This window comes from Blennius ocellaris (assembly GCF_963422515.1).
Source record: "Blennius ocellaris genome assembly, chromosome: 9".
Classification (NCBI taxonomy): domain Eukaryota; kingdom Metazoa; phylum Chordata; class Actinopteri; order Blenniiformes; family Blenniidae; genus Blennius; species Blennius ocellaris.
In genome coordinates this window covers 21,454,833-21,526,921 of record NC_137658.1, presented here as the reverse complement: position 1 = coordinate 21,526,921, position 72,089 = coordinate 21,454,833, and positions in this window count along the sequence as shown.

The window sequence follows — 72,089 nt, the reverse complement described above, 5'->3', positions numbered from 1 at the left end:
TTCATTTTTTTTCTTCTGCAGATTGATAACTTTCTCCACCAATATGTCCAATGTCAATTTTGATATTGTGCTTGTGGTGGCCCAGGAGTCCATCCAGCCACTCCAAAGTGAACACAAATAACAAAAAAAGCAAAGTTCTCACTTGAATGCTTGTGCCTGTTTGCCACTTATGGTTGCAATCTGAGTTGGTCATCCACAAAATGCTCTCAAACTAGAAGGAACAAACTAGTGGCGCGACCATGTGATTTACAGTAGTTCTTTAGGACACCTCAGTAAATCTCTGCCAGTCTATGTGTTGCAGAGACAATACAAATATAACGTTTGATTGGAGACATTTTTGAAGATATCATCACAGATTTCTCCTCCATTATTCCTGCTCTTTCTTTGTAAGTATTCTTTTCTCCAAGTCGGATGTTTTATCATGCCATCAGCATTGCTACAAAAGGAAGGACATCGTAAGGTCAGCACTTTGAGCTTCACTTATTGTTTTATCATAATCCATAACTCTGCATAATGTGTCCCAGTGACCTTAAAATAAGGAGCTTATGAAATCAACAGTGGCATAAATATTGATAATGTCTCATTCAGAGGCTGCTTCTTTTCGGCATTACATTGTAATTACAGCCAGCAATCAGTATTGATATCCTGGTGCGGTGGAGCAGGCTGGGCAGTAGTAATGCAATTTGATGCCAAGCGGAAGAGAGCGGGAATCAAATCAGAAGCCTGAGAGCAGGATGCCTGGAGCTAACCAGGGAGAGCCAGAGAGGACACCTGAGCTCTCAGACATGATGATTTACCACGTAAACATGTCCCACTTTTGTTGTGCATCTGTTGTTGTGTTGATGCACAAGGTTGAAAATACAGATTTTAGAAATATGATCAAAAATGTAGCAGCGGTAGGTTGTTTTATAATCCCAGGGCTGGTTGTTCACCTATCTAATCCAGTGCATGTCTCAATCTGAAAACGGAGCACTCCCAGTGCAGCTGTCAACCTTAGTGTGTGACTATGTGAATGAATGGATGAACATGATCAGTAGTGTGACGCTGCACTTTATGGCAGATGAAGTGGTGAAAACATCCTGTACAAGTATACTTTACATGCAGGGAGCAGTGGGCTGCCACAGTGCTGATGGGTGTCACTGTTCTTAGACATGTCTGCTTCTTTAAGCTCTAGATTACTGCCAACTTGTATGTGAAACCATATCTTCAGAAGTGTTTATGGCCTGAACACCATCTGGCAAAAACCTTCTGAGTTGAAAGAAGGAAATATAGAAGGACCAGGGAGGATCGCATCTCTTACTCCAACATATCGGCCAATCATGTCACCAGTGAGCAGGTGGAACTGTTGGGGCTGAGCGGGTGGGCCTGGTTTCACTTTACCTGGAAACATGTTAGATTCAAATTCTGACCAATCAGAATTTGGGAATTCAGAAAAAGAAAAGACACAATTCCTCCAACCTTCAGTTTGTTTGTTTTGTGGGCAAAATCGTTGTGAGTCAGCGTTGTTTGAAATCAAGTCAAACATCCAGCCTCAGGTAGATACAAAGAATGGAAGGATATTGTTGATTTGGTTCATGTTCGTACCTACATAGCAATGTAACTCACATCTCATATGTTTTCATCTATCAACTGGAATGGTACAATTAAGATTTCACAGATCTGCAGATATGATTCCACAGAGGGATTTTACACATTGAAGATTGACATTGCAGTTTAGTGATTTATTATAACCCATTCCAATGAATGAATGAATGAATGAGATGATGCCACTCAAGGTGCAGTTCATGCAGCTTTCCATTGTATTGTGTGTTTCTCACATCAGGGTGTGTACATTCAGGATTAATCAGGCTGTGTCATATTGTTGTATTTCTCATCTGCAGCACACTTGATGCCATTTTTTCATCTGTACAGTACATAGTATTACATAATACCATACATATAATATAATTCATAGTTGTGTACTTTTGTTGAGGGAGACATTAATAAGCTGTGAAGAAACAGTCTGTCTTCTTGTCAAATGTTTTTATTTAAATTATCAAATCATTGTGAATATATTTTTTTAATTAATTTCAATAGAATAGCAGTTTAACTAAATTACATACACATTAATGATCACAATGGAGCTCTACAGAAAACCTAATCATGAGCCACTAATGATCTTTTGCATTGAGACAGGGAGACACCACAAGCTGTCATATTGTTTAATTCTTCTCTTCATGACATCAAAGGTAAAAACTTTGAAATCAAAGTCTCACTTGCTGGATTCTAAGGGGATGGTGGGTCCTAGCCCACTCGGCCCAGGGGCCCTTCTCCATCCGGTCTTGGGTTGGCAGCCTAGGTCCCTCCCTGCTCTTGCCACTTCCTCTCCACGTTTTCAGAAAAGCATGGCAGCTGTGGCCTCCCCAAAAAATGTACGGACCGCGTGGGTTGGGACCGCGTGGTGTAACAGACAACACCTGTCAGAAGCCGAGCTGCTGCATTTTTGAAATGTTGAAGGCCATATAGGAACTAGATAAGAGGATAAAGGAGACAGAAGAAGATACATGTATGAATAAGTTTTTCCAGGTCTGGGCAAGAGAGCATTTCAAATCAGTTGAATTTGTAGGAAAAAGTACTGGATAACTTTTTGATGTGAGGAGCAAAACTGAGGTCAGGGTCAAATAAAACACCAAGATTTCTTGCAAAAGGCTTTACGTTGGTAGATAATGAACCAAGGTTGTTTTCGGAAAGGCTATTGTGTAGGTTTGGGGGGTTGAAGAGAATTATTTTAGATTTGGGTTCATTTCATTGAAGAAGAGATCGAGACATTCAACATCAAGACGTCAGGACAGTTAAAAACAGCCGCTAGGCCTCCTGGGTCAGTGGAAAGTACGTAGATCCGTGTGTCATCTGCAAAAAAATGAAAGGATACATTATGCTTTTGAATTAAAAGCCCGAGCAGGAGTAAATAGCATGTCTTTACCATAGATTTAGATGCATTTTCAAAACTGTAGGTGTGAATCATCAAAACACACTTTGAGAAATATCAGAAAATGTTGAGCCATATCTGTGAAATGGGCCCTAATCACAATCTGCTACAATTTATGATATACAGTGGGATCGCAGACAGCCCAGTGGATGATTCCACGACACAAGGTCATGAGACTGGCATCTTCACAGTGAATACACTTGGAGTTGAGGTTCTGCAAAAGACGCGGTGAGAGTAAAAAATGTATTTCCCCTCCAAATATTTCATAGCTCAGTGTTGTGCAGCAAGATCTCCCATGTGTTGTGTCTATCATTTGACATACACACTCATGTCTTTTATTTCTTTTTTCTTTTCATTACTATTCCTCAACGAACTCCAAAATATGTGTCAGAGTTTTTCTGAAAGTTAACGATCTCCCACACACTGTTTGTGGTTTGTAATGATTCATCTTGTTGTTGGAGTGAAGGAAGGTTGATGGTTGGTATTTCCACAGTCCACATTCTGACACTTCAGGTGAGGCAAATACTGTTTCATTACTAATGTGGCAGTGTAGCTAATGTTTAACTATTTACACAAGACTGCTACTAGCATAGTTTTTAAAGGGATTGCTCTGATGATATGAAATACCAAGCAGTTTTATTTGGTTGTATCATGAAAAAATATCATCAGTTTCAAAATATTATCTTCATTCTGCTTTTTCAGTTAACCAATTGACTTACAATCTCTCTGTGAATCAATTTGTGATCTTCATGCATTTTCCGTTGGATAATTTGATTGGATGCAACATTGTTTTGTATGGTGGTTCCTAGTGAAACCCAGTTAGAGAGACAAAAAAAAGTCTATAAATAGAGAAAAAAAAAAGTTCACCATAAGTAGCAGGAAAAACTCACGTTGTTTATCTGTCTTCTAAATGAGGTGTACAAAGACAGAAGCACAGTGAAACACTTTTCATGCTCAACAATGACATTAAAATGACTTTCATGTATGTGAGTGAGGTTTTTTGGTTGTTGGTCTATGGATTTACAGTGGCTTGCAAAAGTATTCATACCACTTTTCCACATTTTGTCACATTACACACCACAAACATAAATATATTTAATTGGAATTGTAGGTGAAAGGCCAACACAAAGTGTCACACAATTGTGAAGTACAAAGAAAATTATACATGACTTTAAATTTTTTTCACAAATAAAACACTGAAAAGTGCAGCGTGCAAAAGTATCCAGCCACCTTTTCTCTGAGTGCAACCAATTAGAAGTTGCCTGATGACTGCTGAATGATTGAATGTGGACCTAATGACTAAATAGAGCCCACCTGTGTGTAATCTAATCTCAGTACAAATACAGCTGTTCTGTGACGCCTCAGAGGTTTGTTAAGAGAATATTGGGGAGCAAACAGGACCATGAAGTGCAAGGAACACGCCAGACAGGTCAGAGATAACGTTGTGGAGAAGTTTAAAGCAGGGTTAGACTATAAAAAGATTTCCCAAGCTTTGAACATCTCATGGAGCACTGTTCAATCCATTATCCAGAAATGGAAAGAGTATGGCACAACTGCAAACCTACCAAGACACGGCCGTCCACCTAAACTTACAGGCCGAACAATTAGAGCACTGACAAGAGATGCAGCCCAGAGGCCCATGGTGACTCTGGATGCACTGCAGAGATCCACAGCTCAGGTGGGGGAATCTGTCCACAGGACAACTATTGGGCGTGCACTCCACAAATCTGGCCTTTATGGAAGAGTGGCAAGAAGAAAGCCATTGTTAAAAGAAAGCCATAAGAAGTCCTGTTTGCAGTTTGCCAGAAACCATGTGGGGACACAGCAAGCGTGTGGAAGAAGGTGCTCTGGTCAGATGAGACCAAAATTGAACTTTTTGGCCTAAATGCAAAACGTTATGTGTGGCGGAAACCTAACACTGCACATCACCCTGAACACACCATCCCCACTGTCAAACATGGTGGTGGTAGCATTATGCTCTGGGGTGCTTCTCTTCAGCAGGGACAGGGAAGTTGGTCAGAGTTGATGGGAAGATGGATGGAGCCAAATACAGGGAAATCTTGGAAGAAAACCTGTTGGGGTCTGCAAAAGACTCGAGACTGGGGCGGAGGTTCACCTTCCAGCAGGACAACGATCCTAAACATAAAGCCAGGGCTACAATGGAATGGTTTAAAACAAAACATATTCATGTGTTAGAATGGCCCAGTCAAAGTCCCGACCCAAATCCCATCGAGAATCTGTGGCCAGATCTGAAAACCGCCGTTCACAAACGCTCTCCATCTAATTTGACTGAGCTTGAGCTGTTTTGCAAAGAAGAATGGGCCAAAATCTCAGTCTCTAGATGTGCAAAGCTGGTAGAGACATACCCCAAAAGACTTGCAGCTGTAATTGCAGCAAAAGGCGGTTCCACAAAGTATTGACTCAGGGGGGCTGAATACTCTTTGTACTTCACAATTGTGTGACACTTTGTGTTAGTCTTTCACATAAAATTCCAATAAAATATATTTATGTTTGTGGCGTGTAATGTGACAAAATGTGGAAAAGTTCAAGGGGTATGAATACTTTTGCAAGCCACTGTAGGTGGGATGAACACACACACACACACAGACACACACACACACACACACGCACACTCCACACACACACACGCACACAATGATGAAAGCAGAGTCGAAAAAACACATGAAATCCATTCAATGCATCCAAGTAAAGTATAGCTGCAAACTCTCATTCATTCTATAAAGTCTCACATCAAGCAGAATTGGTGAGAACACCATCAAGATAGAGTTACATGGAGGTTTTTACTGTAACAGTGGCAATCAGGCAGGTGGATCTATATACTGTATGTAGTACAAAAACAAAAATAGAGAATACAAAGAGTACTTGTGTAGAATGCTCACGTTAAAAAAAAAAGGTTTTAAACTGCTTTATAAAACTAGTAACAGATGGTAGGTACCTTGCAAAACTAATTAGGCACACATTTCACATTTTTTGTGCATAGAAGCTTCTTCACCAGTATAATTAACAGAATATTGACTACAGCAGTACAAGCTGATCTTAGGGTGCCATTTGGAAAATATTCCATCAGAAATTGAACGATAAGAAAATTCTGCTCTTCCATGAAGTGATGGAAAAACAAATACAAAGAACAAGGTGCTCAGTGGTGTAAAAACATTGCTTTGGGGTGGGGAGACTGGGACTTTCTATATGTGGAGTTTGCATGTTGTGCATTCCTCACCTACCAAAGTCCAGACTGAAGACTTGAACAGTTGACCGGCGTCTGTGATTGTCTCTTTGTGAGAGACTTGTTCTGCTTTTACTCCTTGAACATGGTGACTCTGAAACTGACAGGCAGCCAATGAAGTGATGCTGAAACATGTTTCACTGTATCTCCTCCCTTTTATGTATGAGAACTCCACACACAGAATTTAACGAGTCTGTCAATACTAGTTTTGGGTAGAAATCAGTTACAATGGTCAAGATGTGCTGGGAAAAAGAGCATGAATCAGTTCCTCCACCTCTCTGGTTCAACGCAGGACTGACTCCCTACATGTAACATTTAAATGATACTTTATCTTGTGATTACGAAGCAAATCCTCTCAACTTCTCCAGAAAAACAATAAACTTCTTATGCATTCACAATTTATTCCAAAAATGGAATTGGAGCTGTCACATGGCCACAAAATGGGTCGGATATGGATCACTCATTAGAAAAAAAATCAGAATTGGGTTGGATTTCTCTGCAGTGTGAACAAGGCCTAAGTCATCTGATTCATATTCAGTTTGCTAAACTGTGACATACACAAAATGTCTTACACAAACTGATGACAATAATAGCTAATTCTGTTGTGAATAAACTGACATCATAAATTGACATCGACAAATAACACAAGTCTGTTTGTTTTCTATTTGGTCCTGGATGCAGGATTATTTAGCCTGACACAAATCTGCCTGCTGCAAGGATGGACACACACACACACACACACACACAGCTACAGTTCAGGTTATCCAGGTTATCCATTCCTCGGCTATTATCTCTTTCCATCGACCTGCCAATAACAGGCTGGTCTTTGTTCTGGTTCTTCACCAGTGCTGTCGACCTGTTTCATTTTAACTGTCAATTGATTGTACCTCCGTCGGCTGACATCACCATCTCAATCCTCAGACTCCTCCAGCATGTTTGTGTTCAATGTTTCACTCTTTATCTATCAAACTCTCTCAACTCTAGTGCTTGTTTATGCTTCCCTCACTCAGCCTGTCACTCTCACTTTATTTGCTCTGTTGAACTTTTTCCCTCCTTTCACTCTTGTTTGTGCACATGGAAAAGCAAAAGCAGAGTTTTTATTGTTGGGTGAGCAGGTGAGTGTGCCGTGAATGGCCCACTGCTGCTAAACCATTAACATCAATAAGTCTGACTGTGAGAATTTCTCTACACACCACCGTGCTTCAGTGCAGCAAGTTATAAGCTCTTCAATTAAGAAATACAGGCTTTTCAGTGCTGTCTTGTTTTCCATAAGAGCCCAAACAAACTGAGAAACCCAGGGAACATATGTGACTTTGACACAATTCTTATTCCATTGCTTCAGCATCAAAAAAACTGACATGCAATGAAAGCACTTCCTCGGGAGTTTTTGAGCTTTTTTATCAGGCAAGTACATGCTAACCAGGACTTTTGGAAGAAAAAGCAGGATAGATGGCATCGGTGTTGGAGTTATAAACATTGGAACTGACATAATGTATGAACCAATTGCCATTAGGATGGGATCAGAATGGTGTACACCCGGTTGGTCCTCTTCGCACATGAAGTCTGCGGCTCCCCATGTGTTCTGTTCATTGGGAAACAAGTCCAAATGGCTCTTTGAATGTTGAAAGTTGCCAACCCCTCTTCTAGACCCCATCTCATTAGCAACACTGTTTGTTCACTCAGTTTGAGTTCCACATGGTTCTCAATAACTAGATGCACCGTGTAACTTGTGGTATGACTATGGCTCTGCTTTGTAGTCCTTGGGGTTTCTGGCAAGGTGTCTTGGTTGGTTGGGGTGCCTGGTGCTCTGCAGGCTGTGAGAGGGTTGTGGTGTTTGTCCTGGGAGCTGTAGTTCTGCCTGGGTGTGGTAGTGTAGGGTTGTACTTTGGGTCTGTCTAGGCTTGGTGGTGGACTTCGAGAGGTGAGAGTGGGGATATGGGACTTAAGGCCCTTCCTGGTTTAGATGCCTTTGCCTGTTTTGGGAGGGTTGCCTGTTGCATTGCCTGGGGCAGTGGCCCCCCCTCCCCATCCAAGTCCCTGTACGGTGGGGTGGCTCCTGTTATCGCATTTTGGTCATTTCAGGAATTCCGTCTGGGAAAGGCAGGAGGTGTAACCTTTGTTTTCTTTTGTGTTTATTGGGGGGGGGGGGGGGGGGGGGTTGTTTGTAAACTCTTCTTTCTCTATGTACCTAAGTGAATTCCACTTACCATTTATCTTTCCCCATACCCTCCCTATCTTACTTCAGCACACCTCATAAAAGGTGAGGTGGTGCATGAGCTGTGCAACGGGACTACAGTACATCACTGTAGCCAGTAAAATATAATATGGCTCCAACAGTGTAACTAGACATTGGATGAATATTCCAAGGTAAAGACAATTTACTGTAAGTAATGCAGTGTGGTATTGTGGAGACAGAGAATAGTTGCAAGCCACATACAGTTATGTCAAGGTAAAGAACCATAATAGTGAAGAATGCCATCGTATTATTTGCAAATGAAATGTGAAGCTTGGTAAAAGTAATGCTGGGACTATTGTGGCATTGTTAAATAATCATTTACATAAAAAATGATGCCTTTCAAAATCAAAAGCAAGTAAGCACAGAAAGTGCAGGAGGACACTATTGAATTTCCTCGGATCATTGTGCATTCATGTTATACTTCAACATGATAGATTTCTCAATTCTACACGTGCAATAATGTTCATTAGATGTGACAATGTTAATGCAATATACTGTGGAAAAAAAGCTACACTTACATTAACAGCTAACAGATGAAAGGGTGTTGCTTGGCCATTGAAAGGAAGGTTTCACTTTTAAATCTGTGGGATGGATAAGAGCACAAGGGTTTGCAAATATGAAGAATTAATTTACACATCACCAAGAAATCCAAGCCTATGTATCAGCTCAATGCTAACGTGTAGCCACCAGTTCATGCTAAACATGTAGCCACTAGCTCATGCTAAACTTGTAGCCAAAAGCTATTTCTAAACATGTAGCCATGAGCACAGATACCTGAGCTAATGTTAAGTTTATTGAAAAATGTTGCTTTTGTTAATCAAATAATGAGGTGCAATTATTTGTGATGAGGCACTAAAGACCGAAAATATCTTATTTTCCAATTAAGCCCATATACTACTTTTAAAAGTAAATTTACAAGCTAGTGACTTAAGTGATTTTCACCTTGTGAAGGAACACAAATTCGTGGCCAGGTAAGTAAATATGTATACAACAGTAGCAGAGTATCATAAAGATGCATGTCAAAAGGAAAAACTACATCTCAAATGACAAAAAAGTACATTATATAAAATAACCCAATAACTACAAATAAAAGCAAATGAACAGAAGATTAGTTTTAAATTATTCAGATATTTTGAGATTATATACAAATCATCTAAAATACCCCAAAGATGTGTCGATACCATCTTGGCAAAGCATTTTTCTAAATAAAGACTACACACAAAGATGGACATGGTGATGACTTGATTGAATTAAGCAAATTAAATTAATCTCAAATGTTCCACTGGCCAGGTTTATTCCTTCACAGCTATGCATTCTGTGTTTTTGTTGTTTACTCTCTGTGGGATTGGTGTGACATTGAAAAACTATCTAGAACATCACTAATAGGTTTTCTTAGAGCAGAGCGGCAGCTGATGGGATGGCGACAGTGACAAAGATGAGTGAGTTTTAGTTGTCCCAGACTGTGCTGACAGAGAGGAAAACAGCCATTCTGAGTCTCTGTGGGTGTTGCCCAGACTTCTGAGAGTCACTCTTTGATCAAATACTGTCAAAAAAAGATCAATCTGTTCAGTTACAGTAATTCGGTCCCATTATACATCTGCTTCTAAGTTTATCTCAGCTCCTGTCTTCAAAATTCTTTCCTCTCCACTTCCCCAAAATAGCGGTCTAATGTGAACCTCTCTGACAGCAATGACAGCAGCATTGTTCATTCTCTCACCAAGATCAGATCGAAAGAGAGTGTGTCTCTGCAGACTGGCAGTGATGAGCTTGAGATGAACTGTTACCATCATGAATAGTGCTTCCACTCATCCTCCTTTCACATCAACCGGCCGCTATGACTCTGTCCATTAGCACTCCTCTACCACAGAGGTCCCACAGGTGGGCACTGAAGAGCTGCGTGTTAACTGGGGTGCTGTCAAATATTGAATAGAAATTACAATTTGGGGGGACTTTTACATTCACACTTAATAAAAGTGGCAAACTCAGTAGAGTAAATTGATATCTGTCTCAGAGTATTGATGAAATCATAGTTGGGAAATTAAGTACTGGTACTGGTACTGCAAACATTTGCTCACAAAAAAGTTAGGATGTTATCTTCATCTATGTGTTGTGTCAAGGACAGCTGACCTGTCCAGGTGTACCTCACCTGATTTCTTTAACTGTAAGAAAACGTTTCAGTAAAACTTTTGTTATCAGTGTGTGTGTGTGTGCGTGCGTGCGTGCATGTGTGTGTGTGTGCGTGTGTGTGTGTGTGTGTGTGTGTGTGTGTGTGTGTGTGTGTGTGTGCACGTGGCCCACTGTGCACTGCTCATTTGACCAGAGTGCATGAGAGAGAGAGCATGCATATGCTGCTTGGATTTAGCAAGAAGCTGTACATAAAAGTAAGTGGCCAATAAATACAACAAGTGTTCATCTCAGATAATGAGTTCCATGTCCTGCTTTCCTCCCGCTGAGAGGCGAGGGAGTTAACCCCGAAGCAGAGGACAGCTTCATCCCCGCAGTAGAATTTTGTCTCTCCAGCGTCTTCCGACCACGATCTGGAGACCGGAGCAGGAAGGGTTAAAACCTTGTGTCATATACTGAGAACTAACATTTAACAAAGGTGCTTTCAATAAAACTGTGTTAGGAACTGAAAACTAACATTTAACAAAATTGCTTTCAATAAGCCTTTGTCAGAAACTGCAGGGTTTCCTCTACACATTCATGTAGGAGTGGCGGGCCGCCCATGGTGTGGAGGGAGTGCGCTCGTTGGAACAGAGCTCAGAGCAGCTGTGCTCCTCACTAGCCGCCCGCGCTTTGCTGTGAAGTGCCGTAAACTGCACGCTGCCATAAAGTGGTATCGGTGGCAGTTTTATGAGCACAAGTACGAGTACTCATGCCTGGTGCATCCCTTGTTTTAACTGTTGAAGTAATAACAACAGTCACAGAAAACAAATGATAAATTCTGATTAGAATTAACATCGTGCCTCATCCTCATCACATATTCACATAAGGTTTGAAATCCATTAAGTTATGCTGTGCCTTGTGCACATACATAGAACCTTTTCTCATCCATCCATGTGAAGCAGGACCACAGTGATCACCCTATTATCACTGTTAAAGCTCTCACTTGAAATTACTTTAAAATGACAAAAAAATGACCCTATGGCCATATCAAGTTAAAACCAGCGACAAAAACTGAGGTCCCAAAGTTTAAAGAACATGACTGTAGGATTTGTTGTAGGGAGTTCTTTCGATAAAACCATGGCCTGAGTGGAAGTGGCTCAGGTGGTTGAGCAGTCATCCACTTGTCCAAATGTCCATGGACTCTTCATATCCCTTTGTTGACATCAAGTGATGTTACAAGCACCACTTCAGGTAGCTTGTGAAGGCTACTCGACACCTTGCCCTGATGGCTTTCTCCCTGTCAGTGACTGGATGAAGATAAACACGCAGTGCTGAAGGTGAAATGAGACCTCCATTCCTGCAACCACTTCTCTTACTGAGGAATATTTCAGTCCAGTTGCACCTGCATCGATCAATGTGTGAGAATCAGTGAATAAGCTGCTAGATGGATGAAATCTTGCTGATTAATGTTGGACATGGTAACGTGCTTACCTCCTGTGGTGATTCCAACATTTTAAGGTTGTTCTTAAGTTTCTAATGTGCTGCTCAAACATCCCTTGTTTCTTGATTAAAATCTGTATTAGTAGAGCAATGCATGTTTTTTTTTCAATGCTAAAAAGTAAAACACGTTTTTTTAAAACCAAAGTCTGCCCGATAGTAATCATTTTGAGTCTTTAGGCAAAAGGCCAGTAGATACATTTACCTTTCTTTGATGCCCTAATGGCAAACACAGAGTGTCACACATATCCAAACCTGCAGCAAGTTAAAAGTCACCAAAAAATACTTGTTTGGACTGTGAAAGGAAGAATGAGTAGCAGGTTCCAACTAGGACCTTTCTAGCTATGAGCTGCTTTGAAGTAACAAAGTTAAGCACTTTACTATCATGCCCGTTATCAAGGATGACTAATCATCTGTTAATCACAAGCTCAATTAACATTCATATTACACCATTTAATACCTGTTTTTTTTCCTCAAAACAATAACGACTAAACAAACAGTGGAACAGCACTGAATGAGAGTTCACTCTTTCATTTGATTTTGGAACTAAGTACTTGGATTGTTTAGTCCTCACAAGCCTTCGATTATTGAAAGGTCAGGTTTGTAACCTATAGTGCAACCAGCCAGCAGGGGATGATCAAGGTGAGTCTTTTCAGCTCAACTTGTTGAAAGCTGTCATGTCGTCTGTCTTTACAGGCAGCACATTGTCTAGACAAAGCTTAAGGGGTCTGTCACCTCGTCCCTCCTTACTTTATTAACTCTGCTCAGATTGAGTGTTCACTGCAGGACACAACAACTTTCAAGACACTCAGGAGAAGTCCAACGCTATCGGCCTTCTGGTTCTTTGTATTGGTTTATCTGCCCATCAGCTTGTAGCTACATGTCACCGTTATAGGCCTTCTGGTAATTTAGGTTCAAACACTCAGTCGAATGAGGTGAATTGAAGCAGCTCACACTGAGACTACAGGGATTTATATTGTCCTCATGTGAATCTAATTTGCAGTGATGTAGCTTACTGACAAAAAAGAGCCAACTACCTGTTTACTAATTCCCAGCCTGTAAGCCAAGATAACTGTGGTCTACACCAAACACACAGACACAAGACAGATATCCAGTGAGACAGCTCACTCTCTGAAAGAAAGAAAGATATTTTCAAATACTTAAAACTTAACATTTATTATTTATTGTGCAGTACAGTCGACTTTAGGATATGCTCACAGGATAGAAAAAGCATAATCAACATGTTTGTTTCTCTCCGTCTGTGTGCGTGTGTGCATGCGTGTGCAGGCTTTGGGAGTCTGTGGGCTGGTCCAGCAGGCCTGAGCCTCTGTGATGCTCGTCAACCTGTCACACTGGATGAGTCCTGATGCGACAGCGGCTGCTTTGGCCTCAAATACCCCTGAGAAGAAGGGAAGGGAGATAGATAGAGGAAAGGAAAGAAAGGAGGTTGATATACAGAAAGCAAGAAAAAAGTGTTTGTGTGTGTGCGTGCGTGCGTGCGTGCGTGCGTGCGTGTGTGGGTGGGTGTGTGTGTGTGTGTGTGTGTGTGTGTGTGTGTGTGTGTGTGTGTGTGTGTGTGTGTGTGTGTGTGTGTGTGTGTGTGTGTGTGTGTGTGTGTGTGTGTGAAGGGAAAAGAGAGAGAGGTGTGTCAGCAAAGGGCTTCAATTTCCCCAGAGACGAACTGACACAGAGACAGATGGATGGAAACACAGAGAGTTTGGGGTTTGGAAAGCAGAAAAGTGCCAATTCCTCCTCCTAAACTGGACAGCTTCCAACAGACCCTGCAGCTCATAACACCACCAGGAAATATCAGCTGCAGCTAAAAAGCAAACAATATAAGAACAAAGAAAAGAGGAAATTGCCAGAATTTTTCAGAGGCAGCTGCAGTTCCTCAGTGCAATGCTGCTAGCTGATGGAGATGTCTCACTAACTCGTGTGAGACTATTATTGTGGTCAAACAAAATATAGTTACTGTTGGCCGACTCAGGACCTGCTTTCGAGGTCGATAGGTCAAGTAAAGGCTTGGTGCCCCCCCCCCCAGCATAACTAGAAGATGTTAGAGGACAAGGATGTTGACTTGCTCTCTATAATGCAACATACATAGAACAACTGTTCTCATTCCTTCATAAAGCGACTCTGTCCAACCAGTTTTACTAACCGATGGATATATTATTGTGTTTATTGTACAACTAATGTCTTGCCAGAAGAACAAGCATGCAGTTGCACTGTTCCTGTCTTTCATTGGTGCCTGATAAAGATTTGTCACTATTCGTAACAGCTGATGTTGAGTTGTATGTGTTCCTTGATGTAAGCTCTGATCTGAGCTGCAGATAATCATTGATATCTGAGGCTGCTAACTCTAGTGACCTCCTCCTCCTGCAGCAAAGGGAACTCTGCCTTTTTTCCCTTTGGGTGCTCCTCTTGAGAGCCAGTTTCATCACAGTGTTTGATGGTTTTCTTACTTTGAAGAAACTTGCAGCTCGTGGGATTCTCAGGACTGACCTTGATGCCTTTCAATTAATGATGAACTGTCATATCTCAGTATTTCAGCACCTCTTGTCCTAATTGTTATGCTTATGGTTGATATGACCAGTATGACCAAGCTAGTCTTCAAGGCACACAATGACTCCTCTGATCTAAAACTGCCATCAAGAACCATTTATTTGTTTTAGTTTTATCATATACTGTATATGCAGAGTGTTAGTTGTTTGATGTCATCGGCTTTGTAGAGAACAGTACAAAGACTATCTGTCAAACCTTTGACTGCTGCCCCACTCATTTACTTAACATAAAATTGAATGTTTTAGCTTGGGTTATACTTTGCATTTAATTTATTTCCTATTGGAATGGAAAGGCTGAAAGATTTCTTTTCAATTCAAGGACATTGGTGTCTGAATGTATGGTTATGACTTAGTATTCAGTGGAACGCTGCTTTCAGCAGTGGCCTTTTCTGTTCAGAATGATTTAAATGATGCAGTGATACATAGTGTTGCATGGGTTACTGTTGAATGAGTATCTTAGAAACACTTTGCATTGCATGACCACACTTCTGTATCTATATTCTGGATAGAGTGGACAATTTAAGAATGTGACACATGAGACACACCAACATGCCTGTATGAAGCAAAACACAAACACAGATCAATTCTGTTCAAACCAACCCAATGGACAGCCAACAGAAGAAAGGAAACAGTCCCACCAAGATCAAGGTGCACTATATTGTAGTATTCTGAGGCTGTAGCCTCAAAATAAAGAGACACCACCAAAGACAGGACAAACCAGGCAGGCCTTGTGGTTGGCATGGATGTAAAGGATATTTTACTTCAAATTGGGACAATTGTATACATTAGCAATGTCTGTAATAAGAATAGCGGTTATGAATGCTAGTTTTCTTATTTCACATGAGCCTTCAAACACCATGAGGATGAATTTGTTATAAGACCAAACAGGCGGCAGAAATATGCCTTGACAAGCATCAAACTCAGATGGTTGTGGAGAGAATTCCACATATTTCTGCAGATTTAGATGGTCATTAAAAAAACAAAAAGTTTTTTTGTTGTGTTTTTTTTGTCACAATTTTCTTTGCAGTATTTTGTATTGAGATTCATAATTAAAAATGGCATTGTTGAAATGTGACCTATTTTATAGGTTTTTCTTTAAACCTAATTTTAATATATTTATATACATTTATAATTTCTAAATTATAATGCTGTGGCTTTACTGGATAGATCATCATTAGATCAAATTGAACATGTTGCTCCTTGGGGTCAATGCTGAGGGTTTAGCATTACCTGCTCGGGGCATTATTGCTTTTTCGACTTTGTTGGCACGATGCCTAATCCTTTTGGAGTGTGAAGATGCTGCCCCGCCCACAGTGTCACATCAGATTAAAGATGGGCTATTCAGTCTTAAACTGGAGAAAATCCGATTCAGTTTGGGAGGTTCAGAAAAGAAATTTTACCAGATGTGGAAGCCTTTCCCAAACTTTTTTATCAACCGTTTACTAGGGTGCAAGAATGATTGTGTTATACACTTTATCTCGGTTGACAAAAGGTCTATTATCTCTGTATTTATAACTTTATTTTATTCCTGTAATTGTTTTGTTTTTTGTAACTATGTTCAGGCGAAACTTTAATAAATATATTAAACACGGAAAAAATAAAGCAATTATCTGCAATTTATTATTAAATTTAGTATTCATTCGTCGTTATATCTTTGATTTCAGCACACATTTCACACTCTGCGGTCATACCTTGTACTAACAGGGATGTTCACACAGATCAATTGCTCACCCTGTAGTACAGGTTCTACTCCCATTTTCAAATTCCACGATATTGGATACTATGGTTCTAATCAGAAATAGGAGAGAGGCTTGAGAAATGCCTGATGCAGCACAAATATATTCAACTACTTTGAATTAAATGATTAACTAAAATCAATGCACTGTAGATATTTACTAATTACAGTACAATTAGTGAATCCAAAAGTACACGGTGTCTCATTACTGTGCAATAGACAGAAGTGAAATCACAAGAAAAAAAACCCTAACACTTGTGTACGGATGAATAGATCCAATGAGAGAGTGCTGAAAGACTTCTCTGACTGTTGCTGTTTATTACCCACCTGAGTGGTCACTGTGATGTTCATGATTATTTGTTTCCTGTTCAAACAACCACAGCTGTCATGAGTTTCTCAGAGTTGTTTCCAGCACAGACATTTACAGCCCTTGCTGTGTAACAGGGATATCACACAGCAGTGCTGCAGGTGTTCTCAGGTTGTCTTCACAGCCAACGGTGTGCAGTCGGTATACACCAAAATGTAAATCTGATATGTTGTCATTAGTTAGATTTATTCTTTCCCAAAAGCAACATGAATGAGACTTTAACATCCGATCAACACAATGAAAACTGCTGATCCTACGTACGTTTGAAATCAAAGGTTTTGGTTGGTCGTTGGCTGGTTAGTTCATTCGTTGATTCATTCATTGATTTGACCAATTTCAACAATACTTTATAGGCAACTTCAGTATGAATGTGAACGCAAACCCTCACCAACAGCACACCCTGTCCAAATGTTACCCTGTCCCAGCCATATACTAGGCTTTTTACCAAGTCTTGTTTTTTACACCGCACGTGTTTACCTAAATGAAAACTATGGTCAGTATTATGTTTACATAATAACCACTACTTGTTAAAGCTTATTCATTTTCATAGCACACCTTTCAATGCCAGAAGCCAACTATTAATATGTCGTTTTGGAGAGCCTTCACTGAACTTCCCTTTCCTGCTGCTGCTGCGTTTCTTTCTTCAGTCAGGATGTAATATTAGGAAAGGACAAAAATCACAGAGAATCCTACTGTTTAGACATCCAATATCCCAGTTTATATATATACAGAGTATAACTCCACAGCCTACAGCCTCTAATACTGACAGACAGACTATATTTAACCAGAGAAGGAAAATTACCACCACTTGTGCCAAGCGTACTACAAGTGGCGGCTGGTGATACATGTCTTTGGTAGGGCCCTTAATTATTATTCAATTTCAGCCAATGCTAACTTAATTTAAATACAGTGCATTTGTAAACCACATTACAACAATTTTGCCTTTTTTTACATTGCCAGGGGCCTCAGTAATGAAAGTTATTGTACTTTTAAACAGCTATAGTGAATAGAGAGCACTTATTAATAAACTTTTTTATTAACATACTTGTAAACAAATGCAAGCAGAAGCTTCGTTAGCCCCTTTTAGAAAATAGATGCGTGTTGGGGCTGGTTTACTTGAAATGACAGGTCATCTGAGTTTCGGAAAAAAAGGTATATTTGCAAACAACACATTAATTCATCTTTCAAAGCATCATAGAATGATTTGAAAGAAACCTTTAAAAAAGTACTGAATAAACTGCTTTTATTAAGCTCTTATGTTCACATTTATTCATGGCTGATCTTAATAACTGATATAAATGACTATCTATTTATAAATATTAACAAACCTGGACACATTTGTCAACTTCTCAACACATTTCTGTTTGTATGCATTTAAAAATAACTATGATTGAGAAAGTTGAACCTGACCTGCAGGTTTTCAGCCAAATTTCTCCTTTCAAAGGAGTAAATTAGAAGAGATGTGACAGAGTTAATAATCAGAGACTCAATGTATGTTATTGTTAAGCCAGTCGCCGAGCAGGTCTGACAATGGGAGATTTGAAAAGTCGCCCAAAGTCTTGGACATCAAATAACACTGATTGGTTTAATTTCATATCAGTCACTCTGGAGTTAATCAGTAATTGGTGAGATTGCTACTCATTCCCACCTCCTTGGAGTGGCTTTTGGCAGTGCTCCTTGACACACACACACACACACACACACACACACACACACACACACACACACACACACACACACACACACTGTATATAGGTAGCTAGAATCTGTGATTTATTTGTTTTCATTGTAAATAAATATATTTTTTGGAATCATACTTGCTGTTTTATTCATGTGCACAGAGGTGAATAAAATCTCAACCTCTTATGTGTCAAGACCTCCAAAATCCTTCAAGCTTTACTGTTAATTTTGCTAATTGTGGTTCATTTAACTGTTAATACAAATTCCTAATTAACTGTTTAATATATCTTATAAGACTGATAACTGCTATTAGCTATCATTTCCTGTTAAACAGGTGGAGCGCCGAGGTATCTGATACAGATTACATTTTCAATAACATAATTAATTACTATCTTTGATCATTATTTAACATTATCGATACATAAATGGTACCTTCTCTGTCTGTATCTCTCTCTCTCTCTCTACTTTTTTTTTCAGTCATCAGTAAAATGCATTCAGCCTGAAATTGTAAACCAGAGTATTGAATCAAGCATCCCAAAATGCATTTTGGCGTGCTTGATTCAAGACCTGAGTAAATACAGCCTAACGTTTGCGTGTGTTGCTTAGGCACAGGATGGCCTAGAAAACCTGCTCATTGAAATTGTGAATACTAATGATTGAAAGAGGAATTCTTGAGTGTTGTTTTTGTTGTGCATGTATGGTGATGCATTTCCTGATATGCAAAAATATTATTCGAAGATCTAAGCTTCAAACTCACACCAGAGGAACACATTGGGTGGCAACAATGAAGAATGCAAGTTTGAAGCAAACAGCCAAATAAGGTGTGACCAGCAATGTACATATTATAAAACCCTTCTCACAACAAAACACACTTGAAAAGTGACATATGGAAGCTATATTAGGAGCAAATTAGTGCTTGTATACACTGCAGAGTTGGTGTCAGTGTGTTCCCAGCACACTACATGACTGCAACAAATTAACTGTGACTTTATCTCACATCCACAAACAACAGAACAAAACAGAAAACAGTTGGAGGTTCACGGGATGTGGTGCAGATAATGCTGACTGTATTATGCTGAACACTCATGCTATCAACGCACAGTGCAGAGCTACAGGGAGAACCACCATTACATAATCCACAAATGTACAATAGAAATGTCTACGGCGAGTTGCATGTCATTTTGTGTCCCGATTTCCACATAAGCCATTTGAACACATGTAAAACAATTTCACAAATACAAACATTGCAACAAAATATTACTTTCCTCAGTATACTACATCTCATCTGCACTCACACTTGCAACAATCACAAGTTGTCAACATAAATAATACCTTGGCTCTTTGTGCTATTGGCCGCTGGTACTGCATATCTATCAGATTAATAAAAATGCCAAAAGCCATTAAACTGAATTTGCTTCGTCAATATGAAGACTTCATTAAGGATTAAAACTTCAGTTCATTTGTAGTCATACAGGCTTGGAGCTCAAACATCCTCCACCTTGTCCTTGTGTTGAAGAAACAACTGCCTTGTTGAACAATTTGAAGGCAGTGCAAAAACTCAAGATTCATGTATTTGTTTTATGAATAATATTAACATGTGTTGCTGATGGCTCTCAGTGGGTGTCACAACCTAAAAGAATTGAAGTGGTAAATAGATTTCACTTATATACTGCTTGACCACACACACACACATTATCAAACAGAGACCCAAGACTCAATAACAACACAACAAAGGAGGGCCCAACATGTTGGCAATGCCCAATGCCAACTATACAATGTTGTATTTAATATAACAAGGCAGCATCTCCTCTTGAAGGTCGTTAACTAAAGTTTCTAATACAAATGTACTACACAGATGGCAAACCGGAAACAAATTAAAACACCCAATTAACTCAAAACAAAAAAGCTCACAATAACACACACACACACACACACACACACACACACACACACACACACACACACACACACACACACACACACACACACAGAGGCGGAGGCAAGGCCATTCAGCCAGTGGTCTGTAACACCCCCCCCCCCCTAAAGCATAGAAACTCTGACGTATAATACATTTTCTCATACATTTTCAGAGTTTCTAACTTATCTCTTTTTTTCTTCTTTTCAACTCCTTGACAGGACATCAGCCAGTATGTTGTGAACAACCATCTCATGCTTGATTACAATAGGGTAGCTTTGAGCGAGTAGTACGAGATGATGCTGCCTGTTCAACAAATGTTTGAAAACACACTTCATTGCCAGTCTTTCAGCCTCTATCTTCAAACTATGGGTGCCATCTGGTGGAGTCAGGGAATATAGAAAGTGGTTCATGAAGCTTCATGAAGCTTCATTTGGCCATCATTCACTGTCTTGCTCAAGGACACTTCAACATGTGGACAGATAGGGAATAAAACCAGCAACTATGGTGAGAATAAGGTGTTATTATATGAAAAAAAAGTTATTAAATATTGACAACACTACCTGGGGAATTGCAACCCAAGGTTTTTCACTTTACATAAGGTCACCCAGGTACAAGAGTCCACAGGGCCAAGTTCTAATTAAAATCCATTTTATTAACAAAATGTACTCAAAAGAAAATATAACTCAATAGGGTCACAAACCAGTTGAACACAAACACAGTAAAATAAGCTGGGCAAGAAAAAGGGAGTGATATCAGGGCGGGAGCATGTGGCAGAGCAACCAAAAGGAGACCTCAATGGAATCACTGGTGACACTGCAACTCTTACCCACACAAAATCAAAGTAGGGTGAGGGGTGAAGACTAAACCACCACCAGGGAGGAAATTGCTGCATTCAACCAACAGCAAGTGGCAGCAAAAACAAAACAAAAATAAATAAACAGGTTAATAATAAAACAAGCTCAAAAGCTGAGAAAAACTGGACTCAAGAAACAAATATTGATGTTACAGAAGGAACGCACCGAATCAGAAACAGTTTAACAAACTAATCAATTCAACAAATAAAGTTACAAAAAGGAGATAAATAAACCAAATGAATACAGTGAAGGGACAAAAACAATATTTACCAATTAAGCTTGAAGCGACAGAATTAAAGGAAAGCAATACATGTGCACTTAAACTATTGGGCCTGAGTCACGAGGCACAGAGCAATGATGCAGTCCCCAACACAGCCTGTCACACATTCCAGTGTGTGGAACAGAGTGATCCAGGCAGAAATCCCTTGACGGGCCGAGGTGCAGTTCTCTCCAAGCAGAAAACACAAGAACACACAGAATAAAAACAAAAGAGAGTGAAAACAAAAAGAACCGGAAATATACCATCAACTAAAACCGTGCAGCTCAGGGAGTGCACCTATTTGGAAAAGCGTCAAAACAGGAGGTTAAATACTTAAAAAATATTTTAACATTTTAATGTTTCGTTCGCAAGATGTTTTACATGATTAGTTACATTCACTCACACCGACAGTAATGGCTGCCATGCAAGTTGCTGGTCGGCAGCATTGGGTCAGTGGTTTGAAACCATGTGTGGCCTCTCAGCAGGAGTCCTGCTTCGGCTCGGGAATCAGTCTTGTTCCGTGTTGAGTTTGTAGATTCTCTCTATTTTTTCATTTTCGATTTTTCTTTTTCTTGTACCTCAGTGTGCTGGGAGGTGATGAGCCTCACCCCATTTTATGTACCGCGAATCACACACACACACGCACGCACGCACGCACACACACACACACACACACACACACACACACACACACACACACACACAGTTTCTCCTCTCTTTCATGGGCATGAGGTGATCAGACTCTGACGAGCCTCAGGTTTGCCTCGTCACCTCTCTCCCACTCGGAGTCCCTCCACAGTTATAACAGGTTTTAGGTTTATTGGTGATGTTGAACTGTCTGCAGGTGTGACTGCATGTCTGTTTCTCTGTGTTTGAAATGGAAGGGTAAATAAAGGGACAGTCCAGTGGTGGGTGGTCTGAAACCCACAGCTTTGCAGATGAATGCTGGACTTTCACCCATTGAAGTTGAAGCTCTAAAGAGAAAAAAAACAAAACAAAAAAAACCAATCAAAAAGCACATCAAACAGTAAAACTGCAGGCTGGCTAAAATGGCCAAGATAGCCAAAATGGCTTAAAACAATAAAAGTGCCAAATACTTAAACAGCTACAATAACTACAACTATAACAGTAAGAAATTGGAAATCATTCCAGTGCTGTCAAACCATTACATTTTTAATCAGATTAATCACAGGTTTGCTGTGGATTAATCTCAATTATTAATATTAAATATATATTTTTTTTTATTCTATATTAATGGCTTTTCATTTGACATGAGCAAACAGGCTGAAGAAAGAAGGACATATATCTGCACTTAACATGCTTATTAAACACCTTTAACATATCAAGTGTCCAAAAAAAGCTTCAAAACAAATGTTTATCAACATTAATGTTCATGTTCCTAGTTTTTCAGCACTACCAACACAAACTAACTTGACATTGTCCAAGAGGAGAGCTGAGCGCTTCTTATTTACAAAGTAAAGTAAAACTCCAACAGTTTCCATATTGAGTCAGTTCTCTGTGACTACCGGATGAACAGCCCTTTTGCACATGCGCTGCTGTAAGTCAATCAAGTTGCCAGAGAGTTTTCAAGGATTTTGTCTGTGTTGTCGATGGGTTCATAGCATTTGAATTTTTTTAATCAGATTAATCATGATGGCATCAAACACATTAACATTAACATTGACAGCCCTACTAAATATGGAATTAGAATGTCAACAGTTCTTATTGAAGCAAATTGTCTGAATGCAACATATACTACAGTTTTGTAAATCTTTTGTAAATTTGATTTCTTTTGTCCTGAGAAAACAAGTAATCCAAACATAAGAGTAGAAAATCTTCCATTTTCTACCCTACCAACTGCTTGCTACAGCCTCGTATTGACTCTGCAGACATGTGGCAGGTAGAAGTAACCCCGGGAAGAAGAGGAATTCATGCATTTCCTGAGATCAACATGACAAACCAGCTTCTGTTTGAAGGAGAAACTGTCCAGTGGATATCAGGTCTGAACATCTGGCATCATGAGTTTGAAAACATAGACCCACAGTGTAATATATTAGAGAATAGCCTGCTTCCTCTGAGATAATGCCACATAGTGAAAGGCACAGGGCACCCGTTTAACCTGCATTTTTTAAACCAAAATATAGATGTTTGAGGGTTTGTGACTGTGTATGTACACCTCAGGTACTTGTGAAGGAAAGAGGGCAAACAAAGCGTGGAGTCGGGTGTATGAGTGCATTACATTTCATCGTACTGTTGTTACCGGGCCACAGGCAAATCCGCTTGGATGCTTTTGACCTACAAGACAAACAAAGAATAATAGACTGTCAGCCAGGCACGGAACGCTGAAGTAAGAAGGAGGATGATTGTCTGTGATGAGATGTGGCGAGCAAGAGGGGAGACAAAGAAAGAGGGAATAAAGAGGCAGAGTGAGAGAGCGGACAAAGACTGAAGGAGTCGGTGAAGCCAAGCCACCCCAGAGTGAGAAACAGCTTGAAAACAAAAAAGATGAGAAGAAAACAGGAGGTGTCTGTTAAGGACCGCTGCCCACTGGGAGTGTACAGTACAAGCGATGCTGCAGGCCACACCGGCCGACAGAGCGGGGCTGCCTTCGGCTCTCCCTGCAGCTCACTCTCATCCTCATCCTCATCCTCACTTTTAATGCCTGTGTGGGGACTTTACAAGCTATGGGGTTGAATTATGATGGCTTCAATCTCACTAAAATGTTAATAAATAACAGGAGGAACAATTGAGAAAAGCAATTGCTTTAATTGATGCAGCAGAGAGGCTGTGAGGTCAGATTGTATATGCAGCAGCATATACAATGCTTCTTACCTTCCTCCTGGCTAATGGACTCCCAGTCTGGAGGGGGACCAAAATGTACACAGCGTGTGTGAAATTTATAGATTGAAGTAGTGTTGTGTTGCACTAAATAAGCCCTCTTTTGGCTTCCCTCTCCACAAGAGTGCCTGAAGAGTAGCTAAGGGGGAAAACATGATTCTTCCAAACAGGGTGAGGCTCTCCTGTTGGGTATTATGCAAACGTATGAAAGGTACCTTCATGGTAACAGACACATATGGTGAAAATGTGATAGGTTTACATTACTTCTTGCTATCTAACAGTATCATTATTGAGTGTCACGCAATCAGTCAAAACCAATCATTTATTTGCAGTTTGCATACATTCTTTTGATTGCTTCTATGATATATCCCACAAACACTTGGTGGCACATTCTGCTCCACCACTGGAATCAATAGGCAAACTGCCTATCAATCTTTTACAGGAAGGCACATCACCAAGCTGTAATTCCCTCGGTTTTAAGCTATTCTCAGTGAAGATGAGGCTGCACAAACCCTTTTGTAACACTTCAGCCCACATGTGTGACAGAAATCTGTGTTTTTCTGAGATAGTTGAAGTGTGGCAAAGTCCCCTGCAGGTAAAGTCCAATGCAGACAATCTTCTGACCACAGCAGGGTTTAATTGTACTGTGATGTTAACGGTCTTCCACTGGATTAATGTCTATGGTCCCAATGAGATTAAAGTCCCAGCAACCTTTTTTGTTTTTTAATCAAAATAATCATGACCATGACTGCACATTTGATTAGCACTGTTGTCTCATAGCGAGAAGTTGTGGGTTTAGGTTCAGGCTTCACCTTTCTTTCCTGTATGTCTGTGTGTCTGTCTGTTGCATACACGCACAATTTAGTTGTGTAGTTGGGGCAGTAGTAACTGAAAAAATGTTTTTGAATGATGATGATGACGATTATTATTATTATTATTATTATTGTTATTATTATTATTATTATTATTATTGTTGTTGTTGCTGCTGTTGTTGTTGTTGTTGTTGTAAAATATTCTATAATAATATATATTATCCTGTCTGTTGCCAAACTGTTTTAAAATTCTAGTAACTATTTTAAGTCTGTTTATTACAATAGTTGCACACAGACACTGACACCAAGTGACATTTCAAGGTAAGACATGTTACACCGGAGACTGAGGTCAGGAAGTGGCATCAGGGCAGGAAGTTCAGATGACTGGGTGCTTCACATCTATCCTGAACACTGAGAATATACAATTTAGAGCAGCTAAAATAATGCAGTGCAAATCCACATTCCCACCTATGTGTGATGTAAAATATACAATTTGTGAGTTAATTCATGTTCACACATTTTTAGATTGTTACAGGCAAAATGTCTTTTTTGTTGCCTGATTAGCTTCAGACTGTTTAAATCCTCGGCTTTACCATTGACATCAACAAATACTTCATATGTATAAATTATGATATGAATGAATAATAAATAATTGTTTCTAATGAGAGCTGACATTTCTGAGTGCTAACAGCTAACTGATGTCTTTCATTTTGTTCAAACAGCTTTGAGAGAGGGTTCATGCTTGTGCACTTCAAAAACTTCTATTTCAATGCTACAGGATAATTTCCACAACCTCTGACGAGTGTTCATGTGTCACCCCCATGTCCCCTGCGTCCTTAGTAACAATTGCCAGTTAAAAAGGGAATTAAAAAAAACCTACACTGACAGAGATCAGAGGTCGGTGCGTCTCTCAATGGACCTCATCTAAAAAAGTGAACTGTTCGTCTGATTTTCTGCAAATGTGGTGGAAGTGCAACTGAAAGAAGAGCATGAAAAGACAGCTGCAAAGCAACTGTGAGAAAGACTGGTGAACGAGCCTCCCTGAGATCTTAATACATCGAGTGAACGGACAAATGGTGCAGCAGCTAATAGCGCCTCCTCTGGAGTCCCTGCGGTGGACTGCTGAGGTTTAAAAGGATGATCCACTAATGTTCACACTGTGCTTTGACCTTTTGGAATGAGCACATAGCAACAGGCTCTTTTTTACACCATTTGAACTGATGGCAGTTTCATTTAAAGTTTTTGTTTATTTATTTATTCACGTTTTGTTGTTTTCTCTTTCATACTTAACTTTCATACTGATACTATGGTTTTCGTTGGTTTGTTTCCCAGTCAGTTAGGAGTGAGAATGGATGAAGCAACATGAAAGGAGAACAAGCTGCTGACCGTGCAGATTCTGCGTTGGTGGCACCCCGGCCGGTCACATCCATCACACCCTGATGCTAATGGCTGCTGCAGACCCGCTTCCTACCCGCCATGCCCAAATCATCCCCAAACCTCCAATCCCCCAACCCCCTCTTAGCCAGCATGGCAAAGGAGACTTGACACAGAAATGAGTTGAAACTAATGACTCTAATGAGTCTCGCCGCCCCCCTGCCAACGTCTGCCGTCATTACCGCTGCCCCTGCAAGTGGCTCCAAATGGCTGAACAACTACCAAGAGGGGAGCCTGTCTTCCACACTCACCCTGTTCCCTTTCAAAAACACAGACTGATAAACACAATCATTCCCACAGTTCTTTGAGCAAGACTCTGTTATATAAAAATGTCTTCTACATAAAGGAAATATCTGCTGTCAAAATACTTCAATTTTATTCACATCAGGTTTCTAATGGATGGCACCACACTGCACACTATAAATCAAGACTGTAAAACTAGCACTCAACACTGAATTTTATCTTTGGCTGACATTAAATATACCATACGAGTTTGGAGCCAATAAACATCTTAAATATTATTATAAAGCAAATACTAAAATGTTTATTTATTTATTTACAAAAATAAGCTTCTGAATCATGTATGAAAAATAAGAAGGTGTGCAATTTGTTTTACTCGCTTTTGGATATTTAAGCCTTGTCATCTATTTCTGCTGCTAACTTTGAAATGTTTCTGGTTTTTGGGTTGTTTTTTTTGTAACTTTGGTTATTTCAAGTTTTTGTTTTTATTCCAATTTTGACGTCTTTGCTTGTTGAGCAAAGTTGTGTTTGAACCGTGCAATTGTATTTTTTTTGTAGATTTAGCTGTTTCAGCTTTTCAACATTTATTTTGTTTGTTCCTTTCTCTCTATCAAACATACAGGTACATCTGCATACTTAGCAGTTAAAGCTAATTAGTCTATCCAATATAAATGTACTGTTAATTTTTCTCTGAAGCTGTTCCTGATTTGGATTCTTCCACTATTAACGGACTGAGAGGTGATGCTGGAAACTCACTTGTCATCTGCAAAGAATGGTGATATGCAGGTAAGACCAAAGGTTTATTTTAAAGTAGAAACAATACCATTCACCATTCGGCCAGCTTCACTCAAAGCTGTCAGCTCCTCTAGTTAAAACTGGACCATCATCGCGGGTCGCGCAAAAACTCTCTTTTATTACTGAAATAGCTCAGAGAAATGTATTTATAAAAACACTGGAGGCAAGAAATAAACTGTGTAGTTGAAAAGTGAACACATCACTTCACAGATGTGTGGCTGCTGTGAGGGGGCGTGGCCTGTGAGTTTGACAGCATCTCCTCGGGGTATGAACAGTCCTGCATAAAAAGCGTTGTTTTCGGCAGCTGGCTGACGTCACTGCCGAATTTTCTCCTTGTTGTTGTAGGTTCAAAAAGGGAGTATGGGGGGGCCTTTACCCAAGAACACACGGCTTTTGCCTTCTTGCAACCTATCTCGAGTTTCTCTCATTGTCCTCCTTGTTAGTTGGGATCAGATCCAACACCCTGCAACTCATAAAGTAGTATAGAAGATGGTTGGGATGAGAAGACCTCCTGCTCTACCAAATGAGCCACAAAACCCCTGTTTTGACCAGTCTGTATTTTGTCTATGTTTTACTTTGCATTTATTTTTGAAGATATCCTGAATTATGTCCACAGATATCTTTTATTACCACTGTTTAGCACCTAAAACCTTTACGAACTGGTTTGAAGGAAATGGTAATCACCAATGCAGGTAGATGAATGAAACATGGTTCTCTCTTTGAAGGATGATGCAATAAGTACCTTCATTCTGATATTCTTAGGGAGCAATAGTACAGTAAGGGCCTGGTTGGTGACAGAGTCTATCAGGTGTAGGTTCCTAGTTTGAAGTGTTGAGAGACACGAATTGCTGGCGAAGCAGGAGGATGTCAAAGACAGAGAGATGAAGCTCAAAACTGTGGCAGTGAAGAGGTTCTCAGGTCAGAAGCAGGCAGGGTCTATAACAGGAGATCTGGTCAAAAGTAAAAATTGGGAAAGACTGGGATGACTGTCGTGGCTCTAACAGGCTTGATGATCCAAAGCTGTTAACGACAGCTGTTAACGACAAAAGGAGAAGGGGTGTTGCAGAGTGACAGAAACAGCACAGCAGCAGGACAATCAGCGCTGGTGATAACTTGTTTTAATTAACTTGTGACATTTTTATAAATAGTTTGGCTGACAATGCCTGAATTTGATGGAAATATCTTTCTATCTAGAGATATCTCCATAAACCTCAGTATAAACTTCTCAACAAAGCTTAGTTGTGACTAGGGCTGCCTATGCAAACTCAAAGTAAACTCGAATGGGTACTCGTTAGAGCCCCTACCTTCGCCAACACCACATTTGTCACCATGGAAGCCAATGGATTACTAGGTTATTGGATTCACCACACCATTTCTTCCATCGTTTGTCATGGATGTTTGCATTGTTCATGTTATCGCTGTTTGACACAGATTTACATTCATTTTACAATTTCTGAGTGACACCCCTGATCTTTGACCCTACACCACTAACCACAGTAATGACGTCACCGCATGTGGCATTTCAGAGGATATGGATTTGAAAACTGAACATTGTGGCCTTGGTTTCACATCAATTGGATTTAAACTGACCGCTTTCTGAAGAAAATTTGTCTTTTAACCTTTTGTAACCTAGACCTTGACTTTTGACCCAATCAATCTCATTTAACTGAACCATTCTTGGATGACGACAAATCATCCCTGAAAATGTTATGCAATTCGGGTCAATAGCTTTTGGTAAAATACATACATACTAACAAATAAATAAATAAATACACGCAGACAAAAACACAAACTTCACTCCAACTTTCATCGGCAAAGGTATAGCTCACAGGCAGCAAATCTGTACTGTACTCCTCCGATGCATACTGCATAACTAAGATGTAAATAGTATCCTTCAGTTATGGATCAAGGCTGGGTCGTTCAAAAACGACAGCTCCTCAACTTTGTGCAAGTTGAGGAGCTGTCACTTTGTATTGTCACGATGAAGGTCATGGCTGAAAATGTGCCAGTACTGTGCTGTGAATAAGTGTGTGTGTGTGTGTGTGTGTGTGTGTGTGTGTGTGTGTGTGTGTGTGTGTGTGTGTGTGTGTGTGTGTGTGTGTGTGTGTGCGTGTGTGTGTGTGTGTGTGTGTGTGTGTGTGTGTGTGTGTGTGTGTGTGTGTGCATTCATGTGTTGTATTTCCCCAAGTTTTTTCTTTCATTTCTGGTGGGATTTCAGAGGTGTTTTTGTTGAGCTCTGTGTGCTGCCGCCATGCTGCCCTTTAGAATTCATGGCCTTTGCTTAATACTGTGTTTGAATAGGAGAAAGAGTCCGAGAATAAGCTCTGGAAGTGAGTCAGTGTTTGTTTCTTATATGAAAGCAGTGTAACAGCACAGTGAATAGTACACTGCTGAATGCTTTTATGAGTATGAGTGTATTTTGCGGTAAATTCCTGTGCGACCCTGTTTTTTCATCTGTGTGTGGATGTGTGTCTGCCGAAGCGCAGGGATAAACAGCCCAGGCCTCTGCTCCCTTCTTTTGGCAGCCTCCTTTCCTATTTGAACATGCCACAGTGATCTTCACTCAAGACCATAATCCCTGCCAAACCCTCCCAGCACCCACAGTGCTGGCACTAAGCCAGGGACCCAAGACACCAATGTCGGGCTCCCGCTGGGTGGACGCCACCAGTCTGCCAAGGTCAAGGCTATTTAGCTCCACTTCCGAGCTCATTGGGTGGAGGTTGGGGATGGGTAATGGTAGTAGTAGTGGGTTTGTTTGGGAGACATGGAGGGGAAGATGATGCACACCTGAGAAAGAGAACTCATAGGAATTCACCCAAAATATAGCAGAAGAACAAATTGTCTGATAATGTAACTTCAAAAGATGATGTGCAGGCCACCAATTTTAGTTTTGGTGTTTTTGTCGAGACCAGGCCAACTCAGTAACTGAACACTGAATGGTGTCCAAAAACCACTCTCATAAACATTTTTCACTGGGAATTTGTATTATTTTTTTTTTATTATAGCTGAGGCCTCTGTGGTACAAGGATTCACATAACACTTTGTGTCTTCATCCAGCATATGGCTGATTGGCATTGGATTTGGGAGGGATACTCATACCAGTTGGCTTGTCAGTCCAGACCACCTTCAAATAAACATGACTAAAGTGGGTTTTGGAGTAAAAGCAAAGGCTCTCATTCAAGCTGAATGAAGGCTTTCTTGTGGAGCTGTGTGTGGAGCTCCAGCAAAACAAAAAATAAATAAATAAACATGAAAGAAAGTCACAGCTGACGTGTAAGTTGTGGGATTACCAAGTGCAAAATAATCCAGAGCGGTTTGTTACAAAGTGTTTTATTCCTATTAACGAACATACAGCACACGTTGTCGCTGGGATGAACTCTCAACTCTGCCCTCTGAACTCCACGTCACCAACGCGCCCACATTCCATTTATCAATACGAGGACCAGCCACATGTAAAGTAGTGGTATAACAACACATAAGGCAGTAAGGTAAAACATGAAATTTGAACCTTCTGAAAAGGTACAACTTTTCAAATGCACAAGAGAAACAATGTTTCCACCATCACCAAGGCCTTGCTTTGCTACTCCATGTCTGAGCTGCCCCCCCACCTTCCCCTTCCATCACTATTCTTCCATCAGCCATTAAATGTACAAAAGTCTTTGCTATCAATCATTTCTCAGTGTGTGTTGAATTTCTGCTCAAAATTAAATACTGATAAACCAGATGGTCCTTCTGCTTGGTAACCTTGAGGAGGCAGTCTGTGATTTCCAAGAAGAACTTCAAATTGTGGTTCAACAGATCACACAATACTTTTCTGCTTTGCAAAGAGAAGAGAAGAGACAAGAAGAGCATATCTGTGTGGTTTCCTCCATGGCTGGCCAACTTTGAACATGTGACTTCAATAATGAACTGAACACAAATACTTCATTACATTTTTCTTGAGTTCATTCTCATCATTCTAATCTCAACTCAAATCAATTGTTTCATAATTATGAACAAAGAAAGAAAGGAAGGGACATTTGACTTTCTATTAATTGGGTTGCATGTTGGGTTAGTGGTCAGCACACTCACCTCACAATGAGAATATCTCTGGTTTCTTGGGCTTTGAGTTTTTCTTTGCATGCTCTGATTTGCTCTTACATTCCAAAGACATTTACATGAAGTGAATTGATTGGTGCCTCCTGGCCTTCAGCTTCTAAAGACCCAAAGTCGAAAACGGAAGTTGCCCATTTAATTAGAGAACAGTTTCTCATTGGAATTGTTAAAGAATTTGAAGGGAAAGTAATTAATTGTGTCCTTAATCTCCTAGCCCTTGTTAGGGTAACTATTATCTGAGAATGAAAAAACAAAAAAACCCAAACATAAATCCTCTAATTTTACTTAAGTCAATGATTCTATTCAATAAGATGCTAATATTTTGAGGACCTGCGACAGACTGATGACTTTTTTAGAGTGTAACCTGCATTTCAAGTCACCTACAACCAGTTCCAGTTCCCACTGACCTAAAGTGGGATGTGAGTGGATTCAAGTGGATTTTAATATTGACAAAATCTTAACTAAATTCAAACTCATACACATAAACAATGGCAATCCCCAGAATAAACTTAGTAAAATATCTAAAATATCGAGTTGTTGTTTCTTTCAGCTCATTTCAGAGGCTCTCTCTTGGATTCAGGTCTGGGCAATAATTAGATCAGTGCTACTGCATTTGCTTTCACTGGTACGTTTGTTACAACTTGTAAGCTCATTGTTCTGCAGTATCAGGTAACTTTCAGTTGGTGAAAGTGTCCTGTTATCCTGCAGGATACACTGACAGACTTAAATAATAAAAAAATAATAATTCCTCCATCATGAACGTAAGCATGCCTGTCTTGAACTATTTTAGGTATTCAATTTGACTTGGTTGAGTCTTTAATGCAGGGGTGTCCAAACTCGGTCCTGGAGGGCCAGTGTCCTGCAGGTTTTAGTTCTCTCCCTGCTTCAGCAGACCTGAATCTAAGGGTGATGTCATCACCAAGATTGTGAAAAAGCCCAATAACGAGCCCTTCATTGCAATCAGGTGTCCTTGAGATGTCTAAAGTGGGAGGGTCCTCATCTCAGCCTTTGTCTTCAACTACAGAGGAGCCACTAGAAGAAGGGCCAAGTTCTGCTGAATCCACCAACAGTCTTCCTCCCAAGGCTGTAAAACAATGCTGGGATTTGGTCCAGGTACACTCGTAGTTATGTTTAATAAGTGAGCTATATGCTACAGTAAGATTTCATGCGTGCATAGCAGCATGGCTTTCACCTTAATTTGCGTTGCTTAATAGTAATGTTATTTTATTGTGTTTAGTTCAAGGCCAAGCGGGACAGCCACAGGAAAGTTGAAGAGGAGAAGGAGTGGAGAGCCCATGAAAACCTGGCTGATAAGAATATGAAAATCACCCGAGGAAGTAGCTAAAGAAAGGAAGGTGAAGACAACACTACTTCACAGGGGAATGCCCAACATTACAAAGACCATTCAGGATGGCTTTTCCCTGATCCAAGATGTGCTGTATCGTTACACAAAGCCATGTGGACATGCAAACATTTATGCAGACACCACACCGACCTATCACCCCCAATACACCGAGCTTGTATGCCCAAATACAAACACATGGCACACTGGAGGTAGAAGCTGGATTTTCATTCAGGTGGGCCCTGCAGGTCTTGGAGTGACAGTGTAGCATCACTGTGTGTAACACATTTGTACTTTACTAAGAGTGTCTGTTGTATATAGTTCAACCATGCACGCATGTGTGTGTGTGGTTGCATGTGTGTGTTCTAATAAAAACAGAATTTTTGGAAGTGGTTAGTCATTTGTTTTTTGAATACATTTCATATAAATGTTTAATATGAAACAAGCAAAAAATCACTATACTGCTACTGCAATTTACTTTCCTGGGAACACAATCTATAAGGATTGGCTTTATGCTTGTGGTATACCAATATGTATGCATTTGGGCATATTGGAAGTGTTATTTTTCTTATGACTCCAGGCCACACACATTTCAAACTGCAAAAAGAATGACCTGCAAATCCCACTATAATTTAGCTGCATTGAAATAATGGAAAACATTTTGTTATTTCTTTTATATCAAACTATCAAAAAGAAATGTTAACTCAGTAAAACAATGACCTTGCTCTTGTGTAGAATTAATGAGGCATGGGAAAAAAGATTTCTGGCTATGGTTACTTTTATTCACAACACATTTTAAAATTACACAGCTGTCAGTCTTGGTAAGGGTCAAGACACTTTGTGAGTAATCTTCTCACTCTCTTTCCTACCCCCTCATTACAATCTGTGACATAATTATTGCATTGTGTTGGAGGCTGCAAGTCATTGTCAACTTGATTTGCACGCACCACATAGTTTTCAGCCACAGTCTGCTTGTTGTCTTCACAAAAGTTATGGAGACAAAAACAGGCTGTACTGATATCGGACAGGTCGTCCAAATGAATGTCCATAGGCCTTCTCAGTGCAGCAAATCTGGCTTTGAGATGACCAAAAGCACACTTAATAATCATCCTCATAATCAACTCAATACAAGGTAGCTTGAAGTAATTCAGACCCAGATGAATAGGGATCGCTTTGCAGGTCTGCTTCACAACAACGGATGCAGCCTGTTACGATATGCCAAAGGTGTTTGCTGCCTTCGTCCCTCATCGCTCAGAGAATGAAGGTTTGATGCAACATTTATTTTTCCCTCTTCACTATAGTTTGCTCTTCGATGTGTCGAAGGTCTTTGCTCAGGGCGATGTGAAATGTTCCTGACATGTTGAGATTCTCCATCTACCCTTTGTCCACAAGAAAGCCATTCAAAAAGCTGTCACACCAGCTCTTGGTTCTGCTTGGCCTGACCCAAAATCTTGTCCTGGTAGCCCATCTGATAGCCCACCACTTTGGATTCATCATGATGAGGCATATGCGGTTGTTCAAAAGCATTTGTTGCTCCTCCTTATATTCGAGGAATCCTATATGTTACCTTAATAAACTGACTAGCATAAATATGTTCTGCAAGACAGCCAGGAGTATGTGGTCTGTCGTTGTTGTTGTTAAGTGATGCCGTGGAAGCTTGCAGGGTTATACGATGAAAGGAGGGGTGATTATGTCATCATTTCTCCACAGGAGACCGTCTTTGCCATCCACACCTCAAAGCCAAGCCGTGGTTTTAGAATTTCTCCACTCTGGGACTCATATAAAAAAAATGTTTTCAAGCTCCGAAAATGACGCCCCATGTAGATGATCGGCTAAAAATGGTGCATTGGAGTGAAATGGCATTCTTGTGTGGCGGCCAATGAATCACTGAAGATTAGCAACTCAGAAACAAAGAAACGGAGACGCACCGACAACAAGATCTCATGAGAAAAGTCCATTATAGCAATGACATCATGTGACGACAATCACACTCAGGCACAGGTGAAACACCTCAGGGTGCGAAACAGCAACCAAACATGAGGAGGGGAAGCCAAGGAGCCTGAAACACAAGTAGAATTTCACATCTGACAAAGAAAACGCACATGAACCATGGCGGATAGCATATTATCAATTGTGCATGTTATATCAGGTTTTGGGGTTATTTGGCCAGATATAAAATTGGCCTCAAAAGTGACCTTGTACACAAACACATTTAGAAGCTTGTTTGATAAATGTCAAGCTTCACATCCAACTCAATGGTGGCACATATCATTTTGTGCTTGTGGGGGTTCAGCTCTTTGTCCACTCAGTGTATGACAAATGCAGGCAATTCTGTTTGTGATATCCATAATATTATTGTTATTGAAAATATATGCAAATCATAAGCCTTGGTGAAAATGCACACTTTATACAGGTTCTGGGTAAATTATTTCCATTGTTTTTGTCTAATACATATAATTGTTTTAATATTTGACTTGGACATTTTTTTTTTGGAAGAAATACAATCTGCAAATTAGATTTAATAGCTATGATCATGGTAAATGTGTTTCCATTAGTGTGTAAATCTATAAATATAAAGAAAACACAAACCAGCTATTGATTCGATCCAAGACGCTCAAATTTCAGTACATGACTGAATACCAAACTGCACAAATAATGTTCAAAGCAAGGAATAATTTGCTACCAAGAAGTATCCAGGATATATTTTCTGAGGAATTGATTTCTCTGCATTTAAGCAATGATATTTCTAGGAGCAGTGTGCTGCCACAGTTCAGAACTCCGAGAGCTGATGGGGGTCAAAAGGTCAGCTGTGGGGCCTACAGTGGTGACCTGCCATCTGTGGGATTTGAACCGGTGACCATGTAACTTAAGCAGGATCCATTATGTTAGACATGGATACACTGGTTAATTTAGTAATGGTTAAAAATGTTTATTCTGATATGTAAATGTGTGTATGTACATAGATGTGTATGAGGTCATGTAAATATGTTTACATTAACGCTGTCAAATTATTAAAATGTTTAATCAGAATAATCTCATTGGTGATTTTGATGAATCACAATTAAATGTCTTTTTCTAATCTATATTGAGTTATTTAATGAATGAGCATTGCAAAGAAACTCAGGAGTGAAGGGAAAACATCTGTACTTAAGGTGTTTATCATACACCTTTAACGTTTCATGTCAAATGTTCTTGTTACTCTTTTTTCAGCAGCTACTAAGACAACATTATCTGAGAAGAGAAATGACCGCTTCTTATTCACAATATTGCTTCAGCTGAGAAAGGTGTCCCATACAGAACACTGGTTGCAGGAGTGGTCAGATATCTGAAAGCCAACAGTGGCAGCTTGTCATGAGCTCCTGAATGAGTCTACCACCACTCCAAGGGATTTGCCACAACTGGATCGACTGACCATTTACACATGCACTGCTGCATGCATGATGGTAACTCAACTCGGACAAACTGCTCAAAATGCAATGTTTCAAGATCTTTGAGTCATTCTGCACAGCAGATAGGTTACCGGTACTTGCTTTAAAATTTCTATTCTGATTAATCATGATAGATTTACAGTTGGATACATCCTTGATGCACTTGGACACATCATCAGTGGTAGTGTCTGGGTTTATTGGGTGTGTCAGGTCTCTTAACTTTTAACCATCCATCCATGACTTGTCCGGCTTGATCCACAGCCATCGAGAGGCTTTCTCAGCTGCCTCTGGAGCTCACCCAATAGCCATCTGCTTGCATGTGCCAGTCATGCCCAGTAGGCTGAAGGCTCTGTATAAGGACTTCCCTGCAAAGCCCCTCCCTCCCACCTCAATGGGCAAGCAGATGGCATGCCACCCCTGTCTGCAGCACTCCTCCACCAGCTTGGTGTACTTCTCTCTCTTGCTTACACGCGCTTCTTCAATTATCTCCTCCGAGGGCGATGTAAGCGCCAACGCGACAGCTTGTTTGATGATTCAGAGACCAGCAATATATCTGGTCGGAGGGTGGTCTCAACAATGGTTTCAGGAACTTTGAGTGGGGTTACCAAGTCCACCATCAGCTGACACAAGGAGGCCTGCTTGAGCTTTTGGTTGTGGCTTTAAATGTTGTCCAGCTCTCACAAATTCAATCTGCCGTCTTGGTGGTGGGTCAGCGACTGTATGTTTCCACGTACGCCAGTTTAAGTGGGACTTTATGATCGCCTCCATTACTGTTCCCATTATCGGTGCTGATTTTCTCTTTGCTCATGATTTGCTGGTTGATGTCGCGAACCGCCGGTTGATTGATGCAGTGTCATTTGCTACCTTTCCGTGTGAGACTGGGGGACCTGGGCCGTTAACCCGCGCTAATTTTTTAGCTTCAGAGAATGTGTTTCAGCGTTTGTTGGGGGAGTATCCGTCTTTGACCAAGCCTGTATTTTCCACCACGCTGACAAAGCACGGCGTCGAGCATTTCATTGCTACCACGGGCCCACCGGTTTTTGCGCGCACACGTCACTTAGACTCAGAGAAGCTAGCTATAGCTAAAGAGGAGTTTGCCCATATGGAGCGTTTGGGCATCGTGAGGCGTTCTAATAGCACGTGGGCCTCGCCGCTTCACATGGTGCCGAAGGCAGATGGCTCATGGCGGCCATGTGGAGATTTTCGCCGCCTTAACAATATCACTGCGCATGATCGCTATCCCATTCCGCATAGTCCAGACTTTTCTGTGCGTTTAGCAGGCGCATCTGTGTTTTCTAAAGTGGACCTGGTGCGCGGTTATCACCAGGTTCCTGTGCGTGCAGATGATGTGCCTAAGACTGCAGTGATTAGCCCGTTCGGGCTTCTTGAGTTCCTGCGCATGCCGTTTGGCCTTAAAGGGGCAGCACAGACTTTTCAGAGGTTGATGGACTCGGTGCTGCGAGACCTCGCTTTCGTGTTGGTTTACCTGGACGACATCTTGGTGGCTAGTTCTTCAGTTGAGGAGCATTTGTCACACCTAAAGCAAGTTTTTCAGCGCCTTGAGGAACACAGCCTTATTGTCAATCCTGCTAGGTGCCAGTTTGGTCTGCCTGTGATTGACTTTTTGGGTCATCGTATTACAGCTCAGGGTGCCATTCCGTTGCCTTCTAAGGTGCAAGTGGTGACAGATTTCCCTCGTCCAGCCTCGGTTAAGGGCCTGCAGGTGTTTTTGGGCATGATTCATTTCTACAACCGTTTTCTTCCGCGTGCCGCCCACCTTCTGCAGCCACTTTATGGGGCTTTGCGTTTGAAGAAAGGCTCCGATCCAGTTGACTGGACACCAGATCGTGTCCAGGCCTTTGAGAATGCCAAGACTGCTCTTGTTGATGCAGCTCTTTTAGCCCATCCAGCACCTTCAGCACCCACCTCTTTAACGACTGACGCATCTGATATAGCGGTGGAGGCTGTGGTGGAACAGCAGGTGGCTGGAGTTTGGCAGCCTCTTGCATTTTTCAGCCGCAAGGTACGAGATAGCGAACGCAAATATAGTGGTTTTGACCGTGAGTTGTTGGCGTTATATCTTGCAACTCGTCTATTCTGTTTCCTTTTGGAGGGCCGTTCATTCACAGCTTATTTGAATCACAAACCGTTGACCTTTGCGATGTCTAAGGTGACGGAGCCGTGGTCTGCTCGCCAGCAGCGCCATTTGTTATCCATTTCCGAATTTACAACCGATATTCGGCATGTGGCTGGTAAGACGAATGGTGTTGCTGATTGTCTGTCTCGTGTGCTTATATATATATATATATATATATGCCAGTTTGGTCTGCCTGTGATTGACTTTTTGGGTCATCGTATTTCAGCTCATATATATATATATATATACCATGTAGACGTCTGTAAATTTCTCTCCGGTAGTGGTGCATCTGGGGGAATTTTTGCCTGTGAGTTCTGCGCCACAACCTCGGTCAGACGTCGGTCCGTTTTCCTCCAGCAGTTTTTCGGCTCTGGGCCCCATTCACCACTGTTTTCCACGGTCGTTTGTTCCGGCGGAGCTCCATTCGGCCCGTTTTGTGTTCGTGCGACATGACGCTCACCGCTCACCCTTACAACCCCCGTATGATGAGGTCATGTGTCCGGCCCAGGTTCCCCATCGTGGTCGCCCTCCTTCAAGAACCCCAGTGTTTTCTCCTCCTCATGGACGCCCTGCTCGCCGAGTTTCGCCTGCGGTTTTGTGTGAGGGACAACGAAGCCGTTATGCCGACCGTTAAAGCCTCCAGTGAGGTACTGACTGGTTTCCCAGATTTGCCTTCTGGGTGTTCGGAGGGGGGGGCTGTGTGGCGGCCGTTAGGACTCAAGCCTCTCACCCAGCAGGATGATGGGAAAAGGGTTGTTGTTTTAGCGCTCCTGCTCCTGGGCTGTTGCCGTACTGTTCAGTTGAGTTTTGGAGGTTGCTAAATAAAGACGTATATATATATACCATGTAGACCTCTGTACATTTCTCTCCGGTAGTGGTCCCGGGTGGAGCACAATTAAGATGTTAGGAAGTGAGAGTTTTTTTGTCGTGTTTTGTAAATGTATTCGATTCAACTCTTTGAACTCTGACTTGTTGCACGAGTTTGCATTTGGTCACGCCATTGATCTGTGATAATATGTTGTCAGCATGATTCTCTTGAATTTCAATATCCACATTGTGTACACAAAACACTTTCCTGGAATAAGCACCCACTCCTCTTTCAGAACAAAAAGACTCTTGCTGTTGGTATTGTGCATTATACATTTTGTTACTTACCAGTATGTCTTTATTCCTGATTCATTTTCACAGGTTTTTACCACTAGACTGGAGGACACTACCTGTGGGCTGCTTTTGCACTGGATTGTTTCACTCATGATGACAGTCCTTGTTGGGATTTTTTGTTAATTATGATTCAGAATCAGGTTATAATTACAAGACAGACAAGTTATAATGACAAAACAGCTAAGCCAGTGCTTCTCAAATGGTGGGGCGCGCCCCCCTGGGGGGGTGTGGTGGGGTGTCAGGGGGGGCGCGAGGCGGGCGCGACTTTCAGTATTAGTGTCTTTATTCATGCTTGAACAATAAAAAAAGGGCCTCCAGCCACTAGGTGGCAGCAGCGCTCAAACTCATCAACAGGCTGCCTGTTCAACCAGTAGAGAAGAAGAAGTACTACACATGAACACTGGTGTACAGAGCTGGCGGAGGAGGAGGAGGAGAAGTTTCTGACAGGAGTGAAAAGAAAAAAGGATGAGGCATCAGAGGAAAAGAAAACAGGTGAGAGTAAACATAAACCTAGTAAGAGCAGGAGATATGACGATGCTACGTCGCCCTTAGGTTTACCGTGAACACGGTCGGAAACGAGGAAACACCCGTTTGTGTTTTATGCCTAAAAACTCTGGCAGCGGAGCATGAGACCAAATAAATGAAGACGGCACCTGGAGACCATACACCTGGAGACCATACACCTGGAGACCATACACCCGTTATGTCAGTAAGCCACTGGAGTTTTTTCATCGTAAACTCCATGAGTATCGCCAACAAGCCGGTCATTTTGTCAGCGCGGCATCAGTAAACAAAGAAGCACTGTTAGCCTCTTACTGAGTTGGCCACCACATCGCAAGGTGCATAAAACCTCACACCATAGCAGATTTATTTTGATAATCAGGCGATTGTATGCAGAATGCTGGTGCCAGCAACTGATACAGTGGTTTATACAGATAAATAAATACATATTATCAAGTTCTCAATGGTAGTACAATTCGGGGGGGGGCCCTGAAAAAAATTCTGTCCTCTAGGGGGGGCGTGACAGAAAATAATTGAGAACCACTGAGCTAAGCAGACACAAAACAGACATAATGAGCTTGTGAAGAGAAAGAACAGTAGCAGAGAAAGCTTTAGGAAGGAAATAACATGAAGTCAATCTGAATTAAATCTTGTACTGGCTTTAATAGCAGGAATACTCTGTATGACTTTGGTCTGTCTTAGACGAAAGATAAACAGTTGCGACAATATTTTGTCAGGTCTCTGAACTGTGGTCATGTGAGCTGCAGCTGACTCTGATGTTCAAAGTCTATGAAAATGATAGGGTGATGCCCTGATTCAAATAAAATAAGTACTTCAAAGTATGTTTATTCAATCCACTTTGATATGGTTTCATGTTCATTGCAAATATTAAGTTCACTCCACAGTACATGATATGCTGTAATGTTATCTTATCTCATTGTCTGTTTTCAAGCATTGTTCACCAATTTACATTAGAATCCTGATTCTTTTGGGGCTGTTGTATTTTTCAATAACTGTAATTTTTTTTTAAAGCCTATCAAAAGTGAATAAAATGGGTTCTACAGCACCCATCTGGGAACCATTCTGGTTCTCCATGACAATTACTGCCAGTCAGTAGGGCGACAGCTGATTTTCTTCCCCTTGGTATTTTTAAATGTTTTATTTCTTATTGAAGTATTATTGATGTGTTTCATTTATGTATAAAGGGCCAATAAAAAGTCATGTAGCAAATGAAAACTCCAATAAAAACTTCAACTAAAATAAATAACTTAACAAAATGAGGCCATTAACATTTCTGAATCACCATTGACAAAAAGGATTTATCAGGGTCAACAAAATACATGCAATTAGAGGATTAGCCTGAATGTAAAATTTCTTGAAAAACTTTCAAAAGTGTTATTCTACATCCATTTCAGCTGAAGGTCACATTTTTGTTATTCCATGATGACACAGACCCTTCATTTTATTCGGTTAGATGAAAATACTACTTCAAAAACATTTAAGCAACTTTTCAATATTGTCCAAATTTACCTCTGCTTCACTGTACTACCTTACCAAATGTTGCTTGGTGATTTGGGAGATATTTTCAAAGAAAATTGTGTCTTTTTTTTCATTATAGGAAAGGTTCTGCTCTAATAGTAGAGCTGAAGCTTGTTATTTGGTATTCTATGCAGGGTCTCGTCACTTAATCCATTTAACTTTAAATGTAACTGTTTCCGTATAATTAAAATGATTATATGTATAGGCTGCCTCCACAGATGATTTACAGGTTTACATTATGGTTTACATGACAACGAATACAAGTGTATCCGCAAAACTTTCTTCACTTTTTGGGGGGTCCATTTACACGGCACAAGTGTGCAGACCCACTGTATCTGCAGAGTTTTTATCCCGGCTCCCAAGGTGGAAACTTTCTTTCATGGTCACTAATCCCTCCTGCAGAGGCTGCCGGAGGTTATGGAGCCTGTTACTGCACATGCACATCTCCTCCTCCTTCCCCTTCTACTCATCCACTTGAAAACAAACATGGCGGAACCCTAAGTGGTAACACTTGCGGCTTATCATCCATATCAGTAGTTTTATAGTTGAGACTCTCCCCTGATAGCATCCGATGCATCATCAGTCCATATACGTAGATGTCAGGCTCTCTCCATCATCTTTTACATAATCCTCTCCAGTGCCCTCCTGTTGTCCGGCATACTAACTACATCATTGTCTGTGTGTCTGCTGCTACAGTGTCAACACACTCCTATTTTTTTTTTACAGATTTGGTGTTGTACCGTGAAATGTTGTCACGTAAACAGGGCCTTAGCTGTGAAAGGCATCATGATTTTAATACCAGTACATTTTTGAGAAATTTTATATGATTCTTACTTGCATTTATTCTTTGATCCTTACATGTGATAAAGTGTCTGTGTGTGTGTGTGTGTGTGTGTGTGTGTGTGTGTGTGCTTGTGTGTGCGTGTGCATGTGCATGTGCGTGTGCGTGTGTTTTCTTCTGAGTAGCATGGTAGAACCCGTAAAAGTGTGGGAGAACAGGGTCGAGGTCTGCTGCCTCTCCGGCCGTGAGCCAAGCTGCTGAGTAGCACTCTGGCACAGCTCAACCTGGTCGCCGCTGCTGTTGGCTGTAACTGTAATGGCAACCTTTGGCTGACCAGATGCTGGTCACAGTGGAAAGAGGACATACCTGCTGAAAGGAGGGAGCCCTGCTGGAATAGAATAATCTGTCCCAGCACCATGAAAGTAGGAGGCACAGAGAGACAGCTATGGTTTCGTCCGAATGTGAATTCCGTCATATTGAAACCCAATTTTTACAATATGTACAAAAACTGTGAAAGGATATTCAAAAAATGATTCCTGCTCATTCTTCACTTTAATTTTGTGTTTTTAAATCTAAAAAAGTTATCAAGCAAGAGGCAGTTTTAAATGATCTTTTAAAGAACAACGGGGGGAAAAAAGTTGAAGTCATGCTCTGGTGTCTCTGTTTAAAGAATATCTCTGGTATACAACACCAATAATTCATCCAGTTTTACTCCCCACAGTTGGGTTTATAATTTCCACCACTACAACAGATTACAACATAAACATATTCTCGTTGGTTGTATTATCATTTATGCTCATTGTTTCGCATAAGGATAAGATGATAATGTGTTTGTTATTGAGACTTCTGTGAAAAAGCTTCTAAGTTTCCTAGCACATCCGTTTCCAGCTGTGGAGCCTCTCTCAGCAGTTGTGGGGCTGATGCTGTAGAAAGTGGACTATTTGTCTCCACGTCATCCTTCCATCCCCGAGTCGTCTTTAGATTTCACCCTTAGCTTTCCAACTCCTCCCAACAAATCAGCTACTGACACTTGAAAGCTGGCTGCTGGTCTGAGCATGTTGATAGCCTCCCTCTCACCTCAGTGATTGTAACTTTCCCTCCAGTCTGCGTCAGACAGTATTGTTATTAGGTCCCCTTTGATAAAATTACTGCAAACCTGTTCTGTTTGTAGCTCTGGGCCAGTCTGCAATCCACACTTTGCTTCATGGCTGTTGTGCTGCAGACACAGATTTTTGCACAACTGACTGACCATGATAACGGAATGTTTTATAAGCTTATCCTCAGCGCGTATGTGTACATTAACTGACAACCACTATTGTTGCATTATCTAATTATAGTGGACAGTACTTCACAAATACAAACACTACATAGACCTGGTTATTGTACATACTCCTGCTGCTCTTAATACTCATGTTCCATTTGTGCATGAACTCTTCCTTACATAATTTTACACACTACATAGTTTTTCAGCAGAGAAAGAATTTCATTGTGTAGGGAATGTGTTTTCACTTGTACACACTTGTACACAATAAACTTCGTATTGAACTTGGAACAAACAATACCAAGGATTTCCTATTTTTATCCATCCAATGGCTAGAGTACACAAGAAATGCTAAAGAATGTAGTAGAAAAAGGACTCATGGTGCCATGTTGCCAGAGGAAAACAAAATAGATATTTGACTCTTGTTTAGCAATAAACTCAGTAACCAGAATAATGTAGAGAAGGGATTTACTGAGCTTCCTCAGTTGAGCCATAGTCTGCTCTGAAAAGCTTTCTTTGGGCCATTCCACAGCACTTCTATTGGATTTAAGAGTGACATTTGACTGGGTCAATCAATAAGGTGAATTGTCTAAACCCTTTGCTAGTAGATATACTATTATATTTCAGCTCCTTGTTCTGCTGGGCCAACCAACTTCTGAACTTCGGCTCGTTGTCACACATCCTGATTCTGCAGCACACCTTGAAAAACTCTGAAATTTCTCCTTTCTCCCTCAAGACGCAAAGAAGCCCGACACCGAGACGCTGTGTTCTGGTTCCTGGGGTTAACATTCCTTTCGTTGGCTTATAACACCGTTTTTTTTCACCACACACAGAATAGTTTCCCCCAAATTAACTTAAATTTCATCAGATCAGTTCACAAACATTTTCCGCACATTAATGTGGAGCCATCATCTGTATCTTGGTAAGTTTACGTTTTGTAGTGTTGTGTTGTGTTTTTCCCATGGTAACCTTTTAAAGATGCTAAGGGTGTAGGACTCCTGAACAGTTATTGGTGATTTGTTTGAATGATTCTTTTTACTTCTGAACGGCTCTTTTTGGCTTTGGAGTGGAGTGGAATAACGATCCACTTCAGGACCATGTTTAAGATGCACCACAGCAGTGCGTTGGTTGAACACAATCACTGTCAGTTGGTCATGAGTGACTCAGAGTGCCAAACGGGAGCTGGGAGACACTGCGCATGTGTGTGTGGTCTAAATGATGGGGCAGAAATGTCAAAGGCTTTCAGGCTTTCTTCTATGTTGTGTTTTCTTTCTTCCACCTGTGATTTCTATTCTAATGAACAGGAAACTGGATTGATGATTGATGCCTGTGGTGAAGCTAAGAGCTAATTGATGCCTGGAGCTAAGCTAACAGCTGATTGATTTTGGTAGCAAAGTTAATAGCTGATTGATGCCCGTGGCTAAGCTAACAGCTGATTGATGCAAACTGAAAGTGGCTTCGGACTCAACAATCACTAGATAGAAAATGGATTAAAACGCTGTGCGTCCAGACAAAAGGGGATCGGCGTTCACTGGTCACCCATCTCCCGGCTCCAGTGCCTTAGGTCTGTGTTTGTATTGAGAGCCAATGAGATTTATTGATTGAAGTAATTATTGGTGTTGAAATCAAGACATGTGTTAATGCAAGAATAACAACTGAACTTCCCAAGTTGAGGTAAAACATGAAATCATAGACTTCAGTGTGTAGTATTTTGATAAATCCATTGTGTCTGTTTAATATCATGATGGACCAGATCACATTTTTTTAATGAAGTCATGCAAAAATGTGGGACATTTCAAAGTTTTCACAGACTTAGAATGTTGCTAATTTAACAAATACAGCAGTGTGTCATCAGCAAATTAAAAGAAAAAAAAAATCTTCTTCAACTTCTGCACTCACAGCCGGTCTGCAGCGATGTGGAGGACTAGTCATCTGTTTGCTTTATTAGCTCAATGTAAGGCAGAAATACTATCAAACACACAGGGCAAGTTGTTCTTCTCACACTTCACAAACAAAGTGCAGAGTGAAGCACTTGACTATGGCACTCTAAGAAAAGGGAAATTAGTTCAGTGGAAGCTCACTTTCTTTGGCTCCATTTTATCTCATGTTCTGCTTTAAGATGAAAGTGCTTGTGGCTGTCTGTGTGAATGACACGCTGTGTTATCTGCCACCAGAGTCTGTATTAATTAGCAAACAACCGCCTAAACATGTTCTGGATCTGAGGGTTAAATCAAAATGCTGACAAAGAGCAGATTAAAGAATTTGGCCCAGAAAGCTTGAAATCACACGGGCGAGTTCAGTAGTGGGTGTTTCTATAAATAATTTCCATCACTTCATCACATGTGAAGAAAAACATCCCCAGGTCCACCAGATGCGTGCAGATTCCTGACCATGTTTTGCGCCTGGTTTGGTTGTTATGGAGCGTGTACGGGGCCAGAGGCCATCTAGATAAAGGCACACCTGAGAGTTTAAAGGATCAGGTGTGACTCATTTCCTGCCATTCACTGGACATCAGACCCCCCAAGTGTTCTTTTCTTGCTATCTTGATTTCACACACACACACACGCACGCACACACACACACACACACACACACACACACACTCATCTGTAATTCTTCTCTATCAAAAACATTACTATATTTTAATGTATTATTTTATTTTGTTTTGCAGCTGTTGTCAAAACTTCTAAATATGCCCCCAGTCCTTCTCCTTCCATTTGGTTTCTTGGACATCTCGTTTTTTCGACATGTATTGCCCTGCACTGTTTAACAACATTTGTTACAGTTTTCAGCAATTTTGTGATTTTGTATATATAAAGCCAGCTCTCCATGCTTCTAGCTTCAATAAAAAAGCCTGAAAAGTCAGAATCCTTCAACACAACAATGTACATCTAACAAACGAAGCACAGGCTTCACATTCCTGAAATGTAATGTTGTTTTTTTTTATCTTATTTTTTCATGTAATGTTACATTTTCATAGCTAAAATTTGTAATCACAGGTGTATGCCATATGATTTCATAGGCTGTTTCATTTTGAAAGTTAAGCTTGTTTTGTTACTGTTTTATTTAATTATATTTCAAGGTTTTGTAGAAAAAGACATTTTAAAAAAACAATTATATGACTTTGAGGTTCATGATCTCTTAAAATGCTTGTCTTTTTGTTTTATATATTGTAAAAATGGTTGGTTATCTTTCTGTAGCAATGATGTTCTATAGGTCAGAATAGGTCACATTGCATTTCACCTGGTTTTCTCATGTATCCATTCTCACTTAAATTGTCTTTAAATCAATTCTTGAAATTTAATGGGAGAAGAATTGAACATAGAGCTTGTTCGGATCAATTTTCATATTGCAACCTCCTCCTGTGAGTGTACATAGGTGCTTTTCCACCAAAAAACAAAAAGAGATCATGTGCTAGCTCAGGGTCGGGTGTGGATTCAGCACCAGTTCTTTGTCTTTCCACCACCATAGCCTCGGCCTGTCAGGATCTAAACAGCTGCAAAGCTGGCCCCAAATATTTTCCAGGCCAGAGTGGGGCCAGACACGCATCGGCTGGGAGCGAAGAGATGCTGCACCGTGATTCAGAAATCACCAAAACAAGATGGATGTGATAATACAACAATCTAGTGACGAGGGTATGCAATGTAGCATTGCTCACAGAAACACCTTACGCACCGCCATTGTTGGTGTTGTGTGGACTTTGGTTCAGCAAGCAACGTATGCTTCTTCTTCATATTCTTCATCTTTTTCTGCCAGTTTAGATGACTCGGCACATTGCTGCCTCTCTGAGGTTTTCCGCAGAAGTTCTTGGGACTACATATATAGTGACATACAATGTTTTGGAGTGACGCAATGATGTGGCTCTTATTCAGCTCCCTTGACAATGGAAAAACAGCCCGTTCTTTGGAGGTGCACATTTCAAAACTGGCAATAGCGCCGGCCCTGAAGTAGCACCTGTTGTTTTTTTTGCTTTTGTTTTTTTTTATGGAAAAGCCCCCTGTGGCAGAGAGGTAAGGAAGCGCACCTGATTCCCATCAGGTGCTTCATCATCTCATTGGTTTGAGTTTTTTATTTACTTAATAAAAGTACGGCGAACTCTGAATCTGACTCCATGCCTCTGTGGGTGAACCTGATGGTGGGGGCACAACTGCCACACCCCCCATGTGAGCTTTTGACTGGTACCAATGTTACATTGGGCATAGGTCGACAAACATTCATTCCACAAAGCAACAGGCCCTGAAAATGTAAAATGAAGTACGTATAATTTGTAAATCACAGAGGGATTCCACATTTATACTAGTCAGGTTGGTGGATTAGCAGCTAGCTAATCCCATTTTGGGGTGTGCCCCCTTGTGGCAATTCAGGTTTGGAGAAAGAGTCCAAACAAATAATAAAAGTCAGCTACTTTCAATATGAATAACTTAAAAAAAAAACTTGGTTACTGAATACAGAACTTCAAACATTCAAACAAATTGTTTGGAAAGTGGATGGAAATTTGGAGGTCCTGGTATAGGAATGAACTTTCACAATACATGCACTGCCATGTCTTTTGTTGTTTGAATGTGAGAAGTGTTTCTGAAATCTTCATCTCGCTCTTGATCTGAAGCTGCCCTGTTACAGAATGGTTGAATGAATCTTTTCTGCAGCGATGCTGAATACAATGTCGTGACAGAGACATAGCTCAAGGCTGTTTTTCCATCATTTCACCAAAGAAGACTAGGCTCACCTGACATGAACACTTAGGAGGTCACATACAATGGCTGCTTTTCCTGCTCCCAGCTCTCATCCTGTCCACTTAAATCGGCTCCTGTCTTTGAATTAGATGAAACATTAAAATTACCTTTTTAACATCAATAAATCATTGCAAACTCAATCTGAGATGTTAGTGTAACAACCATAAAAAAATGGATCTCTGCCTCGCCCCAGGCAGTTTCGGCTTGTCAGTAGGCATCGTGTTTTAGCTTGTATTTATCTTCTTACTCTGCAAGCAAACAGACTGACACAACAGAGGCCCTTCACGTTACAGTTCCTGAGTGATACCTATATATTAATATGCAGAATCATGGGCTCTGCAGGACTGAAGACTGAATCTGAGGTAAATGCAATTTTATGTTGAGAAGTCTCATGAAAATATTTGTGTCTACTGAATTTACTCATTAGAACTGCACATCCTTCCATCTGTGTTGATTACATTTGGAACTTTGACAGAACCCTTTCTGGGTTGTAATTTCATCTTTAATACTTATGAGTAAACCAAGTAAAAAGCAGCACACACAAACTTTCATATAGTTCTTCTCACAGTATGAAATGTACTCAGTGTGTGTTCCTTCACTTGCCCTTCTCTACAGCCTTTAATAGGTAGTGGAGAGACAACTAGTAATCAGTACAGCACACAGCTAAATGAAGCTGTTCAAGCCTGTCTGCACCCACTAACAGCATAGCAGACGTGTGTGTGTGTGTGTGTGTGTGTGTGTGTGTGTGTGTGTGTGTGTGTGTGTGTGTGTGTGTGTGTGCAAGAGAGAGAGCAAGAGAGACCTTGACATTCACTAAAGATCCCTTTAACAGTTTCTGGTGCTTCGAGTCTTCTTTAAAGGCACACTTGCTTAAGCCTTTAACACTCCTCATTACAACACTGCCTTCTGTCAAGTCCAAGTGCCACGGCCTGGCTGGTTTTAATGGTTTGCTTTAGAACTCTATCCCAGTCGTGTAATTGAGGAAAAGTCTGTTATGGACCTTCTCTTGGCATTAGGCTTGTTTAAGAAACTCTCTAAACAAGGGTTTACAACAATGGTCGGACAGTGGGTGGAGGGCTCAACTCGTCAAATATCCTGTCAGGGTGCACATTTTCTACCTTGTCTATTTCCTGTTTGATTTGGAAGTGTCACGCTGTCGCTGGTTTCGGATTCCTTGACTTCCCCTCTTCGTGTCTGATTGCAGCTCCCTTGCTTGATGTCTTTCACCTGTGCCTGATTGTGTGATTGTCTGCATCTGGTGACTGTAGTAGACATTGGGCATTTGATGTGTTGTGTGTTGCCAGTTCATCTGTGTTAGTGTTTCAGCATTGCTTCGTAGGTTCCGTGTTACTTGTTTCAAGTTTGTATTGTTTTCAACTGTGGCGTCCAGCTTACTGAGTCGTTTTCCTTCATTGATACATGACAGAACAACCTGGCCCAAAAATGGACCATCCCCTTGCATGAAGGTGCTCTGTCTGCCCAGTGGGATTCAGAAGAACTCCTAATCCTTATGATTAAATAAGACATTTTTTGCATAAAGCCAGCCCAGTGTCCCAATTACCTGACATCATGGATCTGATGAGATGGAAAGCCACCAAGAAAGCCCTGTACGTCAATAACAATGATGCAGGAACACATGATCTTCTAACACCCACTGCACGAGACGTGGCCATTTCAGCACAAGTGCCTATCATTAAAAGCAACATTTGAAAATATGCCTTAAAAATTGTGTCTCTATACTCATGTGTCTTTTTACTTAAATACATCTTCATGACTACAATTAAATCCAAAAAGTTTCAATACCTCTCCCACCTGAAGAAAAAGGTTACATTTGACTGTGACTATTCAATGAATGTGCATAATTTCCATGTTCTCATCAGCTGAAAGGATTAATGAGGGGAGAAGCAATTATTATACCAACATTTAATGAGATAGTGGATGGCAGAGAATATAACATTTGGTGGAGTGGTGTGAGTGTATAGAATATACACAGACCTTTATTCCAAGACACTGAAGTTGCAATCCAGTGATGGGAATGTCGCAGTGGTGGCTGATGAGGAATTTCTTAGGTGGGGCTCTTTATTATTATTCAATTTCAGCCAATGTTAACTTCATTTAAATACAGTGCATTCATAAACCACATTACAATAATCTTGCCTATTTTTAGATTGAGAGAGGCCCCCAGTGATGAAAATAATTGTACTAACAGCCTGTGAATAGAGAGCACTTATTAAGGAGCCGCTCACAAGAGAGTGCTGATTCATGTAAACACACCATTTTTGGCTGATCATCTACACGAGGTGACGTTGTAGAAGCTCTAAAATGAGGGGGTTTTTTGAACACGGGACCCAGAGTGGGGAAATTCTAATACCACAGCTCGATTTTGTGGTGTGGACAGAAAACACAATCATCTGTGGAAAAAAAGGATGATGTAAATGTCCTGCCTCTCCTCCCCACTGCGGTGACATGTAATAACCACAACAATGGTGTACTACATGCTCCAGGAGCAGGAGCATAGACCTACAGTCATAGATGAAAGTATTAACACCCCTGGAATTTTTCCATAAAATACACCATTTCTTCCAGAAATTGTTGCAATTGCAAATGTTTTTGTATATACATGTTTATTTATTTGATGTGCATAGAAAAAAACACACAAAAAGTGGGAGAAATGCCTAAGATAACTCTTTTATTAACATACTCCAGCAACATTTCTTCTTTCAAACAGGTAAATTAGAAGAGATGTAACAGTGTTAATAGTCAGAGACTCACTGCTTGTTGTCTTCATCTCAACGTCGTATAGAAACACACAAGAACAAACTCGGACTGACTTTCAGCCAATCACTGAATGAGGAGCGATTTAAAAAGCGCCCCGAGTCTCAGATATCCAACAACACTGATTGGTTTAATTTTATGTCAGTCAGTAATTGGTGAAATTGCTACTAAACCTCCTCCTTCAAGTGGATTTCCCATCGCCCCAGGCTGCTCACACACTATTAGAGAGAGAGAGAAACCAAGAAATTCTCTTTTATTGAAGATTATCTATAGGAAATGAAGCAAATACAGTTCAGGGCCCATTGTTAGTGTGTTGGCATAGACGTATTTAAACGTATTACAGTTTATAAATATATTTAATATTAAAAATGTCCTTCTTGCTTCCACCATTTTGGCAGCCTCTATTCTCCAGCTGCCACTGGAAAGTAGTCAATATGTATCGTAACAAAAGTTACTTTGATGCAGGAAATACGTGAACAGTACATACAATTTATGTACTTAAAGTTGGAACAAAGAGAGGCACCTTTAGGGCATATATATCTTTGACAGAGTTTATCTTTAGGCACATTTTTGTTTTGTTATGTCTGCCAAAGACGTAATAAAATCATCGGCGCATATTTGTTTGTCTGTCGGACTGTGAGCAAGATTATGTCAAAACTCCTGCATGGATTTTGTGGAGATATCCAACACAAATAAATATTAGGCTGGAAGATTCCAATAAGTCCAGGTGTCTCAAGTGGCCGTCTGTTTTTTTTTTTTTTTTTGGTCGTTTGTTTTCAAAAGAAAAAAGAAACATTGCAAAATATGTCATCTTTAAATGAATATAAATGAACATTTGAAATGTATTTGAAAACCATATAAAGCAGACTATGACTCCAGCTACTCGTGGTTGATTAAAGTATTCCATATTTTCATGATTTCAGCGGGAGAGGCAGCATGTCAATATTTGCCTTATGTTTAGTTACAAAATGAGTCTGTCTTCATAAAAAAATCACACAATCTCTTCATCACCACTGAGGTGGTTCGGTTGGGTCATGAAAGTCAGAGCCCTGATGCAAAAGACAGCTTTCCTGGATGGGATGACCATTCATGGTGCCAATGATCTCATATATATTTGCATTAATTGTTTGCATTTGTCATGCATCGAAAGTAGTGAGTGCACACTTCAGATATTGGTTCCTCCCACTTTAAATAATTTCTTTACATCAGAATGCTGCTGCTCATTTTTCAGCTGCTCTTTCTTTAGCTGTGCTGACTTTTCCTAGTCAGTCAACATCCCCAAGTGAAACAAGGCAGATTGATAACTTTTGATAGCCACAAATGGAATGCAAATGGCCTCTGAAATCATATTAAAGTATCTGACGGGTGTGAGTGATGCCAAAAAACAAGGGCTTGATTTGCCTGTCACAGTGTCACCGTTGAGCCCTTTTCAGTTCTCATATTAACAGGGATAGACATATATATGGGAAGACAAAAGGGGAAGACGGAATGGAAGGAGAGAACAAATAAACTCAGCAAACCATGAGAGGACGAGATAAAATGGGAGGCACTGGATGGTGACTGATGAGGAAATGTAAAAGGGAGATGGCAGAGGAGAGACAACAGCGGCTTCAGAGGTCTAACCAGTCATGTTAACAAGTGGAAGTGGAGCTCGGAAAGAAAAAAAAGGACTGCTGTTCCCACTCAGGTCTGACTTCATTAGCTCATATTCCCATCCGTACCCTTCACCACATGCTCACATGGAACCAACAGCTTTTTTTCCGTCCTTTCCCCCCTAAACCGCCTCTCTTCTCGAAAAGACAAAAATCCAACAGAGCATGAGATGAAATCAGAGTGAAGGACGGAGGACGAGAGGGAGTCGGTGGTGGGGGTGGTGGGGGTTCTCATTTAGGTCAAGGATGACAGTACCTCTCCAACAATGAGCCCAAAGTGGAAGGCGGACCTGCGATATTAAAGCCAGAGAGCTTGGTCGGGCCTCTCTTATGCTGCTTGATTCACCTTGCAGTGAGCCACTGAGGCAGCAGTGATTCACGACAGCTCACTTCATTTGACTTACAAATCAAACGATGGGGGCTTTGTTTGCTCATAGTGATCTTCTCCCTTTTAATAGAGATGCCCATGCTCTGCTGCCACATCCAGCCTGCAGGATGAACCGCAACAACACTTTTCGAAGAAAAAAATAATTTTCAACTTGCTGTTCGGCTCAATAAGTAAATATAACACATTGCATAAATGCAGTTACATTATTGTAGACAATGTACTTGTGCTTGCACACGCATTTTTTTGGCTACTGGGAATAAAAGACTGATCATATTGTCACCTTTAAAGCCGCTAGAGTGGTTAAAGGTTTAATTCCACACCCAAAAGGTACAGAACAATGGTCCCATGATTATTTGCAATAAACTGGCACGATGACAGCTGATCCCTGCCTCATCATGCATTGAGGAGGCTCAGCCAGTTTGGATTTTTTTGTACTTGCTGCTTGATGTTTCAATGGTTGTTCGGACAAAGTCTGTTAACTGTGAACACTAAAACATGTTACAGGTTACAGGAAGAATGTCAGCTCTCACTAAGAAGACTGTCAATCTAATATATCTGCTTTTACTATGACTGATTTATGTTTTTCTGCACCCGGAGTTCAATTAAGCCACACTTTGTTGCATGCTTATGGCCACCAGCAGCACTCCATAGAGGCAATCACTCCTGGTCTTTGGTATGTTAAACCCTAGTATCACATTTGACAGTGCCTCACCAGACTTTGATTGACTGACTGAAATGGCAGATATGCATTTCCAGTACTATCAAAGACTGGCTTCATCATGGGTCATTCTAATTTAATTTTGAAGAAAGTTACTGGAAAAAATAGCTTTTGCTAGTAGTTTCCTGAAAAGTCTGGTTATTGGCCCCTTCGTACTTCTCTGTGAATTCGCCAATAGCTCTTTCAGAATCACTCCCTATAATTCTTAAGAAAGATACTTTCTTTTAAGTGTCACGACGCTTATAAACTGTTTTCACTTCATAGTTACAATAGTTGAACTTTCTTCACATGTGTCTGAACTCAACAGTGACAACACCAATTACTCCATCATCAAACCTCAAAGTACAGCATCCAGAATGTCAGTATCTAAGTTCTTTCTTCTGCACTTCTCCTACATTTCTAACAGAAAATGTTGCAGCCATATTTGATTAGGCATTACATTTTGACCGTAAAAAATAATTAACCATAAAATAATCTCATTTTACTTCCCAACGGGAATTTAAAAAAATAAAAATAAATCAATCAATCAATACAAGCAAATTGTCAATGTCAAATTGTGATGACCTGTACAAAGTGAATCCTGATTTTGCCCGTTGTCAGCTGGGATCGGCTCCAGTCAATTCAAAGAGATGCAGAACACAGACATGGATAGATCAACTCCAAACGATTCCTGATTCCCCTGCGAGAACCTAAAATCACTCACACTAATTTTGTATGCATTTCAGTGCCTTCTTTCTGTGTTCACAACTAACTTTGTGGTGCTGAAACAAAATGGCAAAGCCCAAAATGGTGCATCTGTTAATTCATCTAACTACATCCAGTTAGTCATCATTAGTTATTTCTGCCTACAAAATTCCTTTTTTTTTTTTTTATCTGTGGTTCTATGAAAGCACAGATCAAGGCTTAATTTGCCTTGTGGTATGTACATGCCTTGCATTGTATTGAGTATGTTTCTTGTGCTGAATGTTCAATGAAATCATTAAATACTGTTTGTCTGGTATGCATCCCCCCAAAAAAAAAAAAACCTTTGAACTGGATATATTTTTTTTATTGCTGTTTTATGCCGGGAAGCTAATACAAAACCTTTCTCTGCTAAAGCAAATGAACCAATGTCATGTTAACAAACATTAGGACATTAATTATACGCTCATTCCTATGTGTTTTTTTGTTTGTTTGTTTTTTAATCTTGTATTAGCCACACTCTCAAAGTTGAGCAGGGTAAAATTCCTGTAAAACTAATATTATCTCATGTGTCTGATCTGCCGCTGCTTCTTTTCCATGTCAAATGTTATCATTTTACAGAATTAACCCAAACTCAGTGACTGCCGAAGCCTCACTGGCAGAGTGTTTGCTGTGAAGCCAGACCAAACTAGTGTCGACTCCAAATTCACAACCCTAGCAGGAGCCGCCCACATTCATTCTTCCTCTCATCTCCTCCCTGCACCCCAAAGCACCCATTACTAGCAAGCGCGCGCGTGTGTGTGTGTGTGTGTGTGAGAGAGAGAGTCGTAAGTTACAAGTTACAAAGAGCTTTTTTATCATTTTACCTCTGAAACAGACCATTTCTGTCCAGTTTCTGAAAACAGGTGAATAAAGTGATGACTGACTTGGCTATAAATCACAAGCTTCACTCCTTCTATCCTCCCACCCTCATGTCCCTCATTTAGAGGGTGAAAATTAAAAACAGGAAAAAGGAATGATGTGCAGATTGAAGCTACGAACATATTGTAACTTCTCATCTTGTAATACTGATCTGAAAGCTGCACACAAGCAGTTTTTCTCATTCTCCTTCTTCTCAGAAGCTACCAGGTGTCTTGGTCTCACTGAGGGACAGCATTGCTCGGTTGGTAGACTACGTCACATCCCAGTCGAAGGTTGCAGGTTCAATTTGTTTGGAATGTGATTGACCGTGGGGACTGCTTATGTGGTAGAAAAGCGCTATATAAGTAAAATCCATTTACCATTTACTGTAAATTTCTTGTCATCGAATATTCGCAAATCACTTCCTTTTGTGTACATCATAGGCTGGTTTGTACAACCTGTCCTTCCCTGATTAGTTAATCCAGTTTGGAACATTGTTTACTCAGTAGTGCATAAAACATCTTTCCACTGTGCTGGCAAATGAGAAACGTGTTAAGGCCTTCCCATGCTCTCTGCAAGGGTTGTCTGCAGGTCGAGGGAGGGAACATGATTGCATCCATACTACACTTTGGGTTCACTTCTGAGCCGTCTGGCTCTTTATTTGCTTTTAAATTGTGAATGTTCAGAAGTGGAGGATCTCTGAACACAAGCGCCCAGTAGGCTCTGGCGCATGCGCAGACAGCACGCACAGAATGTGGTCTGCGCGGTCGACCGCAGAGGGGTTGGTGCCCACCCTAGCGCACGGGGGCAGTGACGATTTGGCATGTAGTATCAATTTTTTTTTTTTTTTAAACCTTTAGAATACTTTTTTAAATGCTTTTTAAAAACGTTGTCTCATCCGTATCTGGAGCGTTATCTTGGGTGTATCCAAAGGTTTTTCATTCATGTTGTTGAACACTTTGTGATCCATCAATGTTTTTTTTCCAACATCCTACAACAATCCATTGACAAGGTCCATCCATCCATCCATCCATCCATCCATCCATCCATCCATACATACATACATACATACATACATACATACATACATACATTTGATCTTCATTAACACAAAGCATCCCAGAGTAAATGTCCAGAAAGCTGAGCATGCCCAAATATAGATTTATAGGTATATGGCCATAACTTTATCAGATCAGAATAAAATTGAATTCAAATGAACTTTAAACAATCAAGGGAACTATCCCCTAACATCTTGACTGTCTCAAACCAAACACAGGCATTGCACACACGTATAAAAGTTGATCGAATACCACAAACAAATTAGTTCAACAGAGACGTACACATGATACTCCTGCCTTAGTGTGCCACACCAATATAGAATATTGGACCTGTACTCCAGTTCACAAGGAGTTCATGCTAATACATTTTTGACAATATTGACATTGTGCAATGTAATTTACAATGTGCATGCTGTTCATTATTGACCCTTTTTTATTCTTTCTAAAAGGAAAAGGATGATTGAAATGCACATGTAAATGATCTCAACATTCAGCAGAGAGTCTGCTGTTATTGTGGTGAGAGGCATTTCTTCAACTGGGCCTCCGGGACTCTTAAATGTAGAATTATTTTCATATATTTCCTGCGCTAAACCCTTGTTAGCTCTTTCATTTGTGATTTCATTTTCTTGCCTTAGTCATATTGATCGGCTCTATCACTCTGATAATTTCCTCCACCAACATATCCAGTAGTCTTCGCTCCATCCAACCTCTCCATGGAGAATACGGCAGTGTTGCTCTGAGTACTCCTGCTTACAAATGTCAGTCATAGCTTCATCTTTAGCTGAAACCAGAAGCCCAACACATGAGCAGCTAACTTTCTACAGAATCTGTGCTCATCCGACTGAACACTTCTAAAGATTTGGGCAACACATTTATTTCAGTCAAATATTATGATTTCAAATCAGACTTTTGCCTGTAGAAAGAACAGAATATAATATATTGAACTGTATTTTACATGTTTTCTTATTTTTCTGTCTGGATGTAATTTGGAATTCCTGCAGTGTTGGAAAGTGATCCTGATAAGAAACAGGTCATGCAGAACTGGAGGACAGTGCAAACAGTGCCTGGGCAGAGTGCAGGAAAAATAAATAGCTGAAGGCACATCCATCAGAGTAGTGTGAGGGATTGTGCCTGCGGCGTTTGGCATACATTATTCTTATAATTTGACATTTCTGTCAGTCACCGTGAAATATTAACTATCACATGTGAATTAAGCAGCCTCTCCACATCATGTGTTATCCCTCAAAGACACTAAATCAATGCTAATCTGATTTTGAAACATGAAATAAAACATTACTCTCTCATTAATGTCAACGAGGACCAAATTAGATGGCTATTTTAGACAGATGCACGCAGAATGTTGAACTAATAAAGCACTTTCACATGGGAGTGCAGCTGAATTAACTCAGTCGTATGAGCCATCTTTTATCACATAGGGTTTCTTTGAGCTCTAAATGGCCTGTGACAACAGGAGGGGAGAGGTTTGCTGGTTCAAAACACAGGGGCACATGTTAAAATGAAAAGGAAAATGGGACTCAGTGGACTCTACTAAACTGGGGAAGTACACACACACACACACACACACACACACACACACACACACACACACACACACACACACACACTGGTCTTATTGTGGTGAGAGTGGTCAGGGTTCAGTGCTCATTTCACACCCATCAAAGTGGCATTTTAGCAGCCCTGATATCTCCTCCACCACAATCTCCTTCATAATGAAATGGTCGCACCAGTCAGTATTAACCTTATCTGGCCGTGAAGCAATACAACGGGAGCTGAAACACTTGTACAATTATTAGCCTGGTACTCACGACATGCATCACACAATCAAAACAAGGCTCTGCAACAATGTTGTTGTTTTGCCAGTGTGGGCGCAAGAATGTCAGGGTTCATCCCACAACAGCATTCACAGAATTGCATTTGCTGATGTTCCAGGGTGGAGTCTGCAAGCTCTTCCTGCCTATAATTGTGCTTCCTCCAACAATCCAAACACATGCTTGGAGTAAACTCCAGCACCTGAAATCCTACTCTGGAAGCAGGATAGACAATGGACAGCTAAACACTGTGACCATCTCAGGTGGGAGTGAAGCATTGGTGATGACGGAGCAATTCTTGAAATTAATCTTTTTTAGCTTATTTTTCGCGTTTTCTGAAGGCATTAGTGTAGTAAGTTGACATACGGGATCAAGTTTTTTGTTGCTACTGAAATATGTCATAGTGCTTGTCACTCAGTGATGTACGGTATAGCAGGTAATAATATTCAAGGACTGCTTCAATCCCACAGTGTGACAAAGCCTGACGATGGACAATTCATGAAATGACTGCAGATTGAGAGGTGCCTCTCATTCTAGTTCCCGGTTCTACAATATGTATTCATTTCTATGAAATCGCTCTAATCCTTAGATTCTGGATGGCCAGAATAGTCCCCCCCTTTGAGAGAAAATTACAAGTTACATCCATGGTTAGTTTTTAATGATGTGCTGAGAAGGAACAGTCCACCTCTGGCTACATTCACACTCCAGGTTCCGATGCGCAATTGTTGTTTTGCTGGGATCAGATTTTTTTGCATGATCATTCACGTCACATTTTAAACACAATGATGTGTAAACGGGATTGGACCTGACGCTGATGCCCCGAGAGCAAATGTGCAGAAGACGCTGTTTACAGAAGTAACTATGGATGGCGCACCGGTCAGCACCAGGGTTGCCAGATGTGATTCAATGTTTCCAGCCGAAACAACGTAAACCCCACACACCTCAATAAAAACCAGCTCAAATCTCAGCCTCTGTAGAAGTTAGATGTCAAATCATAAATTGTATGTGTAATATAGAAAACACACCATAAGCACACAAATGCACATATAAACAAAGTTAACAGGTAAGTGAGTTTGGCTCCCCAATTGGAGGATACCACTATATCTGGCAACTCTCGTCAGACAAAGCAGACAAATTCTAAACAACATGAGGAGAGAAAAAAGAACAAGAATCAGGGCAAAAGGTAGCACAGCTTTTAACATTTTGGCAGAGCCACTTTCACTGGCGCTTATCCGTGACATCAGTCACATGTCAATGACGAAGCAGTCGCATGTATAAAAAATATCCGAATTGGCAGCACATGGGAACGAGTCCTCAGTCTGGTGTGAAAAAAAATTGGATCAATATGGGTCAAAATAATCAAAATGAGCTTGCATTTCACTGCAGTGTGAAGAGGTAAACACAAACTGGAAATTGATCATCTATGAATCATCTGTGTATTTGGAGAAGTTTAACTTCTGCATGTTTTCCTCCATGTTATGTTACCTTGAAAACTAGTATTCAACTGCAACAAGATTATTTTACTAAACCAAATTTCTGAGGGTCACAGTGGTTTTTTTTGTTGTTTTGTTTTGTTTTAATTCTTGAAACAAACAAGTAGCAGCAGAATTTGTAAAATTGGATGATTATATTTGTTCCCAGTGATGGTAACCTTACTGAAACACTTTTTCCTAGCAAAATTATATGCAGTGATTTAACGAGCCCACCACAACATGAGATGATTAGGTATTAGTGATTTTGAACAGCCTGTAGATGGTGTCTGTTGACTCTTGCCCGTGGGCTACGAATGGCTTCAGCCCCCATAAATGTGTGTAAAGCGCAAACATGGATAAAGATTAACAAGCATACTAGGTTTAATTTTTGTGTTTTTTAGGGGTGTAATCCATCTATGTATTAATGCTTTTGAGACCAGGTCTGAATCCTGCCATTATCCAAGAATTTACAGCCACCCATTAATCAAGCATTTTCAGCTCAGAGTTCATGACAATCAGAGTAACTGCCAGGCTCCAGTCTTCTCTTTGTCTTCCTGCTGAGTAAAGCACTGAGTACTAAGATCAGCCAATTAAAAGCAACGCCTGTTTAATCACCGCAAAATGGGCAACAAAAGGTGTTTAAAAAGTGCTGCTCACACAGAATCCAGTCAATTAGAGGACAACCTTCCTGGGAGAACTCGCTTTCTATTTTAGGTTAATGCATCAAGTCCCTGCGCACATGTCCACACACACACACACACACACACACAAACACACACACACACACACACACACACACACACACACACGGTTTCTGTGCTCACCAAATGCTGATGTGGGACTTTTAGTGGTTCATTTAGAGCGATGCTAAGGAGTCAAAGGTCCAACCATCACTTTCATTATGACACACACACACACACACACACACACACACACACACACACACACACACACACACACACACACACACACACACACACACACACACACACACACACACAGCCACGCAGAATTAACAGTATGCACATAATTAACTGAAGTTGGTCTGCACACTAATCTGCTGCGCGCTCCCCGACATGCCAATGAGGCTGAGCTCCACACTGTGCTCTCCCACTTCTATCTCTCTGCTTCTGTTTTTATCAGTCTATAACACACACATCTTACGTTTTATCTCCAGTCTGCCGTTCTTCTCTTTCCCTTCCCTCTCTCTCCTCTGTTTGTCTTCTGCCTTTCCTTCTTTCACAGACACTATACCAGCCACTTTGCATCCACCAGATAACGACACAAAATTCAATTTCTCGCTGAGTTGCCTCCCTAATGGCAGAGTGGTGTGTGTGTATGTCTGTGTGTGTGCGTGTGTGTGTGTGTGTGTGTGTGTGTGTGTGTGTGTGTGCGTGTGCGTGTGCGTGCGCGCTTGCGTCCATGCATGCATGTGTCTGTGTGTGTACTGAGTTTTCCGTCCTCACAGTTACCTCTGGGCTGCTGTTCTCATATCAGAAGTTCCCACCATGGCCTGAGATGCCTGGCAATACTGTCGCCGACATAGTGGGACAGCGACGGGTCAAAACATGCATTCAACCTGCACAATGTGGAGCAGGTTGTGATTGACACCACGCTCAGTGACCACTAATGAAGCACCCAGCAGTGGAATAGTGCATAATGTAGCATTGCTACACAGCAGTGTACCACATTAGCGGAGCAGGAAACAGTGAAACCCCTGAGAATGAAGAAAAGTTAACTTGAAAGTGCTTCACGCAGTTCTGCAAGACAAAGCTGTGACTATAAACAGGCCTCCTACTTCTGATGGCACCATTGTATTGACAACATGTCAGCTGCCTCAGCTCATCCTGCTTGTAATTCAACCTGGCCAATAGGGCTGAGGTACTTAAAAAGTCCAATTAAAAAAAAAAATATATAAATACCTGGCTGCTTCCAAAAAATTCTGATTAAAAAAACGAAGAAAGTTTCAGTCGTAGTTAATTATACTTTCATAAATGTTGAATTTAAGGTGTCAACACAACTTTAGTAGATTAGAGTAATTTGTATCTGGTCACATCAAGGAGCCGTGGCTCACAGATTTATTCACAAATGTCTTCAAACTAAATTCATAAATTCTTCATTAAGTCTTTGAAAATGCACACGCATACACCCAGAACCACACCAAGGTATATAAAAAAAATATTACTTTAGCTTTCTTTTTGTGCATTGACATGTGATTGTCCTGATTTGTGAAACAAATTTGAATGCAGGAAATTAATTCCTGCTGCATCTTTTAATCTAGAATTGATTACAAACTGTTAAACATTCCATTTAAAGCAATGAGGGGACTACAACATCCAAAAAGTTTCTTCAGAAACCACGGTAATAACCAGCCATGCCTAAAAATCGGCAAAGCTCACACTGTGTCTGAGGTACAGGGAAGTGTAGTACTTGTTAACTTGCAAGTACTACACTAACTAACTCCTACAGTAACTGAACACCATCTGACGACTCCTGACATTTTACAAAGCAAATCACCTTCACATCAACTCATTCTAGAAATGGTCCTTTAGCAGAGATACACAGGAAGCAGATGCTAAAGACTAGCTTCCATGTTGCATTGTTCTCCAGCACATGGTCAAGACCCAGGACAGACATCCTGCTCTCTGATAACCTCCATTTGAAATGTAGTTTCTTGTGATCCACCATCTTGTTTTAGAGTTCCATCACACGTCACACACCCACTCCCTCCACCTCTCTCTCTCTACATGCACAAACACACCGACACACACCAGGCTGTATATAGGTAGTTAGAATCTGTGTTTCATTTGTTTTCATTATAAATAAATTACATTTTTTAAATCATACTTGCTGTGTTATTAATGAGCACAAAGGTGAATGAAATGTCGAACTCTTCTGTGTCAAGAACTCCACAATCTTTCAAGCTTTACTGTTAATTGTGGTAACTGTAATTAATTGAACTATTAATACAAATTCCTAATTAACTCTGTAGCTCAGCTTTATTATATCTTATGAAACTCATATAACTTAATTGGCTATCATTTCCTGTTAAAACAGGTGGTGCTCCCGAGGTATCTGATACAGATCAGATCAAATTTTCAATAATGTAATTAATAACTATCTCATTAATCATTATTGATAGCTAAACTACACTACATAAATGATACCTAATGATCCTTATGAGGCAAGAAATCCCTCCATAAATGGTGCCCCATGAGGCCAAAAGAACTGCTGTAAGAGATTATATTTTGTCTTTTCCACTTCAAGGTGAGCTTCAAACAGGTGGATAAGGAAGACTTGTAGCACCGTGTGGATTGAAAGGTTTCGGCAACAACAAAAGTTTGAGGACCTGTCATTGCTGGAGGATTCTGCAGCACTGACAAGAGCTTTGACCATAGGAGAAGCATGGATTAGACTAGTCGTAGACACATTCAATGTCTTTGACAAAATGTCCCCTTACCTTTGGACTTTTTTGCCTGCTTGGTTTACCTCTGTTGTACTTCCCTCCATATCCAATGGAGCAGGTGGCAATGTCCTCCAATTAAGACTGAAACTGACAAGGAATCCAAAACTATTGCACTGAATTCATATGTGACTTGGAGAGTACCCAAAAGTGTCGCCATCAACACAAGAAACTGATCGGATCTCACCCTGGAGTAATTGAGTGTATTCACCCCCTACAGCCATAAGACTTCCATATCATGGCCATACAGCTTCACAGCACACGTAAAACCTTGGGCTGGTCGGGGCTGTGTTTGAAGATTCTGCTGTTGATATTTGTTCATCTGTTTTGTCACACTGCAATAAAATAAGTTCCCTACACCTATCGCATCTTATCTTTGCCACGGTTTGTTGATTGCCAGCAAACATTCAACAGCATTCTGTGTCAACACGTAGAAAAACAAAAGTGTCTAAATTTGCTTTCACCGAAATCTTAAACATCTTATCAGTAAAACAGAGTGAGAGGGTCAAACTTCAGGAGCACTCTCAGAGAGTTCAAAGTCCTATTAATAGTTTTTAGCATATCCCATGCTTTGCGTTAACAGTGAATAAACTAATGAAAATTGTACATATTTCTTCAAAACAATGTGCGCATGGACATGGATTCATACAATCTGAAATGTTTTTTGCGTTTTGTAGAGAAAAGTGGTTTGATGATATCTCAGAGAACCATTAACAGGCCCTTGGGCAAGACACTAAACTGCAATGTTTTTTTATTTGTTTTTTGGTTGTTGGTTTTTTTTGTTTAGTTTTTTTTCAAATGTTCCACAATTAATTGCAGTTCAATTGGAATTAAGTGTAAGGGCTACATCTGTGTTTCTGTACAACTCAGTGTCACTTGAGTCCAACAGGCGCTCCACAGCAATGCTATCCTAGAACAACTACTATGTGTGTCTTTTAATATCTCGGCTCCAGTCCAGGGGATGTCTGGATTGAAAGGGGTTAACCTACAAGCAGCATATCAAGGAGGTAAAATGTATTCCTTTTTTAGACAGCTCTGATATTGGAATGCTCCCACCACCCTCAGGATTCAAAAAGAGGTTGATCATTTATTTAATCCAGAATCTCGATCAATCTCAATCTCAATTCACAAATTGAAGACAAAGCCACAATGTAGGTAAACAGCCTGAAGAGGAAACATATACATAATACTAATTGATCCATTTCTTTGCAATCTGATAGAAAACTGTCCACAGGAAGCAATAGCAAAACTGGTTCCACGACATGAAAAGAATAATTTATGATAGAAATAAGTATGAAACAACACCTTCAATGCTTCATGATCATAATGCTATGAGTCTGTTGAAGGTGTGTGGCATCTTGCACATCGCACTGTGTCTTCAGTGTACTAAATGCCTCCTGAATAAACACCCTTTGCATTATCATCCCTCATCCTCTCACATAGTCATTCTCCACCAGTGGTCTGTGACCCAAAAGTGGTTCCTGTGATTTTTACCTGGCCAAAAAAAGAATCAGTTGAGATATTCTATAATATATAATATAATCTTTTGTGATGGCAATTCACATGATTTTTTTAATGTTAACAAATCACCTAAATGTATAATATAGAATTATAGTAAAACTTTTTTTGTGTAAAGAATGAGTAACCCATCTCCCATGTGCTTCTCTTAGTGGTGTGTGATGATCCAAGAATTGATATTAATCTGAGTCCAAGAAAAGCCAGTATCGCCGATACTGATCAGACACTGATCCAATACTGATCCGATACTTTTTGATATTCAAGGTTAATGCATCATTAAAGTGCTAAATCTGGATGAATTCTCATGACTTTTAAGCGTGTTTATGATTTTTACTTTGGATATTAATTAGTTGAACCAAGAACAGAATTTGGGAAAAATTTATCAGGACAGAGAAAATACATTATCATAATAAGTTACAAATAATGATAATTTTGTTCAGATAACAGTAAGAAAACTATTTCCTCCCATCCTTGTAATATCTGCATTTTTACTTAAATAAACAGTTAACAAAACTATACAAAGTATTATTTCAGGGACAGTGTTTGGGATGATCTGATGATCAGGTGATGATCAGGAGATGATCTGAACTGTAGTCGGGAAACCTGGTTTTTATCATTTTCTAATGTAGTTTTAATTACTCACTTGTGGCTCGTGTCTGCTGGAAACAAAAAGCTCTCTGTCAGCTGATTCTGATCTGGAGTCGGATGGATGAAGAAGGGAAGATGCCAGTGGTTGCAGAATTGTGGCCATTTATTCCTCTTTGTGACAGCCGCTGAACTCACGTGGTCATTTCACACAGACCAACAGTTTAACACTTGTGCACAGCAGGGCAACAAAAACTACACTTCCCAAAACCAACACATGCTATGACTCCATTTCCCACAAAGCACTTGTGTAAAGTGACAGGCTAAGCATGAAAGACAGGAGAGAATGGGAGCCAAACTAAAATTAAGTATCAATCTTGTTGCACTGGTATCATTCGATCTCGATACCAACGTAGATATCAATATTATCAATAGTTGGATCGATCCACCCACCAATAGCTTCTCTGCATTGCAATATGATGGAAATGATGGGTGCTTCCTGAGTTTATGCTCATATGTAAACAAATCTGTCAGTTACCTGGATACACGGAGTGCGTCAACTTAATGTACCCTCTGTGTCATTTTACCCAGACTACATCTCCGACGCTTTATCTACATTATGGAACTTCTCAGTAGATATTTGTGCATGAAAACAGAGTTGAGTCTGTTTAAATAATGCTGAAATTATCAAAATACAGAGGTTTATTTTTTGTGGAATTAAAGCATAAAATTAAAGCATGTCATTTTGTCATTTACTTATTATAAAATAGTTGTCTTTCCTGTTCGTCTCTGCATACTATACCATTCTATTTTACTACCTATGGCCAGATCACCGTTAAAAATGTTTGTATTTTTCATGATTTGTTTCCTGAGGCCAGACCAGCTGTGCACCTAAATGGATTTAACTCAATAGATGTAATCTTTGTTCTAGCTGGGGATTTTCATCTTATCTTATCAAACATATCATTTTATAGCTTTTTTTCTTTCTTCCTGTTATAGTTGGAACATAGAATCAAAATTGACATAATGTATATTATAGATCTTTCCCTGAGATGAAAGATTTTTGTTGCTCTAAGTGACACTTTTTTTTGATTTGCTGTAAAACCACATACATCTGATAAGATTTATGCCAACAATCAAAATAAGTGAAGGGCTTTTTGAGGGCTTTTAGTTTTTAAAGCATTAAGTTTCTACTTCAATCATCACTATCCTCAATGGGTTTCATTTATATGAAAAAAAAATAGGAGGCAGAACTGCACTTTTAACCACCTGATTATGACAAGACTACCAATGACAAGACTAATATCGTTACAGAACACCTATTAAGGCTCCTGCTTTGATCCTTTGTAGTTTCACGACCAAAAAAGAACAAAGCCTCTCATGGGTGTCTATTTCGTCATCCTTTTTCAAATCTCCATGCACAAACACTTCAGGACACTCCTCAAAGTCAAAATGAAAGCTGTCGAGAAAATTATGAAGTGCAAATGATTTCCAATAGCAAAGTAAGGTCATCTGTGTTTAATTTAGACACCTATAGGAGTATGGAAAATCTATGACGTGCATAATCACCTTCTGGGGTCCAAAGCTGCAGGTCCATCGCCGCCCATTGATCACAGCCTGCCATGCGTCCTCTAAAAACACAGACCTCAACGCTTCCAATAAGCAGCAGGAAGAAAACGAGATTAACACAGAGAGACTGATAAATGTTCCCCTTCCATCGATGATTCATTTGATCAATTAATTTCATCAATTACCTGTGACAGCAACATCAACGAAGGGAGAGACAGAATCACAACACAGAGGGAGTATCAGATTACCACTAATTATCTACAGACTGACTTTTGATTTATGGGTGTTGATTATTCAGAGATTTGATGAGTTACAGTCACTAATTACACAGTGACAGAGGGTAAATTTGATAAAACAGTGTAGGGCAACCTGTGAGCTGGGAAGGATCATAATTCTATTATTCTGGAATATATTAGAGTCATTTGACCACCGGATTACCTTATTAGATAGACCAAATTCATATTGCTGGCTTGTTACAAAAATATTACCCTCATCTATCTTTGACTCTGGTGAGGTGTTTGTAAGTCTCTGTGTTATCTTGTTGGCTCGCAGCCTCAGCCAGCTTATTGTGAAACCAGATTAATGAAACACGGTTATCATTAGGATCAAACACAGGTGTCACACTTAACATCTTTCTCCATATGTGTGACAGCACGTCCACTGTCTGTCCTCCCTGCCCTCCATGCCGCACAGTCTGCGATATTGCCGTGTTTACGGCTTGACATGGACTATTCATCACTCAGCTGAAACCCGGGGAGCTCCTCTCTGCATGCCAACACCCCCTACTGCTCCATTCTCTTCCTCTGTACTAACTTAGATTGATAGATTTAGTCAATAGCCTAATGGCTTTTTGTGAAAAATTACATCTGGTTCAGTCAATGCTGTTGACTTGTAATGTAATAGATGTGATGGAGATTGCTTGATTATACAATATTAACTGTCAAATTCAGCTGCACTGGAAACCTAGGAATTGTAAACCTGAAATAATGAAAAAATGATTAACTAGACAAGAGGCTTAGTGGTTTTATGCTTCTGTTGAACAAAAAAAGTTGCAGTTTTTGCATCCAGCTGTGTAAATCTGCATTCGCCAGTACAGTATGTGGTGAAGTCTATTTAGGAACACTGATAATACAGTGATAACTTTCCCAAAACTGAAAACACATTGACAACGTAATCCCCAGTCACTAAAATTCAAGGTAATCCTGGACTGAACATTGGTGGACAACATAAAGTCAAAATGCTTTCCTTGCATACAGCTTTTACAAATAGGGGGGCCATTGTGAGGTCAAAGTGATGGGGGGGCCTTTGCTGCAGGTCTGCCCTGGGCCTGGTGATGGTCTCGTGAGCATGTGGGGCTTTGCATCCTCACTAAACCATCTTGCTGACGTGGTTGGTCATTTTGTATACAAGTGGACCACAGCAGTTAAGGACCAGTACCTTCCATGATTAAGATGGTTAGAGGCTACGATAATGGCAGCATGGAGAGAACCTCTCGAGCTGGCAGATGTAGTGCATAAAGGGAGCTTGATGAAGAAAGGGGTACCTATGAAATACACAAGCTCTCCATTCCTGAGGTATTTAAATCTGCTTAGCAGAGGATACAGATCCGACAGGTGAAAGGTACACTAAAGAGGTTGACGCTTGGAGAAAAACAGAAAGTTCTCCACTGAACCAGCTAAAGTACTCTCAATGGCTGGAAAGAAAATAACAGCAGTAGGTCAGACCCACCAAGTGATGAAATAAAAAAATATAAGTTAATGTTTAGATGTCTTCATGACTGAAATTCCAGTGACTTTAAAAAGCACACACTTTATTTTGCAATTCTTTTTTGAGGTTTCTTTGAAAATGTTCTAAAATGTTGGATCAATGTGTTGTTTAGAAATATACATGATATTCCTTTTCTTTTTCTTAAATTCAGACCAAAAGTCATTTCAAGTAAATCAGCCCCAAAACACATTCATTTTCTGAAAGGGACTCATGAAGCTTTTGCTTGTATTTGTTTTTCAAATATGTTAATAAAAGAGTCTTAATAAGTGCTCTCTCTACTGTTTAAAAGTACAATAGTTTTCATCTCTGAGGCCTGAAAGTGAATAATAATGAAGAGCGCCACCTAAAAAAATTACCACCAGCTGCCACTGGTATCAACATAAGGCAGGATGATGAGAACTGATGTGGTTGGCCATAGAGGGCAGACACAATAACTGCAATAACCTTGGGATACTGCAAACCAATGGAAGCCATGAGGAGGCTTCAATGAAGTCAACCACAATCAAAGACCGGAGAAGTCAGGTCATTGGTAAGAACAAGATCTGGTCCATCAACACTTTCACACTGTCAGTCATCAGGCACTCAGCTGGGATCATAAACAAACCCAGTCTCATGAAAGTTCATCAAGTGGTCACGTGATAGTCACAAAATGTCTATTTGTCATGTTCTGTGACACGTTTTGCCCCTTTTTCATGTTACACGTAACGGATTTCAAACTAATACGTTGCAACTGGACTTATCTTTCTTGTCTGGGTCTCACTTTTCTCCCTATTAGACAGCACATATATGCTGGGATGTTTTTATCTTGCTTGTCTTGCAACATTCAGCCAACTAATTTTACTGTATGGCCAGTCCACACTAATGACTATAAAGTTCCCAATAAAGATGTGTGCGTCCACAATGACGAGCATTACATTTTGTGAACACCTGCTATTGGAAGGTACTGTGTGTTTAGCTGCAGGCAACCTCCATATCTCTTCAAATATAAAAGGCAAAACAATATCCAGGCATTTACTGGATGAAGTGAAAAACATTGGTGAGCTTGGTGGTTCTGTAGCGCAGCCGGCAGGGGGAATGGGGTGCTGCTGGCCCAGAGCCACGGTGACGCACGGGGACACTCACAAACTGATAGTGTGAAAATTAATGGAACACCGGTCACTTACTGCAGTATTTGTAAGGATATATGTGTAAAAAAAAAAAAAGGGGGGTGGGGGGACAGTCAAGATTGGAGTATTTATGAGATAAAATTAAGAGGTAATGTGACATATTTGCAATCTCAACTTCTATTGCACTGTCTAGCTCTCTCTCTCTCTTTTGCTCTCTCTTTCTCTCACTCTGTCTCTTGCTCTCTTTGTCTCTCTTTCTTTCTCTCTTTCTCTCACTCTCTCTCTCTCTCTCTCTCTCTCTTTCTTTCTCTCACTCTCTCTGTCTCTCTCTCGCTCTCTATCTCTCTCTCTCTCTCTCTCTCTCTCTCTCTCTCTCTCTCTCTATGTCTCGCTGATCTGATTTGGTAGTCGTCTTAACAACAGCACTTCCGAGCTTCTTCCGCTTCCCCACTTTGTCCCTCATAAATGCACATATTCACACGTTATACACATTAGTGTAATCTCTCTCTTAGTGTAATCTTTTTCCTTTAAGCCATTCTTTTAGTACGAATCTCAATTGATGCTTCGTAATCCAGTCATGACTATTTTCTTTTTTTTTTTTTTAAGTCAGTTATTCAAAAAGCAATAAAACTGATCACTAATTATAAACCATCATGTGCACATCGCTTAGAAAAACACACAACACAAAATCAGTTGACATCACCTGTTAAGCCTTTTTTTGGACTGTAGATCCAGATTCACTGACCTGTTTTCCAGGTGAAGCATGCAGAGTGCAAATTGCCCCTCTGTGATCATACAAACACGCAGCAGCCAAACAGCTGTTGTAGACAGTCCAGTCCGCTCTAATGGACATACAGTCATTAAGTATTTAGACAGCAATTCCATGTTTTATTATTCGGCGGGGGGGGGGGGAAACTCAATGGACAATTGTAATGCTCACTTTTAGAATAAAGTTGAAGGGTTTGCCAAAAATATACCCTCAAATTATTTGAAGTCACAGGACTTTAAAGGCAAATAGGTTTCTTTTGAAATTACAAACACTATGGAATGGTACACAATTCACAATGCTTAATTTTTTTTACTTGGGTAAGGGTGTTGATGAGTTTTAGCATCATACTGACAACAGATGTTTTTATCATGTCTTGTTTGAATTTTAAGATTTAGCATTAGACAGAATGTTCCACAATATAGGACAAAGGGGTGTTATAATACAGGACATGGCAAGGCCTAATTAGATCATTTTAATAACTATTGTCTCAGCACAGTGCATTTATACAATAAAGGTTGATATTTTTTTGGTTTTAATTGTTGATTGATTTTCAATAGTCAATAATTAGGGACAGCTGTGGACATCTCTCAATGAAAATATTGTTGGTTTGATTCCCCATCTCTACCTGTCCACATGTTGAAGTGTCCCTGAGCAAGACTCTGATCCCCAATGGGAATGGGTGAATGTGATTAACAGTGTGAAGCATTTTGAAGGCTGCTCAAGCAGTGGCAGAGTGCTATATAAGTGAATCTGAATATAATGATTATGTAATCACCATCTCCTCGGAAAGCTTAAACAAGGAGCCTCTCGTCACAATCAGCGATGTTGTTGCAGTGAATGACACAAAACCTGCAGGATGTGGCTGAGTTCTTAAATATAGTTCTCTGCTTTCTTTTGTCTTTTCTTTTCTTTTTTTAAATTTGTAGTTATGTTATTGTGTAGCTGAGCCAGTGCAAGTGGGTATTATAGAAACAAAGAAAAATTGTGCTTAATTTAGAGTTTAATGGAGCATGTCCACTGCAAAGTTAACACAGCAATTTCAATTTCAATGTTCATAGTTTATTCTTTAACCTGAGCATTTTATACAGTATGCTATTATGCTGCAAGTGTGCCAATAAACATTCAATCATAATTGTTCGAGACATGTTTTGAGTGATGCAGCCCCCTTTGTGCTTTTTCCTTTCCATTTGTTGTTTGTTTGGCAATGAAGCTTCACTGCAGTTCCTTTGGGAACCACCTTTGTATTTATATACATGTGAAAGTACTGTATGTGAAGTATTGGAGTCATTTATGCCTCAATTATCCAGACTGCAGAGG